The sequence below is a fragment of the Schistocerca americana genome, chromosome 1 (genome assembly GCF_021461395.2).
Source record: "Schistocerca americana isolate TAMUIC-IGC-003095 chromosome 1, iqSchAmer2.1, whole genome shotgun sequence".
Lineage (NCBI taxonomy): Eukaryota > Metazoa > Arthropoda > Insecta > Orthoptera > Acrididae > Schistocerca > Schistocerca americana.
Window position 1 is genome coordinate 573,099,682 of NC_060119.1, and position 72,089 is coordinate 573,171,770.

Below are 72,089 nucleotides of genomic sequence, written 5' to 3' on the forward strand. Positions count from 1 at the left end.
AAAATATAAGCAGTTGTCTTCTGTGACGAGGGTATTGGAAAGTTTCGACAGTGCTACGACACATCTCTAAGTCGCAGTAGCGATTGCGTAGAGAAGTAGCTGGAAGGTGTAGCTAACTGTTGCAAATGAAACAGTTTTGATTATCACTGTGGTTTCCACTACGCGACCGATCGGATTTTAATACACTAATAGTCCTTGTGTAACTAAACCACAGTAGTTTCAAAGTCGTGTGCTCAAATAGGTAGACAATCTACAAATCAACGCACGATAAGATTCGCACATGTACTCATTTCGTTTTTCGTACACTAATGAACAAAACTTACCAAGTATGCAACTGGTCAGCATTGCTTGGAGACTCGGCATGAAATACGTATTGTCGACTAAATCTGAAGTCTTTTTATACTCACAAAAATTATTATTTATTTACTTAACAAATAATTCGAAAGGAGTTATATGTTTCGCGGAGACTGCAGTACCCCACCAGCCATTAAGAGCATCAGCTTATTAAAGGCCCACATCAAATTATAGTGTTGTGTCCAAACTACAGCTTCGCACTGACCAACAGCTACAGCACGTAGGATGCTTTGAATTATAAACAAATCTGGTAGCAAGAGCCATAAATTTACTTAGTGGTAGATGTCTGTAACTGGTATGTAAGAATTTCCAGTATTTCATTCATTTGAAGTAATGCATATTATTTATTACGGCTGTACGTAATTCGTCGTTAATAATGCAAACTTCACTGTTAATTAAATTTAATTCAGTACTTAACATTTCATTAGTGCAAAGTCAAAACGAGCTTAAGCTGTCATATCGGAATATTTTATCTGATATTTTAAAGTTTCAAGTTTATTTTTGGTATTCACGGAAAGTGATGTAAGCTCTATTTCCAGTCAATGTGTCATATTTGACACGTGTATCTGGGTATTTTTCAAATAGGGCTATCGATAGTTGATATGTTACGCCACAAAGGTTCTGACTACAAACACTTTGATCTTTGGTTGTCAATAGTATTGTAGTTGCAGTAAGCATTCTAAGAGCAGCTAGCGAGAGACTCCGGTGTAGGCTGCGCTGCAGGGCAGATGTAAATGGGTTCCAGAACACAGAGAGAAAATTACAGGTATGAGGAATTATGAAATGTGATTTTGTACAGATTAATTGGACAAGCGAGGATTTTTTTGAAGTAAAGTGTTGCTTTATCTCTTTCTTGCGCTTAGATATGTTTGGATAACGGAAGGTTTTAATGGAGTTTTTCTTTATTGCTTTGGGCTAGTCAGTTTTACTGTGCAGACGCAGGCAAGTGAAGTTATCAGGTTAACCTTAATCATTCCTTTATCATTTTCATGCAGTAGTAAATTGACAGAGAAGAACTTGTTATGAAAGATAAAATATGTGAAGATGATTGTAATAGTCTGACAATGAGTTTCAGTTTTGCAGTAGAGTCTTTTAAAGGTCGGTTACCCTCAATCGTTTAACAAGTTAAAATTCTATTAGCTCTGTTTTGATTTTCTGGTTATTTGTGTCCCTGTTTCACTTTACGGAACTCAGTAAACTGAAGCATAAGGTGTTTAGAATAGTAAGCATGTCCTTGCATAGCACTGTGCAACACTTTCTTTCCTTTTAGCTTGCTTGCTGCTTTGCTGCCTATTTTATGTTCATCACTTCTTCCTTAGCAACAGGTAAGCCACATGAAAATTTGTCAGCTTTGCTCTACAAAGTTCGTTATTAGAGTCAGTTTAGATAAAGTTTATTTCAGTCTCCATTTCATGTCTAGAGAGTTATTCTCACAGCACAGTGTTACTATTTATATATGCATTACTCACCGTTTAGATATTTATTACTCAGTTTTGAATTCATAAATTTACGTGGAAGTCTTGGAGCAACATTTTGGATCGTTATTCTTTCATAATTCGATTGGTAACTTTATGTAGCTATTCATTCTGTTACTTTGTGTGTTGCAATTGCAAGACACGTATTGTGACGTCGTGCAGTGAAGCACTTCATTATACTGCTCAACAGTTTCAGAGATCAGGTTATTTACCATACAGTTAAGTTTTTCATTCGCCTTGGGAAGGTTAATTAAAAGTATGGTTGTACAATTAGTTTTGACGACTAAAAAATGGCTCTGATCCCTATGTGACTTAAATTCTGAGGTCATCAGTCCCCTAGAACCTATCTGCTTAAACCTAACTAACCTAAGGACATAACACACATCCATGCCCGAGGCAGGATTCGAACATGTGACCGTAGAGGACGCGCGGCTCCAGACTGTACCGCCTAGAACCGCTCGGCCACTCCGGCAGGCTTGACGACTAATTTTTTATAAGATAGCGTTTTTGTAACTTCACAACTTGCAATGTTCAGCATCACAATGAAGATACACGAGTATAAGGAATACTAGTTCAGTTTACTCCAGTTTTCAGCTAACGAGAATAAACAAAGTATAAAAGCTACAATATTTCCACGCTACAGCTTTCCGCATTTGCAAAATGCACCTTAGAAAGAAAGTTGCGCGAAACTTAGGCCCTTGCTTCTTTGAGTGGAAACGATTTTCCTCCACGTCAAACACAAAACCGTCGGACGATCTCCGGTGCGGAGGTGCGAGAAGATGACAAACACAAACAAGTTTGCGGCGGCTGTTGTTTTCCTCGAGGGCGTTCACGGGTTTGCGAGTCGCGCAGGTAGTCGCTAAGGCGCCGAAAGACAAACAGTTCGGCTCTGGCGGTAGCAGCCCCCAGGGAGGGCGGGGCCAAGTGATTGGAAGTGTCGCGCAGCTGACCAGAGGACGCCGGCGTGGGGGCGGGGTTGCCCTACTAGCCTCCTCCGCACGATTGCTCTTACATTTCCTCCTGCTGCCCTCTCAAATGGTCGGGAGTGGTACCATTTATCTGCAAGGACAAAGCAAGTAGTAGTTCAGGAAATCAATGTAAAGCACCTGGATTGGAAATCAAAGCTACTGAGCCACACACTCTCTTAATAATCCTCACGAGAAGACTGCATTTCTACATGCAAATTAGTTGCACAAGTTATTCCTCTTTCTCCATTTTCCGCCTACCATTTGTAACTTCAAATCTGTCTCTGCCGATGAACTGATGTGGTACGTAACAATTTAAGGATTAATCAGCTACCTTCATAGACTGCATAAAACAACTTTTGGCGATATAGCATCGTCAGTGGACGTTTCAAATGTCCTGTCGTACCATATAAATATAAACTAAAACACGTTGGACACCATTCACTGATGTGAAAAAGGACCAACAAGCTGTCACAAATTCGCTGAAATACGAATCATACAAAACAGTTCAATACGCACAACACCCAACGAGGTGAAATAGAAGTCAGGAATAACTAGATTCATGTAACAATGTATACACACACCATACATCCATAACATGTAAATACAATAAAAATTAAGCAGTACATTTAAGAGTCTGCGTATTATTCGCATATGAATTGAAGATAACAATTATAGGCGAAACAGGTCTATCGCAGTAAAGAAATTCGACTGAAGAGGCGAACTTGGAGTCGTATTTATAATATCATTACAAAAAAAGTATGATTTCACTGTACTTTCAGGTATAGTCCCTTTCATGTCTCACTATTATAATGCAGGAAATATGATATTGAGGTTTACTGGGGTTGCTATGTGCATCTGGCGGAACTTCTGGTTTCTGTATTTCGCTATTAAGTCGATTTCATTTTAGAACAACCAATACAACCACCATAATCTTACTCATCCTCATCGTTTGACATCCACTGCCTGATGACGGCCTCTTGTAGATTACACTATGTATTACGATATTCAACTACATCTTTCCACGTTGTTCCTAAATACTTTCCAGTATCTTTGCAAGTTCAACGAAGTTATGATTTGTTTCTCCAATCACTTGGGGTCCATCAAAGAACTTCACTGATTCGTCTACCAGGCCTTCACTTGCTGACTTTTCCTGATCCCATCTCCACGTCATATTACTATTACGTCTTCCACGCCAAATTGTCCACTGATCAATTTCTTGGCCTTCGCACATATCCTATGGCAAGTTTGTCATTAATCAATTCATCTACTCGTTACGTCGTATTTCTTCAGACTTTGGATAGAGAGTAAACAGAAGTAATGAGTACTAATAGCCGAAATGAGATTAATGAGAAACTTACGATGAAAATTGGGTCCGACGGTGCAGATGAAGTGTTGGTATTCTGCAGTCTTGGAAGCAAGATGGCACTTGAAACGAGTACATAAAAAGTAAAGGAGCACAGACAAGGAGGTCAATCATGGCTGAATGTAGTCTAGTAGCAGAGAACATTGGTCTCAATTTGAGAAGGAATTTTGAGAATTCACGTCTGGAGCGCAAAAATGTATGAACGTGAATCACACAGCTTTGGGCAACCAGAATATAAGAGAATTTCAGAGAGTGAGACTTGGTGCTATAGAAGAATGTTGACAGTTAAATGAACCGATAAGATAATAAATGAGGAATGTAACTCCATCTTCTGGCGGAGTATGGGACTACGGCTGTTCAACGTTCAATAAAAACAATACGAATCGCCGTTATATATGTTTATTTGTAGACAACCAGTTCCGACGTTACACTACGTCATCTTCAGGCCAAAAGTGCCCCAATCCAATAACCTTCATATAATAGCTATTATGAGGCCAGTTAAAGGCACTGCTATATTTGTATCACCGAAGTACTGGATTGGAGCAGTTTTGGCCTGAAGATGACGTAGTGTAATGTCGGAATTGGTTGCCTAGAAATAAACCTATATAACGGCGATTGGTATTTTCTTATTGAATAAATGAGAAGTTCTCTGCAAAATCGGCTAGGGAAGAAAAATATTTAAAGCACTGGCAAGAAGAAGAGGTAGGATGATGGGATATGTGTTAAAAATCAGGGCATAGCTTCCATGTTACTAAAGAGGGCTGTAGAGGGTAAAGACGGGTATTGGAATCTATCGAACAAATACTGGAGAACTATGGGCGCAAGCGCAACTCAGAGATGAAGCAGTTGGCACAGGACAGGAAGTCATGGCAGACATTATCAAACCAGACCACTGATGAAAAAAGAATCCATTTTTCTCTAAAGTGCCTACATTTGTCTAATATTTTCGACGTTAAAATTACCAGAATCACGACTCGGAATGCTCATTGATTCTGTAATCACATAGCCAATACTTTGTTTTGTAAGATGACCAAAATCAGATCAGGCCGCATTTTATTCATTTGTTAATTTCTTCTTTTATCAATCCCGGATAAGTCTTTATCTGGCCTAAATAAATTGCTGTTAATTTTTCAGTTTGTGGATTACACATCATTTTAGTGATGTCAAAATTCACTTTCGCGTCTAATTATAAAATTGGGTCTATTAACGTCTTTCTACAGCAAGTTTAACCGCCATAGTGAGGAGGAAAGGAATTGTGTTTTCGTTCAAACCTATCTCCTTATCCGTTTTCGCGAACGGATACACTACTGAAATACGTTATGGAACATTGTGCGTTACAGGCTAGGGTGCCCTAAGAGAAACTTCGGTGCCCTGTCGGAACATTGCCCCCCAAGGTGAAGATTCTATAGCCCTCAAAATGTCGGCAACGAAACACAGTTCTCTGTCCATATCGTGGATACTCCTTGTCCTTTAAAGAACTGTACGAGAAAATGTTAATGTAGTGTTTGTTAGATGCTGGAAAGTCAAAGCTAAGGATCCAAAATTAGTTTCACTGTAATAACACTTACTGTGGACAGAAGGCTGCCTGAAACGAGAAGGGAATAGCTGCGCAATATAGAGTTTCGATTCGAATACGCACCATAAAATACTGTGAACTATGATAGCAAAAATGGACTTTGTGCTGAAGAGGACACGATAGTATTTAGTGAAAAATTGTAAATGAGGCCTAACTGGAATAGAGATAAGCCTCAAAGGCAATGTCAGGCCTGGTGAGTGCTGAATGCAATTATAGACCGCATGCGTTGGGAGCTGTAGTGACAGAACACCTCGAATAAAACTTAAAGATCAACGCGCATAAATCTCCAGATGATACTGAGGTAAGAAGGAGACGATTCATGCTGTCACCTGCGTAGGAAACTGAATTTTCAACTGAACAGTGTGTAATGCTAACTATGCCAGTGGCGACAATTATAATTAGACAGTGGTTTATGTAGACTAATACGTCTCACTGCAAGATTATCTGAAGACAGCCAAATACATGACCATGTTGATGTAACGTCGCAACGACTTCAGAATGCAAATGTGCCGAGATGATTTAGCCAATTATTTACCGAAATAGGAAGATGTAAGGAACACTATACAACAAAGAGAGTCTCGCTATTATCGGTATGAATGACAGTCATGATCGTGTTTACTGAATCTGTTTTCAAATAGGAAGGTAGTTTTCCTATTTCATTTTTTTTTTAATTTGATGCGTTACTAAAATCTGAAGAAAATTGTTTTGCTGTCTGGTCGAGCAGGTGTCGGAACTTGGGAAAAGAATGCAAAGGAACACCTTTGTTTTCGTCTCCTTAAAAATCAATAACCTCTTTCTTCCAGTTGCCAGGCCCTATTCAGGGGATGAGTGTTTTCAAATACACCATTTGAGGACAGAGAAATTTCCTTTCCTCAGAGCATAGCAGTGGCAACTTCCCTGGGGTCGATTCCATAGGTGCCCAGTCTCATAGCTGCTGCGTACTCATAGATTATTCACTTTTTTGACCCGCCCTATTGTCTAGGCTTACCGGAGTCCTCCCCTTCAATGTAAAAACAGGGGACGTCCGATAGCTGCCTTTTAAGATACTCTTGCTGCAATTTTGCAGCTGTATCTTTGATTTTTGGTACATGGTCTGTTGTAAGTTCAGATTGTTTTGTGGAGGCTATAATAATCATGGCGACGCAGGATTCAATGGGTTTACATCGTGTTAGCAATTAACAATCTTTTTAGTGAAGGTCGTGTTTTGGATACGATTAAATTCTCGTATAATGCAAGCACATCGTTGCGATTTTGCTTTGTTCTATGTCCAGGCCAAACCACGTAGCTTCGGCATAGTTGTTTTCGGTTCAGTGTTTCTCCCATGCTTAACATTATTTAACCGCCTTCAGCGAACTCGCCGCATTTATTCAAGTGGAACTTCATCTACATCTACATCCATACTCCGCAAGCCATCTGACGGTGTGTGGCGGAGGGTACCTTGAGTACCTCTATCGGTTCTCCCTTCTATTCCAGTCTCGTATTGTACGAGGAAAGAAGGATTGTCGGTATGCCTCTATGTGCGGTCTAATCTCTCTGATTTTATCCTCATGGTCTCTTCGCGAGATATATGTAGGAGGGAGCAATATACTGCTTGACTCCTCGGTGAAGGTATGTTCTCGAAACTTCAACAAAAGCCCGTACCCAGCTACTGAGCGTTTCTCCTGCAGAGTCTTCCACTGGAGTTTATCTATCATCTCCGTGACGCTTTCGCGATTAGTAAATGATCCTGTAACGAAGCGTGCTGCTCTCCGTTGGATCTTCTCTATCTCTTCTATCAACCCTATCTGGTACAGATCCCACACTGCTGAGCAGTATTCAAGCAGTGGGCGAACATGCGTACTGTAACCTATTTCCTTTGTTTTTGGATTGCATTTCCTTAGGCTTCTTCCAATGAATCTCAGTCTGGCATCTGCTTTACCGACGATCAACTTTTTATGATATTTCCATTTTAAATCACTCCTAATGCGTACTCCCAGATAATTTATGGAATTAACTGCTTCCAGTTGCTGACCTGCTATATTGTAGCTAAATAAGGGATCTTTCTTTCTATGTATTCGCAGCACATTACACTTGTCTACATTGAGATTCAATTGCCATTCCCTGCACCATGCGTCAATTCGCTGCAGATCCTCTTGCATTTCAGTACAATTTTCCCTTGTTACCACCTCTCGATATACCACAGCATCATCCGCAAAAAGCCTCAGTGAACTTCCGATATCATCACACAATTGGTCTGATAGTCCATATGCTCTTACTTTGTTCATTAAACGACTGTGGGGAACTGTATGGAACGCCTTGCGGAAGTCAAGAAACACGGCATCTACCTGGGAACCCGTGTCTATGGCCCTCTGAGTCTCGTGGACGAATAGCGCGAGCTGGGGTTCACACGATCGTCTTTTTCGAAACCCATGCTGATTCCTACGGAGTAGATTTCTAGTCTCCAGAAAAGTCATTATACTCGAACATAATACATGTTCCAAAATTCTACAACTGATCGACGTTGGAGATATAGGTCTGTAGTTCTGCACATCTGTTCGACGTCCCTTCTGGAAAAGGGTGATGACCTGTGCCCTTTATAAATCCTTTGGAACGCTACGCTCTTCTAGAGACCTACGGTACACCACTGCAAGAAGGGGGGCAAGTTCCTTCGCGTTGTTGTTGCTGTTGTGGTCTTCAGTCCTGAGACTTGTTTGATGCAGCTCTCCATGCTACTCTGTCCTGCGCAAGCTCCTTCATCTCCCAATACCTACTGCAACCTTCTTCTGAATCTGCTTAGTGTATTCATCTCTTGGTCTCCCTCTACGATTTTTACCCTCCACGCTGCCCTCCAATGCTAAATTTGTGTTCCTTGATGCCTCAGAAACGACTTCCTGACATTTAAATCTATACTGGATGTTAACAAATTTCTCTTCTTCAGAAACGCTTTCCTTGCCATTGCCAGTCTACATTTTATATCCTCTCTACTTCGACCACCATCAGTTAGTTTGCTCCCCAAATAGCAAAACTCTTTACTACTTTAAGAGTCTCATTTCCTTATCTAATTCCCTCTACATCACCCGATTTAATTCGACTACATTCCATTATCCTCGTTTTGCTTTTGTTGATGTTCATCTTATATCCTCCTTTCAAGACACTGTCCATTCCGTTCAACTGCTCTTCCAAGTCCTTCGCGTACTCCGTGTAAAATCGAAGTGGTATCCCATCAGGTCCAGCGGCCTTCCCTGTTTTGAGCGATTTTAGTTGTTTTTCTATCCATCTGTCGTCTATTTCGATATCTACCATTTTGTCATCTGTGCGACAATCTAGAGAAGGAACTACAGTGCAGCCTTCCTCTGTGAAACAGCTTTGGAAAAAAACATTTAGTATTTCGGCCTTTAGTCTGTCATCCTCTGTTTCAGTACCATTTTGTTCACAGAGTGTCTGGACATTTTGTTTTGATTCACCTACCGCTTTGACATAAGACCAAAATTTCTTAGGGTTTTCTGCCAAGTCAGTACACAGAAGTTTACTTTCGAATTCATTGAACGCCTCTCACATAGCCCTCCTCACAATAGATTTCGCTTCGCGTAATTTTTGTTTGTCTGCAAGGCTTTGCCAGGTCTTTATGTTCTATGTCCATTACGTAAAATCAGTCCTTTGTGTGGCACTGATCTCCATGTACAGTATGTTTGAGTCTGTGGTGTAAGTGAAACCCTATATTTATGGCAATAATGCCATGTTAAAGACGTTTGCGGACTTACCGCATTTTTCTTTTACGGATTGGGTCTGATCAAGTTGTCCGTCCTTCTTTACCCTCTCTAATCGTATGACATTAAACTTATTGTGTACAACGAACCTCTACACCGTAGGGCAACGTTCCTTTGTGTTGCGTTTTATAAGAGTAATTTTTTATGTTTTCTAAATTTTATTAATTTATTTTTTCAGGAGCAACAGACTCAAGTTTCTAGCCCTTGTGACGCCTTCTAGTCAAGGGACTCACGTTGCACAGAAATATCATGCAGTGACTCCCATTGTCTCCTGCTCATGAGAGTGATTACTTTTGCCAGTCCGGAATTATTCAGTCCAAAGCATTTTCCAAATATCAAAGCTCAACTAATCTTGAGAGGCCCGTTATATTCACGAAGTGTATTGATGGTTCAAATGGCTCTGAGCACTATGGGACTTAACTGCTGTGGTCATCAGTCCCCTAGAACGTAGAACTACTTAAACCTAACTAACCTAAGGACATCACACCCATCCATGCCCGAGGCAGGATTCGAACCTGCGACCGTAGCGGTCACGCGGTTCCAGACTGAAGCGCCTTTAACCGCACGGCCACACCGGCCGGCTGTATTGATGCTTCCTGTGTATGAGGGAGCTTATAGAACAACCCCTGGTCGCGATTTATCTGTTGTGTACAATGTTATATCACAGTTTCACTGTGATAGCCTTTTGCAGCACGGACCGTCACAAGACGAGCAGCAAGAGAGTCAGTGAGGCACAGTATAAGGTACCGATATGGATGTGGATCCCTACCGACTCCAGTGCCGCGGCCAGCTGCGTTAAGTTTATCGGCTGAGGATCCATGGCGGGAACAGTCCTATCGAGATGGTCCCACAGATTCTCTACTGGGCTTAAATCCGGGGCTTCTCATGACCAAAATCGGGTAAACTCATCCTTGTGCTCTTCGAACCCTCACACGGACACTGCAGGGTTTGTGATGCGTTGCATTGTCCTGCTGGTGGATGCCATTTCGTCGAAGAAGAAGAACAAGAAGAAGAAGAAAGCAACTGCATGTAGGGACGGACATCGTCACCAAGGATAGATACATATATGTCTTGATACACAGTGCCTTTCAGAATGACGAGATCACCCAGGGAATGACACGAGAACATTCCACGCGGTCCACAATGTTCATTACTCCAAATTGTACCTTTCCCACGACTGTTGCAGGGTGTTTGCATTCAGACGTTTCACGCCGTACGCGCCAACGGACTTCTTTCCGGTAGAGCCTACTACGTGATTCTCCTGAAAAAGCCATCTGTCGCCATTTGGTGGACGTGCAGTTGCTGTACGGGCGTGCAAATTCGTAAACCCCGGGTTCCGTCGCCCATGGACAGCAGCCAGCATGGGAGCAGTAACTGGGCGCATGCTGCTGAGGCCCAAATCCAGACACTGTTGGCAGCACCCTTGGTTGGCCTGGCGCCCAGTTGGACGTCCGTTGGTCCGTGTACATTTCCTGTCTGTCTTCTACGGTCTGTGGTGAACCACAGCTGCTGCGACGCTGGTTTGGGATAGCGCCACTTCAACACGCACAGTGTTCTATAACCACGGGGGCATGCGAACCCTTTACTGACTAAGTCGTTTGGAAAATGCTTCTGCCCTTGCTCGCAAGGTAAAGATCATGTCGCGCGGTCCCGGACTGAAGCGCCTAGAACCGCTCGGCCACCGCGGCCGGCGCCTCCCGTTCCCTCCTCTGCCCAACATGCTTTATATACCAAACACTGCTAGTTCTGCCACTTGCTGTCTGTGAGTGGTTACTGCACGTTGACGTCGAACATAGGTGGAGACCACGTTAATGTGACTGGACCGTGTAGTATATGGTCTCCAGTTGGTCTACTCCCCTCCCACGCTCCGCCTCCGTTTCCATTTTGTAAATTTAACAAGCAAGGCGTCCTGTCCCCTAAGAGACGCCCAGTTGTACAGAATCCTAATACGAATTCTGTATCCACAAGGAATCGATTGCCACTGTATAGCCACGCAAAGACCATGGCGTATTTCTTTCCTCTCTTCACTGTTTAGTTACAATTCTATCGAGAACCAAAACTGTAGTTTAATCACGTTTTTGTATGACATTGCGCATGCAAACGATCGAGCAAATCCATGTGATATGGGAAAAGAGATAACGGCCAACCCATGTAAAGAAAGAGAAGAAGCAAACGTGTGTATTGGCGATCTCTTATTTAGGAGCAAATATGCTGAGCTTAATGAAGCCAGGGGCCGCTTTTATGTCGTGACGCTTACTGAATATGAGATTCTCAAAGTAATCTACCTCTTTTGGTTTTACAAACAGATCCATAAAACGATCTCGTAGAATGTGTAGCTGTAAGTCGGTTGCTAATTGCGCCATAACATAATTGTTTTCCTTCCTAGTACATACCCAATTAGGTGGACCGTGGGCTTAAAGCTTGTTCACCTCCCTACAAACACGAAAAGTGTTGTTGAATAGCAAAATTGTATCCACATAGATCAAACATTACCACTGTTTTTACTACCATTCTCTGATTTCCCTTGTTGCTTCCACGATCATTTTCGTAACGTGTAGGTTTTTTTACAACTGCCTGAACAACACAATCGAGATAACAATTATGTTTTCGGTAACAGGTTTCAACCTTTATAGATGATCTTACGATCTAAAAACTCGTCACGGCAGGTGTTGCTCGCCTCTTTTCCTTATGAAATTGTATCTTACTAAAATTTTTACCGTATATGTTCTAATGCAACCTATATCCTGAGCTCCTTAACCTGTCTTTTTATTGACTACCTTCCTCTCGGAAAATACACGTTGCATGTGAATTGCCTAAGTGTCACATCAGCTCGTTAAGATAATTTAAAGACCATCGTTTTCGAAAACATCATTTCATAGTAGCACGAAATTGCTATTAGGTGCGGCGAATAATCGATGCCGAGAGTAGTATAAACTGTGTGCGAGTATTGGACGTTCCATGCTACGGACGCATCTCTCTGGAATAAGAAACCAAAGATGTATATTTGAGGAGTCTGTGTGAAGCGATTACAGAGATCGGATGTGTGGAGAGATTTTGCTATTGTTGTGCGACGCTATTAAGCTCCATTGTGAACGTTTAGTTAGTCGATGACACAATAAACAAATTCAAGAAAATAATACTCCTTTATCAATTTATAAAAGATTTGACAAACTTTCTTCACATATCACGTGACGTAGATCGATCGGAGGTGCAGTGTGGAATGATACTGCGAGCGTGCATCTTTTCACGGTCAATATTCTTCGAGAGAGTATCGCAGAAGCAATAAAGCAAAAAGATAGGCACATCAATCCATAGGCATCATACAACATAGCACCTAGTTTTGCCGTACGATCTTCGTAGCGAAATAAACATTTTAGAGATTTCAGATGGGGCAGTTCCGACAAGGACTCAGGTGCCGGACATATATCTCTCTGTGGTATTTAGAACTAAAGACTTATGTACTTTAGCTTTTAAAAGACTAAAGCTAACACCTAAATAAAACCACTGGAAATCATAACTGAAAGTACCAAAAATAATTAAGAAGCAGAGAATTAAGAAAACCAAGTTTCTTAAAAAATAGTTAATTAATTAAAATACAATAAAAATATTTTAATAATTCCGTTCCTTTTCCAGAACCTACTTGGGTTTGCAGTTGTGTCAGACTGCACGTAATACGCTACATTCGAAGAACAGTTTTAATTCATATCTCAGCACAGTGAGACATGGTTTGAAAGCCTAGACGCTTCATAATACTCGTAACATGACGTGTCGAAAACCGTAAAACTGCCTTTAATAATTCACAGACGAATAAACTACACGTATATTTCACAGCTGCTTTTCTAAGTAGTAGCTTCGTCCTGACTGCTCAGTGGGGTATGCATGCATGTAATGGGTACCTAAATCTTAAATGAGTAATGTTTTGTTTCTAATATTATCGGAAAATGAGGGAATATCTTGATACTCCATTGATTTTCTTTTGGCAGTTTTCTTTGACTGTACAAATACGGGTACTTTAAGGTCGGGATGTATTACTCATTTTTCTACCAGTAAATGTAAAACTAGTATGAGTAGCAAAAAATGTTTAAGTTTTTGGTGAATAAAATGGTTTCTCAAGAAACTTTTATTTCTTCCATTACTACAAATCTGTTTATAAGATTCTAAAGCAATTTTCTTTTAGTGTTTCAATAGGGAAGTGTACTGTAAGTTAGTTTTCATTACGAAAGCTCGTGAGATAATCCTCATACCGTAGTGGAGAGCCATGTGCTAATTACTGCATTCACTGTGGTGTGTTTGTCTGTTTTGTTTCCTCTGTAATTTTCACTTCGGAGAGTTCCCCTCTTCCTCGAAAAAGGTTTTAATTTTGTGCCAGCGTGCGAGTACCGGAGCGTGTGATTGTGTAGGTTGGATGTTTCTGTGAATGCATGTGTGTGTGTGTGTGTGTGTGTGTGTGTGTGTGTGTGTGTGTGAGGGCGCGCATGCACACGCGTACTCGGGATTCGTAGTTCCTGAATTCGTGAAGACGTTTTGCCGACAATGATGTCACCAGTTTTGAGCTCATCGCACGCAACTTCAGAAGAGTGAGAGGAGAGAAAGATCACATTTCAAATCTATTAGACCTCACCTCTTAGCGAAACTTTGGGGCGATACATAAGGTGATAGGTATCCGGATGTAGAAGTATCCTTAACTTCTACCCCTATCTGTTTTCTTTATTCTCGTTTCTCACTTCTTTCGAGAAAAAAAGAGATGAGTAGTGACTTACAGAACATTAAAAGGAAGTTGTTAAAAGCTGGTAAAAAAAAGGGTCGTGTCCGGAAACCAATTTTAAGCAAGAAGGCCGTGAAAGGAAGCAGAATGGTACACGTGAAGAAAGCATACGACTTGGTAAAGTATCTACGAATATTAGCAGGATGCAGCGTAAAATTCCTGAGAAAAGTATATTATGAACACAAAATTGCTCAGAAGCTAAACGTGAAAAGGGCATTCGAGAATATAAATGAATGAAAAAATCTACCAGAGGAACACATGCGGAGACATCAGTATGGAAAACCCACGAGCTTTGAAATTACCTGAAAACCTGTGAACTGGACTGCACAAGTTACACGGATATCGAAAACATCAGTCATTCGAAACGCGGTTCGCACTAGTTTCACATGACGCTCAGGGAGACATGGATAAAGGCTGTCAAGTAGATGCAATATTTAATGTCTTCCAAAATGCTTTTGACTCAATACTACACCAATGTTTATTAACGAAAGTGTGGTGTCACCGCCAGACACCACACTTGCTAGGTGGTAGCCTTTAAATCGGCCACGGTCCGGTAGTATACGTCGGACCCACGTGTCGCCACTATCAGTGATTGCAGACCGAGCGCCGCCACACGGCAGGTCTAGAGAGACTTCCTAGCACTCGTCCCAGTTGTACAGCCGACTTTGCTAGCGATGGTTCACTGACAAATTACGCTCTCATTTGCCGAGACGATAGTTAGCATAGCCTTCAGCTACGTCATTTGCTACGACCTAGCAAGGCGCAATTATCATTTGCTATTTATCATGTGATGCATGTACCGTCAGACCGATGTTCACCAATTATGGATTAAAGTTAAGTATTCCAGAAGCTACGTACCTTTTTTGCTAGTCTCTATTCCTTTAACTGTTCCAGACATCACGCCAGCCTGCGTGAGCTTAAACGCGTGCCTTTCGGCTTCCTCAGAGTGGCTTGGTTGTCTTGCCAAGTCACAACAGAAAGTACGATAATATGGAGGTGTGAAACGAAATTTGTGCCTAGACTGAGAATTTCTTGGTATGGAGGACGTCTTACGTTATCCTGGATCGAGAGTCATTGGCAGAAGTGGAAATAACATCAGGCGTGCGTTAAGGAAGTTTACTGGAACTGAATTCACACATTTCGTCTTTTAATGGTCTAGCAGACGATATTATTAGTAACATCGATGATGCAGTTCTCAACAATGAATTATTGTTTTTCAGGTACTTGATGCTTTCGGAGAGCAAACCATATACGATCACAATATTCTGGGTAAAAGTCTTTTCCAGGTCAGGGAAAGTTAAGCGAAGTTGCTTAGACCTCTACACCTAGATGCACGGAAATACGTAAGATATTTGCGTTGATAGTATCGGTGCTCCCACAGTGTTTCACAGTACAACAGTGATTAATGGAAATAATGACAACCTTGGGAATTCAGCAGTCTGTGATGCACTCAGAGATCTTCAATGTATCTGATAGGGAAAGATAAAGATTCTCAGCTATAGACAGGAAACTGTATTATAGTATTACAAGGGAGACAGGGCAACCAAGGCTACAGGTTGACTGCATCAACTGCATCACCATAAAAGCGAATGGAAACTTGATTAACAGCAAGCCGGAAGTCGAAAACATTATGAATAATCACTTTTTAAATGTTGTAGAGGAAATAGGATCTAAATGTTCATTAGAAGAAGGAAGGCAGTTAATGGAAGAGGCCTTACCCACACCACTTGATACAATTGAAATTCCACCCACCTCTCCTTCTGAAATTAGGAAGATAATAAACGCTCTCAAGAATAAAAGCTCACATGGAATTGATGGCATTTCCAGCAGGATAATAAAAGCTTGTTCCCAAGAAATAAGTGGAATTCTTAGCCACATATGTAATAGCTTTCTGAAGCAGGGTATTTTCCCAGATAGACTGATGTCAACATCTAACGCCCAATTTCTCTTCTGACTGCCTTATCCAAAATTCTTGAAAAAGTAATGTATTGTAGAGTAGCTTCACACCTTTGTAAAAATAAAGTTTTAACAACATGTCAGTTTGGTTTCCAGAAGGGTTTTTCAACGGAAAATGCTATATACACTTTCACTAATGAAATATTAAATGCTCTGAGTAACCAGAAGTCACCCGTTGGGATTTTTTGTGATCTATCAAAGGCTTTTGATTTTGTAAATCATGGAGTACTTCTAGATAAGCGCAAGTGCTGTGGTATGAATGGGACAGTGCTCGAATGGTTTAAATCATACCTAACTGGAAGAGTGCAGAAAGCTGAAATAAACAGTTCACATAATATGCAAGAAACTGGTGATTTCTCAAACTGGGGAACAATCAAGAATGGGGTGCCACAAGGTTCGGTCTTGAGTCCTCTGCTGTTCTTAATATATATTAATGACTTGCCATTCTATATTCACGAAGATGCAAAGCTGGTACTTTTTGCCGATGATACAAGTATAGCTATCACACCCAACAGACAAGAATTAACTGGTGAAATTGTAAATGATGTTTTTCAGAAAATCATTAAGTGGTTCTCTGCAAATGGGCTCTCATTAAACTTTGACAAAGCACAGTATATACAGTTCCACACAGTAAATGGAATAACACCATTATTAAATGTAGACTTCGACCAGAAATCGGTAGCTAAGGCAGAATATTCAAAATTTCTAGGTGTATGCATTGATGAGGGGTTGAACTGGAAAATAACACACTGAGGAACTGCTGAAACGTTTGAGTTCAGCTACTTATGCTGTTAGGGTCACTGCAAATTTTAGAGATATACATCTGAGTAAATTAGCTTACCACGCCTATTTTCATTCTCTGCTTTCGTATGGCATCATATTCTGGGGTAACTCATCATTGAGTAAAAGAGTACTCATTGCACAAAAGCGTGCAATCAGAATAATTGCTGGAGCTCATCCAAGATCATCCTAGAGACACTTATTTATAGAGCTAGGGATCTTCACTGTAGCCTCACAATATATATATTCACTTATGAAATTTGTTATTAACAATACAAATGAATTCAAAAGTAATAGCAGTGTACATGGCTACAACACTAGGAGAGAGGATGATCTTCTCTGCTCAAGGTTAAATCTAACTGTAGCTCAGAAGGGAGTAAATTATGCTGCCACAAAAGTCTTTGGTCACTTATCTAATAGCATCAAAAGTCTGATAGATAGCCATACAGCATTTAAAAGGAAGTTAAAAGAATTTCTTAATGGCTACTCCTTCTACTCAAGAGATGAATTTTTGGATATAGTAAGTGGGTGATTTCCCCAACACCCTCAAAAAATTAAATAAAAAAAGAATATTGAGTGTCATGTAATATTTTGTGTAATGTAATATCTTGTATAGACACATTTTATTAACGTGACACGTTCCACGTCATTACGAAGCGTCGTATTCATGATCTATGGAACAAGTACTAATCTAATCTAATCTAATCTATTATCTCAACTCAGTATTTTTCCAAACAATAGCAACATGAACACTCATTAAAAACACGGTAATGTTAATATATCACATAGTGGTCTGATTACACAACAGAACACTGGAAATCGAACCAATTAGTTTCACGTAGCAGCCCTGCGATAGCATGAAAGAGCAAGCTCGCGATGTCTTATTCGACCGGATAGAAATGCTCTACGTTAAGCGATTTCTTCATTTGTAGGCGCCGGTGAACTGGGTTTCAAGCTATCTGACTACATCCAGGCGATGCCCCATTTCACTCAGTCGTCGTAATAGAGCGCCTTAAAAGGCGTCTCATTTCCCCGTAAGGCCGTATCTTCTTTCTGCTAATCATATAATTCGCGACTGAATGGAATCAAATTTTATTGGCTATAAGATGGTGCGAAAGCAAGGTACATTTAACTGGCATCGAGCTACATGCAGCTTCTGAAGGTCAAGCAGTTTTAAACAGAGATGGTGAGACCCAGCATCTAAAACCGTAAGGGGCGTTCACGATGGCAATGATGGAGCAGCAAGTTTCGTTGACAGCCTACTGACGCTATACAATAATGCGCACTCCATAGGAAGTCAATTGACCAAAGAGGGCTCCGATTTCCCTCTGACAGTTCTACGCGCCAGAATCATTCCTCAGAAATGTATCCGTCGGTGAAACCCGACGAGAAAACCGGTTCGAATGAACTAATTGCTCCAGCGTCCAGAACTGGTGTTCACTAAACGCTATTACATATCCCAAGAAACTCTTAGTTGAAATATCGAATAACAAATCAGAAGAAACATTAAACTCCTTATTCAGCATACGCAGCATGGCGGTACAAATTCAGCAACAGACTATATGTGTACTGCAAAGGTAGATGTGCAGTGAGGTGAGAAAACCCATGGGATAGTGAAACGCGCGTATACAGATCGCGGTAGTATCGAGTGCACAAGATACAAAAAAACAATGCATTGACGGAGCTGTCATTTTTACTCAGGTAATCTAGCTGAAAATGTTTACGATTTGATTATGGCCGCACTCGGGGATTAACAGACTTTGAACGCGGAATGGTAGTTGGAGCTAGACAAGGGACATTATATTTTGGAAAGCGTTAGAGAAGTCAATATTCCGCGATCCACAGTGTGAAAATTTCAGGCTTTACCTCTCACCACGGACAAAGAAGTGATTGACGGCCTTCACTTAAAGACCTAGAGCAGCAGCGTTGGCGTACAGTTGTCAGTGCTAAGAAGTACAATACTGCGTGAAATAACCCTAGCAATCAATGTGAGACGTACGACGAGCGTATGCTTTGGGACACTACGGCGAAATTTGGCGTTAATGGGCTAAGGCAGCAGACGACTGATTCGAGTGCCTTTGCTAGCTAACAAAAAAAAATGGTTCAAATGGCTCTGATCACTATGAGACATAACTTCTGAGGTCATCAGTCCCCTAGAACTTGGAACTAATTAAACCTAACTAACCTAAGGAGATCACACACATCCATGCCCGAGGCAGGATTCGAACCTGCGACTGTAGCAGCAGCGCGGCTCCGGACTGGAGCGCCTAGAACCGCACGGCCACCGAGGCCGGCACGTACTTAATACTTATTTACGTAACGTACGTTTCACATCACTTCATCTGTGTTTGCGATATTCAGATGTTATGTAACGATTGCCTATGAAGTCGAAAGCCATTTCGTGACGAAATGAAAACTTTTTGTAGAAAATCAGCAAGTTATTTCATATTTGAAACTGTTGTCATATACTGGCAAGCGCTGGCAGAAAACACTGTTAATGTCATAAAAAATATTTTCTTTAGCCTACAGTCGCATTTTTATTTTTTCGAAAGATTGCTAGTTTCGATATGAAGTACCATTATCAGGCTATCTTATACCGCACAGTCTTCGAAATCATTTAAACAAGGTGTTGTGTCGTAATGTCAGAGAAATATATTGCCAACATCAGGGTGATAGTGGGACACCCAGGTTATGTAACGTTAATCCTACTGGGTACATGTGGGACGCAATGAAGCGATATGAGCTCCCGCTGGAACTAACTATTACGAATCTCTGTGAGCTGTGGGTGCCTAAGTGGAAATGGACTATCGCAAGGCCTTATACATCTACTGAACGCCACGCCAAGTCACTTGGCACCGTCATAAGGGCGGTAGGACGCTCTGTACGCTGCATCAGCTTTGTTGATTTGTTCTCCATCATGTACTATACAACAAGTGTTTTCAGTGCGTTTAATGCGCTTTCGCCTGGCTCAAGATTAACGTCATGTCAAGGTTGCTACAAAAGTGTGTTCTTTCATTGGTAAGAAGCCCTGTCTTGTTCCTAGCGACAAAGTAATTTCTATTTAATGTTGTTAATATTTGTTGCTGATTCTGAACTTCACCAAGTGCATAGGAATAATTTACTCTTTTGAAACTGAATATTTATTTTGCTTGGCATGTTCATACTATGCATCGTCACTAGTCTCTAATATAAATAATACTTTTAGTTCTACTAATTTGTTTAGGTGATCTGTAGTGCTTCCCGGTGGCACATTTAAATTATTCGACTCTTTACAATTATATGGTAGCGATTTACTCTTACTTCTCATTTTCCTATTCTTTTCATGTGAGCGTTAGTTTTTCTGTAGTCACTTGGTGCATACTCTAGAGTTCAGCAATTGAGAGTAAGTCATTTCACTAGACACTATTTTTCCTGTTTAGCATTGTTTATGACCTTACTCACTTGGTGTGTAGCTGATTTAAGGTTCGCTAAAAATGTGAAGGGTGAGAGTGGAGTAGTCTCATGGGGAGAGAATGAAGGGAGACTCAATGGTTGGGGACATATTGCGTGTTTTTTAACTTTTTTATAGTTACCATTTCAGTTTTTAAGTGAAGTATTTTAATAAGTATTTACTGATGAATCACACATACGTTAATGTATAAATGTGATATATTATGATTTAGAAATTCGTTCTATGTGCATCTAGTGCCTACAAAACAACCAATGGACATGTGAGAAGAATAGAAAAATGGAAGTTAAGTCTGATAAAGCACAACCATGTAATTATAAATAGATAGACAACTTAAATTTGCTGCCAGGTATTACTGCAGATTTGCTAGAAAATATGTATAACTAAATAACTGATTTTGCCGGCCGCGGTGGTCTCGCGGTTCTAGGCGCGCAGTCCGGAACCGAGCGACTGCTACGGTCGCAGGTTCGAATCCTGCCTCGGGCATGGGTGTTTGTGATGTCCTTAGGTTAGTTAGGTTTAAGTAGTTCTAAGTTCTAGGGGACTTATGACCACAGCAGTTGAGTCCCATAGTGCTCAGAAAAAAAAACTGATTTTTAACATACGAAATATGTCTGGTTAAAAATAAAATAATATCAATTTGCAAAGAAGAATTCTTCTTATCTAAATGATAAACACAACAGTATATAATGTTTGACCATATTTAGCAGTAACTGTTAGCCTTAGCTTCACATCTACATTCATTAGCGATATGTGCTGTTAATAGCATTACATTATTACGTAGCTTAAAAACAGTCACACATTCCAGTTTAATTTGTAAAGTAGGTCTGACGTCAATTCTTCCGTTTCTGATAAAACGGTACAGATGCAATGCCTTGATAGGAACTGGTGAGAGAGACGTAGTAAGTGAGAACTTTTGCTATATCCTACCATTAAATTCCGCTGCGGAAGAATGGCACGACAAATACCACACAAAGAGGAATATGACAGGAACGTTCGTTGTGTACATGTATAACAAGAAAGAAACGCAAACAGTTTTTCACAAAAGTGTAACTCTCTTCTAACACAAAGGCTCTGTTCACGGCCACTGACTGTTTACATGATATGGATGACACAGCAAAGCACCGATACGATTGATATTTGATGTTAGAATCAAGTTCCCGTGTTTTGCTGACTAACGTGACACATAGAATGTATGTAGTGGTTGACTAGGTATAAATGCCGAATATGTGAACTGTTGGCTATGGAAAAAGGAGAAAAAAACATAAGTACTCGTCCACTTGTTGAAAATAGGGTTTGTTTAAGACAATACCTCAACTTGAGGACTTCAAAACTTGACATAGGTTCAATGCAATTGTTAGAAAATATGCAAATTTTTTGCTTTGTTTCTCCCATTGTACCTCCGACTGAACTGTATTCCGGCTTCTAAAAGGAATAAACTACTTCGTTAAATAGTAAAAGGTAAAAAAAGCCAGTGACCAGGCTGTATGCCTGTGCAGAATACAGTACAGTCTCTGTTGGCCGCGGTACTAAGAGCGGGAGGATGGTGGACCCATCGCCCTGGCCGCCTTTCACCCTCAGGAAAGGTCTCGGGTAATCATTAGACAGCAGGTTAAGTCAGCCCTGGGGCCATTCTGGAAGGACTTAGAGTGGAAAAATTCACGCTCATGTTCGCGATCGAGCCCAGGACCTCCAATGCTGGGATCTAGTCGTATACTTGCTACAACCCACGACCACCTCCATAAAATGGTTCATACACAACATTAAAATTCCAATCGCACGCAGCTAATAACGTCCGAAATATCTGTCATTCCTGAAGCAATGTAACAATGGAAGAAACAGACTAGGAAAATAAGTTTAATTTAACTATGTCTATAAAACCGATGTTCTGCAAGGGAACATTAAGTCAGATAAATTCGCTTGAAGACATAGGAAACAAACAGATGTAGCGACATGGTCTTCAACTTCACGAAAGTTGTGTTTGAGCTTCCTAGGTTGTATTTTATGCCGAGCCAGAACGAGACTAATGCGTCACATAAGAAAGGTGTCGCACCAAGTTACGTGCAGAGAAATGTTAGACTGAAAACTAACGAAAATGTTCGTACGTAAAGTACATGAATTGCGATTTTTTTGTATGTATGTCCACCCCGATAGCTAAGTGGTCAGCGCGGCGGATTGTCACGTGAAGGAGCCCGGGTTCCATTCTCGGCTGGCTCGGAGATTTTCTGAGCTCAAGGACTGGGTGTTGTGTTGTCCCCATTATCATCAGTGGACTGCAGCGGGAAACAACCACCGGAATCAATTCCCAAGACGCTCATGCGGTGGCCCTCTCTTACGAGGCTCCCCCATTACAAGACCCGCCGTAAGGCAGAACACAAAATTTTTAAGTTTATATGTATGTCTATTAATATAAGAACTTTATTATAATGATGTAGACGTATACGTGCACCGTACTACGAACGGAGAGACGATGAATAATTTTGGATTAAACGCCATGAATGCTAATGAACGTCCACTCCATCGAAGCTGGCCATTATGAAGACCACCGACAGCCGTTACATACAATCAGTAATTTTTGTGAACCGCAAATAACGCAGTTCCTTCTCATTTTTTGTAGTTGATACTGAGTATCAGAACGGTTCTTTTACAACATTTTTGGGGCGGTGCCGAATACGTGTGTTAAATGGAATGGTAAGCTGTTGGAGCTGATATATGAGTTCTCAGAATTGCATTACGTTCTTGTTGGGTAGTCGTAGCCAAGCGAATGTGAATTCCACGAAGAAGAAACGAAACATCAGTGGCAGGATGTAGGGTTACAGCTGTGGGATGCTGCACCGTCTTAATGTCATGTACAGAACGCGTAAACGATCTGTTAAAAATTATATCAATAATACAGGGTGTCCCTTACCACCCTCCTACGTTTCAAAGGCACAGGTAAAAACCAACTACAGTAGATACGCTACTGAATTTGCACCGTATCCTAGACCACCTCAAACAATTTATTCCGTAATCGTCCATACACGTCCACATATGAACCATTTGTAGCACAAAAATATCGGATCTGTATTCAGTTTCTTGCCATTTTCTTCGTAACACGTCCACTGTTACAGGTGCAGTCACATCTCTGACATATCGAGCGAGATGGCACGTTGTTTAGCAAAACTGCAATCGTATTCGGGAGGACGATGGTTCAAACCCGAGCCCGGCCATCCTGCGTTAGGTTTTCCGCGATTTCCCGAAATCGCTTCAGGCAAATACCGGGATGACGCCTTTCAAAGGGCACGGCTGATTTCCTTCCCTATCCTTCCCGAATCGGATGGGACCGATGACCTCTCCGTTTGGTACCCTCCCTCAAATCAACCAACCAACCATCTGTTATACGACCTCTTAACATTGGAATGTCGTCCACTTGGGTCGCATAATCATGGTCGATCAGGAATCCCCACAAGATGAAATCCATTGTGTTAATATCCGGCCAGGCAATTGGTTCTCTGCTTTCGAACCTAAATTCCGTATTCAGTAACTTGCCAGCATCCGTTGACCAATACGGCGGAGCTCCATATTGTTGAAAGATGGTGTTGGGTTGCAAGCCTTGTGTTCTAAGGGTAAACAAACCACTCCAAATTGTCTTGGTACTCTGACCAATTTACTGTGTTTTCTGCAAAGAACACCGGGTCAAAAATCCTACCGTGCCCGTTTCAGCTCTGCTCTGCTCTGAACCATAGTCACACCGAAGAAGACGTTGTGTAACAAAAGAGGATTGTTCATTTTGGTTGTAGATATACTTCAATTCTTAAATTTTACGCCTTTAACTGTTTCCAAGTCAGGTAGATCCCATCCCTGCAAAATACGACAGTTTCTTTGCACATTAATCGGCGATTTTGTTTCTGCAAACCATACTGCTGTTTGCAAGCACTCCTGTGGAATCGCCATTTTCAGTTCATGCTATCGCACATCTGACGAGGCAATATAATTCTCAGAGATATTCCAGCATATGGTGCAGTTCAATCATTATACTTAAGGTACTTTCTTTTCTGGGCCTTTAAAATATGAGAGCTTTGAAAGGGACACCTCATTAGGTACACAGCGAAAATATGACGTTTTATTGACTTTCATCGCTAACGTAAGGCATCTATGAGTTAGGAAGTCTATGAGTTATTCGTTACATTTCAGGTGCATCGTGAACTGATTACCTATTTGCTCCTAGTAATAATGTCGACTGGAGGGCTTCCGGTACTGCAAATCTCGTAGTGTAATTCTGTCTTCGGTCTGATATTAAATTTTCGAATCTTTCAGAGGGCCCACCCTTTACGATCATGAACACGATCGGTTAAATATAACTTCAGTTCCATATTCAAATTTTATTAACTACCGCACTGTTCAAATTAGAAATAGAATTTATTAAGTTTACAATGCGTTTCGTTGTTCGTTAGTGACGCAGTGGAAGAGTTATTAAAAAAGTATAGTTGCAGGTATCCGACTCTTCAGCAAGAATCAGCAGCTGAGGAAGCAGGTAAAATAAATGAAATTTTTTGATAGGAATAAGACAACAAGAAAAACCTATGTGGGGTCACCGACACTGTGTTGCTGATGTATTAATGAAATGCTTTTCTTGTTCAGAAACTGTTGGTTTAGATACAATATGCTGACGATCACTCACAGACTCTGCAGACGCTTCTAAATCTAACAGCAAAGAGTTTTTATTATTACAGTCATATTGGTGTATAGTTGTTAATGATTTATTTTTAATAATATGAAGAACCTAATATATAAAAATTTCTATAAGTTTACAGAGAACTGAATTTTTAACGATTGTTGAAGTGGTTCTATATAATTTGTTTCTGCCTAGTTGGTGAGAATATAATTTATATAATGCAAATGTGAAAGAAAAAATTTAATACAATAAGTCTGGTGAAAATAAGTAGTAAGCTGTAGACGGAAATGATGTACTAGTTATGGATGTGTGGTATATTCTGTGCAGCTTCTTGGTTGATAATGGCATATTTCTACCTATTTCAGGTGAGAAGGTCTCAGCGGAACTTCGATGTATTCTCATCTGAAACTATTTGTGTTTATGTATGTTTATTGTGTTTGTGTTTATTGATATATTACTTGGAGTGTCAGGACACTACACGATATTCAGTAGTTGTATGTTTGTCTTATTGTTGATAGCTGTCGCATATTCTACATTATACCTTAGATATATACATCTAGTGTTATACAGATTAAACCACATTTGTGGCATACCTATTAACGATCAGCTACTTCGAAGTTAAACTGCCACTGTAACCTTCATCGCAGACACACTTAAGCGATGGCGCCCTACACTGAGATAGGCGATCCTATTCTTGGAGGGTGAAAAACTTTCCATCGCCATTGTATGCCCTACAAGGAGGTGGTGCTGTGATCTTCCTGATCACCAAACTTTGCGGCAGTATATTGTGTTAAGTTCCAAACGTTGTCGTAGTGCGATTGAGGGACTGTGACAGAGCTGGTGGTGATCCGTGTGTCGGATGAGGATGTCACGTTCGGCGGCCCCTTGCTGTGTTCCGGAGGCGTAGGTTGCGTACCCTTCTGTCCCATCGCCATTACACGCACTCATCACGGTCACGTACAGTTAAGAGGTACAATTAAGTCACAACAGCGACATTTCGAAAAGAAAATGTACGAGGAGGTTATATTGATTCAAATGGCTCTGAGCACTATGGGACTTAACATCTGTGGTCATCAGTCCCCTAGAATTTAGAACTACTTAACCCTAACTAACCTAAGGACATTACACACATCCATGCCTGAGGCAGGATTCGAACCTGCGACCGTAGCGGTCACGCGGTTCCTGACTGAAGCGCCTAGAACCGAACGGCCACACCTGCCGGCGGTTATAACGGAAGTGCAGCTACTCACAGAGATGTAATGTGGACTATACTTATCGTTTAGTGACGAATTTTGGTAGATATTCTAAAGAATTAATGAGGAATCGATTTATTTTAGAAAAAAATAGCTGCAATTTTGGCCACCAGGTACAAATTTGGCGCTGTAAGCACCTCGTCGACGTCTCTGGTGCTCATACCGAACAAACTGTGCAAGCAGCAGTTAATAATAACATCAACATTATGCTTCTCGTTTGTTTGATCCTTTATGACCAAATCCCATTCCTACTCTACTACATATGAAAACATTTCTATACTTGTAAATTATAAATTTCAGAGATCAGTCGTCCTTTTTAAATTTTATTGGCAGGTCTAGATTTCAGCTAGAAGCTAGCCATTCTCAATGCACTATTATTTAGGCTCAATGCATGTTATGCCTGTTGGTCGGGCTTCATCCACTGTTCATTGAATACTCAATGAACTGTGGATGAAGCCCAACCTACAAGCATAACATGCATTGAGCATAAATAATAGTGCATTGAGAATGACTAGCTTCTAGCTGAAATCTAGACCTGCCAATAAAATTTGAAAAGGACGACTGATCGCTGAAATTTATAATTTACAAGTCAATATAACAGTCGGTGAGTGCAACAGCTTTGCCAGTGGAAGATAACCCGATGAACATTTCTATACGTCTTACTTGTATTCATAGCTGTCGGCCCAAATTGGAAGTAATTTTTTTTCCTATGTAAATAGGTGCCGCATTAACGCATTAGAATGTCTACCAGGTTTCGCTGGCATACGATAATTACAGCCCACTCTGTAAGTAATTGCACTTGAATTATAACCACTCGATACGTTTCCGCGTATGAAGTGATTCTCTCCAGGCACTCGGCTGAGCCAACTCCTTAGAGTCCTCCAGTCGGCAATGTAATACGATTTTACATTTCCTTTATAACAGACTTGTCCTTTAGGTTCTGTTTATTTTTAGTAAATATTACAAGTGTTGCCGTATGTAGGAAGCCTGCTATTTACATAATACATCCATTCCTTGGACATAAATCAGAAGTAATCTTCGTCTTAAATAGGAAGACTGATTCAGTTACAAAAGTAAAAATATCTATGTCAGTCAAGGTGACCGATGATACAGCACTGCCTGACAAACATTAAGGCCACTAGCGTTTTCGCGATATTGGATTCGTCCCTCTTCAGAACAAGGCACATTAAAGTTGCCTCCATGTGTCACATGGAAAGAGAAAGGGTCACGTAAGTCCTTTTACATTCTACGTGTTGCAGGTAAACTATTTTCAGATGAAGTTGGAGGTATGTCCACCGGCATATGCACATATTAGGGTTACTGAAGGGTAGTCTCCGTTGAAACTAAAAGTTAACGGTTATTGAAGTGCAGATGCCACATAGTCACGATTTAAGAAGCAGACAGCACTGGCCAGAAATCATTATACGCTTCCGTGATGGCGCCAATTATGCATTATAACGCGTTTATGAATAATTCAAACCCATTAGCTGACGATTTATGGCCGTCTGATTAATAACCGTTGACAGCGGTCTGCTTATATACATCCCTCATTTGGACAAGTGTTGACTTAGATTAATTGCAGGTCTAATACGTAAGTCAAGAAATTTCCTTATAGTGGAGCTACTCACGAAGCTTTATTCTATTTACGGGTGTTTACAGATATACTATTTTTGAAAGAAAATTTAGTATATTCTGAAACTGTATATTTTGACGTATGTTCCTTTTTTTGGCTGGAAAATAAAGCTTGCACCTTCAAAAATGTACGTCTGTAATGCCTCATTAACGATAACTGCACAACACTAATTAACAGACTATTACGCTAGCAGGACTGTTACGATAAGGAATTATTATTAATATTATGAGTGACACTGATGATTCCCTCTTTTAATGAAAATTAATGCAGGCTGCACGTTTCTCACAAGAGAATTATGCGTATCTTGACCTGATTCTTCTGACGAGGTACTTATCCTTGATGATCAAGTAGCCTGAGCAACAGCCTCGTCAGATGGTTCACTGACTGTGCTATTGCCTATGGATGGCACATCGCCTTAGTTTTGGTCGATGTAAGGGAATGCTCATATAAAAGAGGAAGAGCCCAGTTTAATATAGCACTAGTAGTGAACTACAGGGGTAACAAAATGAAGCGATGTAAGTGAAATAATTGCTTCGGAGAACAAGACTTTTTGAATTTTTCTTTTGCTTTTTGAGACTTTTGACAAATTTAGACATGTAATAAGGTGTAGGACACCGTAAGCACAATTATTAACTTAAAGACTAGCTTCTTTAATCGTAACGGGTCGACGAAGCTTTATTGCCACGGATCACAATTACATGGTATGCAATTTTTTTCGTAACGTGGTCGATTTAGAGACCATTAGTCTCACCTTCAGATGCAGTCGTTCACATTTACAGTAAACCAGTGCACACGTAATGCAATTACGCTACTTATTGATAATGTGTAACAACTTCCTTGACCCCTTCCAGGCATGACATTAATTAATGCCACCATCTTTAAGTCACACGTATATAAAATAACAATTTTATCTAGTGGTCACTTACGAATTCACACCCATTTGAACATTTTGGAAAATCGTGATGTGTTAAAAGGATGAATACGTCATGCTTGTGCATCAGTGCCGGCAGAAATGTTAAGAGGTATTCACGTTACTACCAAGAGACGCTTACATCTGTGCATTCAACAAGGCGGACATGCAATGCAACATCTGTGTTGTGAATAAGGCAATTATAAAGATATGTCACTATCTAACTCCAACATAGGTTTAAAACAACATCATTCATGATATTCATTATATTCATTGTTTTGTACTGCAAACAGAGACATGACAGAATTTGTGTAATACTGCCAATTGTGAAGCACGATTGGTGCATTATGTGTTGTTAATAAATTATCTGTTACATATGGACGTAGCTTGAAACAGATGATTGATGTGCTTTGGTCCTTGTTCATATTGTTCAGGTCTATTCTTGAGTCCAGTGATCGAACCCGGCACTCCTCCTACAGCAAGCAAGTTTTCTAGAGACGAGCTATAGGACCAGTTACAGCTGTAAAGTGATAGTTTTGAAGCGCTGGTCTTACGTTGAGCAGGTCTGCTCCCTGTTGATGTGGAGTCCCCTTAACTATTCTGCTTAGGCAAATCTTTCGACGTCTCTGGTTCTGAGATTAACTATCCGTCAACGGAGGGCAGCGTGTATACCTGGTTTAATGTACTGACATTTTCATCATGATCCACACTACAAAATTAGACTACAGTGTACTATTGAGGAATCCTAAGTGAGCGTCTAATCGTGAGCGTTCTCTCAAGTAGGAGGGTTAAACCGATCATACAAACAGGCAAAAAATATTTCTCGCACCATGTGCAACACATGAACAAAATCTCGCTATAGGTACACGTTTCCGGTACATTTTTTTTTTTTTTTTTTTTTTTTTTTTTTTTTTTTTTTTTTTTTTTTTTTGGAAAACGTATTTGATTCAAGTTGCCGAACACAGATCTATCGGATGTGAATTTGGTTCCGTACCAAGCGTATGAAAGGCTTGTACAGCTGGCTATGAACCAATGCATGAGTTTTGATATCATCCACGCTATCTTGTAATTGTCTGCTCTGCTGTGATGGCGCATGAATAGAACTTTTGAAATTGTTTAACTGTTGGAAATGGTAAACGTCAGACGTTTGTCAAAGAGAGGGACTTGAGAAGTGTAAGTCGGTTGAGAATCAGCCGTGACTAAGATTCGAATATGGACCAGCAGCAGTTTTGTAGTCTAAGACCTCGACTTCTCGACCGTTGGCTTCGCTCTGCTAGACATTTAGAATGACGTGCACCCGAGCTACAGCAGGAAAACACAAAAGCCTTAATACCTAGAACATTATTATCTTTGGACTCCATGTTATATTAATAAAGAAATGATTGTTTTTACACGATCTTTCGATATACAGCATTAAAGTACGATTTTCCGTCAGAAACTTTGACTTCGATTGTTTCATGAAACTAAGTTGCATCTAGCAAAAATCCAAAACATGCACCTCTTTCCTTTCAGTGACCGTGCAAAATTGTATCAAAATCGGTGACCCACATGTCAGACTCTTCTTCTTGCAAGACGTAACTTGATAAGTCTGGAGCGTTCTTCCACTGTAATATCGTTTGGTGGGCTGGAGAAATGTCACTGATGATCTAATTCAGGTTCACAATCGACACTGCAGTATAATCCTCGGCACTCAAATCATCTAAGAACAAAATCTCATGGAACAGGCATCACATATGCACAAGCACGCATCGTAAAACACTCGCTCATATTGACATTTTAGTATATCATACAAGTCTTGGCAATAGGAGTGCTATACTAACACTAAAATAATTTCAGTGTGAAATTCTCAAAGCTAAAATAACACTTTGAAAAAGAGAAAATACGAGGATTGTCCTGAAAGTATGTTCCGATCGGTCGTCAAATGGAAACCACTGGGAAAATCCGACAAAGCTTTGCACATATATGTTGGGCGTCGCTCTTTTCAATTCTGAGTGAACAATGAGCACCTAAAGATGCGTAGGGAATAGCGTCTCCCGCCAGTTTCATGCAGCCCACATAACACAACTGTCGAGCAGTTTCTTCTTCATGCCAATTCTCGGCCGCACACAGAAGGGGCAATGAAAGTGTTTGATCACCCAAAATACATTCCGTAATTGGCTCTCCCTGAGTCTCATCTCTGCTCACAAGAACCGCTGGATATGAATACAAAATTTTTCCAAAGACAACGAGCTGCAAACCAAAATACATAACTGGTCGAAAACACAAGCGGCTGCTTTCTATGACGAGGATATTGGAAAGTTGATACAACACTACGACAAAACTCGAAGCTGGAGAGGCGACTACGTAGAGAAGTAGGTGGAAGGAGTACCTAATTGTTGCAAATAAAACGTTCCTGGTTTTCACAGTGGTTTCCATTTCGCGACCTATCGGAACTTACTTTCTGGACAACCCTCGTATTTGCGTCTGATACAGAGAAAGAGACTAGGGGATATTTATCCCTATAAAAATGTCCTTTGGGAAGTGTCGTATTACAATCGTTACCAAATTGTAATCGTATTGTGATATAAATTAAAAGACCTCAGATTCAAATAAAGAGGAAATAATTAAAAAGAAAAGACGGTTATGGAGATAGATGGAGTTAGAGAAATGAGATAGAGAGAAAGAGAGGAAGGGAAAAGAACGCTAAGCAGCGGTTCAGAATTAAGTGAAAGCATCCTCATTTCTATGGAAAGCCTACCACTTAGCTCGTTATTATATCACGTATACAAATTACTCGCCTCATCAGCCTTTCGGGGTAATCTACTTTCACACTTACTCGAATGAAAGATCTGTTATTTCAGTAGAGTGCGGGGCGAGTTAATTACTTTCTTTCCCTCACTCTTTTCTTTTGATAGAGCTCTCATTTGAGAAGCAATGCACGTGCGACTTACATTATTTATGACAATCCGTGCTTCCTTCACCCCCCCCCCCCCTTGCCCGCCGTACTTCCGACTACAGGATTAGGTACTACAAATTTACTGGGAGATGTCTAACATATTGCAAACCAGATTCATCTTCCATTCTACTTGAATTCCGATACGCAGTAGGAATGTACTACCTCGATACGTTACTTTTTTAAATGATTTCAAATTTCTGACAAAATAAACGTCATAATCTCTATTTAGATATGCAGTGCTATTAGGAGTAGCGTAAAACCTACAGTTAACGCAGCGTTTAGAAAAAAAATGGTTCAAATGGCTCTGAGCAATATGGGACTTAACTTCTGTGGTCATCAGTCCCCTAGAACTTAGAATTACTTAAACCTAACTAACCTAAGGACATCAGACACATCCATGCCCAAGGCAGGATTCGAACCTGCGACCGTAGCAGCCCTGCGGTCAGCGTTTAAAACTCAAAGTCACTTTCCCCAGCGATTTCCATTCGTCTATTAAGATAACGTTGATTCTTACTTATTGTCACGTGATTGTTTTTTTTTAAAGAGATTTCGTAAGATTACACATAAAACATGCTGTATTTGGAGGGGTTCCTTATTTTGAGCAGCCTTGAAACAATTTTTCTAACATTCGGGAGACAATTTTACATTCATATTAACATGGTCTAGTGTTTCCTGACGGCTACCTATGGTTTTAATACGAGAAAAAACCTTATCATTATCCACCGAAACAGCTTTGCTCTTGGCTACATGTTTTTAGACCGTGATATTAACTTCAAGCTAAATGTAAAAGTAGTTTACTTTTTTATGTTGACCAATCGTCCAGCATCCTTACAACTATGTAAAAATATGAATTTTTTCTACAAATATTTCACGGAACAGTGTTAAAACTCTTTTGGGGTCTTCTTGCGGCTTTGGATAGTGATGGATTTTTGCCGAGTGTCTTGTTGAGCTTCATATTTGGCGTGATGAGTGGGACGACAGTTCCAAAACGTTTAAGTAACTATACAGTTGTTGTAACTGTAATTGAGTTGGATTTAGTTCATATTGAAATTAGCTTTTACCTGGTTCTGCACTCAACGAATACAAAATACCGAGTTACATAAGGTTTCAGCTAGTGAACACCTGAAGCACGAACCATATCTGACGAGTTGCGGCCTTGGTGTTAGTCTCGTGTAGTGTTCGCAACCGAGACACTAGTCATGAAGACCAGACATCATCGTTTATTGTGCTGTGCAAACAACAAAACTCACACATTGCTTTGAGTATCTTATTTCCTAATTTAAATCCTTCACCATCACTTGATTTAATTCGACTGCACACCAAGAGTGCTTTTTTTTGTTTTTTTTTAATGCCTCAAATAAACCCTTTTCAAAACAATATCCATTTACTTAATCTGTTCGACCAAGTTCTTCGCTGATTCCCTTCCATGTCATTCGACTCTTACGTCTATTCTGAATCCTGTAGAACGTTATAAATAACCTTTCTTTTGCCTCCTCCGCCCCCCCCCCTTCCCGCTGTATTTTACTCCCACTAACTTCATAATTTCGAAAAATGTAGTCCAGTCAATATTGTCAAAAGCTTTCACTAAATCTACGAAAGCCAAAAACGTAGATTTGCTTTTCTTCAACCTATTTGGTTTAATCTGATCCGTTACTGCTTTAATTTAAGCACTTCATAGTTGTCACCGAAAGGTGTGACTTACATACCAAATTCGAATCAAATTGTTGGAGATGTTCTACAGCTAGGGCTACATACCACCAAATTTCAAATCTCCACACCAAAAATGGGGGAGCTAGGAATCTCTTACTTCCATTGGTGCTAAGTCACACGGTGTGTGTGTGTGTGTGTGTGTGTGTGTGTGTGCGTGTGTGTTTGTGTTTGTGTACGCAAATAAACAAATTCTATTATATAGTGAACCAAAGCTCCGACAGAATTTCAGAGGCTATTGAGGAATATTTTCTGTTTTTATTTATAGGGTTCAGTGGCTCTTTAAAACATTTTCAATATTTCGCGACCCTGTCAGCAACTGTATAAATATTAATTTTAAATTAACAAATGAGGCTGTTTTTAATTTAAAATTAAGCTCTTTACAATGTCACGTTTGTTACTCCAGTTACCTTTATTTCTGTGAAAAGACTTGCATGACAGCGAAAAAGTTTGTAATATGCTTCTAGCGAAACAAACCACACAAAGCGCTGACTAGTATAACAACTATCATATGAAGAAGCACAGTAATGTTGTCGCTGTCACTGCAGGAGCAGCTCAGCGTAGTGTGGTTGTGCCGAACTTTCACTTCATTCAGTGAATCCGTGTACGGTGTGGATGTGGGACAACTCTTCGTCAGTAAAACTGTGCGTACAGCAGCTATCACTACCGGAAAAATAAACGAGACATAAACGAGCGCCGGCCGAAGTGGCCGTGCGGTTAAAGGCGCTGCAGTCTGGAACCGCAAGACCGCTACGGCCGCAGGTTCGAATCCTGCCGCGGGCATGGATGTTTGTGATGTCCTTAGGTTAGTTAGGTTTAACTAGTTCTAAGTTCTAGGGGACTAATGACCTCAGCAGTTGAGTCCCATAGTGCTCAGAGCCATTTGAACCATAAACGAGCAAAACATAACGAAAGCTTGAGGACGAAGGGTAGAGTTGGCTTTAATGTTGTCAACAACAGTTACTGGCAATGAGTGGATATGTTCGTTTCCAAACAAAATTCACAGTGCTTGCTGTAGACAATTGCACAGTAACGCAAATTTTTTTTCAACGTAGCAGAGATGCAAGCATACAGGTGGGTAAGAAATCGAAATAAACAGATGTAACAGGCAACCGGATTCTTAGGGTGGCTAATACCAAACAACAATCGAATTTTTTTCGGTGAAGTTACTGTTCGCCCTGCATATTACAGAAACGGATGTAATAATGAAGGAAAATTAAAGCTGAATTCCCGTCAACGACATGGTACGTAGAGAGTCACCAGATGCTCGATATATAACAAGGAGGGCTGAGGATTCACCTTAAGTGATTATAAGCATCGCAGCCAAACTAAAACTGTTGAATAAGAAGGACCGCTAAGACTGTTAAAAATCTTCATTCAATGACACAACCGGTATCGAAAACTGTATTTGCAACACCATGCGTTTATAGGCAACCCGTAGTAGCGATCTGTTTAAAAGACGGAATAAGCACATCCACCAACATTCTCATAAGGATAATTATTTCTAAGCTGCAAATGCGCGTATTTCTTCAAATGGCTCTGAGCACTATGGGACTCAACTGCTGAGGTCATTAGTCCCCTAGAACTTAAAACTAGTTAAACCTAACTAACCTAAGGACATCACAAACAGCCATGCCCGAGGCAGGATTCGAACCTGCGACCGTAGCGGTCTTGCGGTTCCAGACTGCAGCGCCTTTAACCGCACGGCCACTTCGGCCGGCGCGCGTACGTCTTCAATCGGAAACGATGGCTAAGGCCATCCCTGAACCTCCAATGTTGACAGCATGGGGAGGAAGCGTTGCTTTGGCAGTATTAAACTGTTTACTCCTGACTGTTTAATACTGTCAACGACACAGCCTCCTCTCCACACAGTCACCATTGGAGGTTTAGGGATGGCCTTAGCCCCCGTTTCCTAATTACGCACTATCGGACATTTGCGGATTACATTTTTGAAGTACTTCGGTGAGAATGTTGGGAAAAGTGTTTTTCCGGCTTTTAAAAAAATCTCTTCTGCGGACTGACTATAAATGACTGATGATGCAAATATAGTTTCCGAAACCCGTGGTCTTTTACAATAAAGATTTTTAGCAAACGCAGTGGTCCTTCTTATTCAATATGGAATATTTTGACTACGTACAGAGCACTGAAAGACCTAAGTCGAATCAGGGCCCCGGGAGTAGACAACATTACATTAGAACTACTGACAACCTTGGGAGAGCCAGTTCTGACAAAACTCTACCATCTGGTGAGTAAGATGTATGAGACAGGCGAAATTCCCTGACTTCAAGAAGAATATAATAATTCCAATCCCAAAGAAAGCAGGTGTTGACAGATGTGAAAACTACCGAACTATCAGTTAATAAGCCACAGCTGCAAAATATTAACACGAATTCTTTACAGACGAATGGAAAAACTGGTACAAGCCGACCTCCGGGAAGATGAGTTTCGATTCCGTAGAAATGTTGGAACATGTGAGGAAATACTGACCCTACGACTCATCTTAGAAGAAAGATTAAGGAAAGACAAATCTACATTTCTAACATTTGTAGACTTAGAGAAAGCTTTTGACAACGTTGACTGGAATACTCTCTTTCAAATTCTAAAGGTGGCAGGGGTAAAATACAGGGAGCGAAAGGCTATTTACAATTTGTACAGAAACCACATGGCAGTTATAAGAGTCGAGGGACATGAAAGGGAAGCAGTGGTTGGGAAGGGAGTAAGACAGGGTTGTAGCCTCTCCCCGATGCTATTCAATCTGTATATTGAGCAAGCAGTAAAGGAAACGAAAGAAAAGTTCGGAGTAGATATTAAAATCCATTGACAAGAAATACAAACTTTGAGGTTCGCCGATGACATTGTAATTCTGTCAGAGACAGCAAAGGACCTGGAAGAGGAGTTGAAAGGAATGGAAAGTGTCTTGAAAGGAGGATATAAAATGAACATCAAAAAAAGCAAAACGATGATAATGGAATATAGTCGAAGTAAGTCGGGTGATGCTGCGGGAATTAGATTAGGAAATGAGACACTTAAAGTAGTAAAGGAGTTTTGCTATTTAGGGAGCAAAATAACTGATGATGGTCGAAGTAGAGAGGATATAAAATGTAGACTGGCAATGGCAAGGAAAGCGTTTCTGAAGAAGAGAAATTTGTTAACATCGAGTATAGTATTAAGTGTCAGGAAGTCGTTTCTGAAAGTATTTGTATAGAGCGTAGCCATGTATGGGAGTGAAACATGGACGATAAATAGACAAGAAGAGAATAGAAGTTTTCGAAATGTAGTGTAACAGAAGAATGCTGAAGATTAGATGGGTAGATCACATAACTAATGAGAGGGTATTGAATAGAATTGGGGAGAAGAGGAGTTTGTGGCACAACTTGACTAGAAGAAGGGATCGGTTGGTAGGACATGTTCTGAGGCATTAAGGGATCACCAATTTACTACTGGAGGGCAGCGTGGAGGATAAAAATCGTAGAGGGAGACCAAGAGATGAATACACTAAGTAGATTCAGAAGTATGTAGGCTGCAGTAGGTACTGGGAGATGAAGAGGCTTGCACAGGACAGAGTAGCATGGAGAGCTGCTTCAAACCAGTCTCAGGACTGAAGACCACAACAACAACAGCAACAAAGTATTATGTTCAAACTGAAAATGGCTCTGGCAATCAGAATTTTGAAATCTATCCTCCACAAAGGCGAGTGTAGAGCATAATCCACTCTGCCGAATTTTACAGGTTTTTAGGTTAGCCTTGCAGAGAGCGGTTTTATCACTCTTACCGTAGCGAGATCGTTATGCGTGACGGCAGACTGTCAGTTAATCTACAGTCAAGTCTGCCAATCGAATACCTGATTTACCTCCCTCGTTCGCGGCAAGTGAACTCTAGCGAAGATCTCACATGTGAAACGTCAATAAGTCAGCAATTTATAGGAGTCCGCTAAACGAGCAGCGACGACGCGGGGCAAGGCTGAAGTGCCCCTAATACGGCAGCCAGAAGACAGACGGCAGTTTATTCGCATCGGACGAGTGTCTGGCACGCGTTGCGTGACCGGGGGCCATAAAGCGGCAGTGACCGTCCCGCAAAGGGCAGGGGAGCAGCCGCGGCGAATCGCCGGGGGCCATCGCGCCCGGTCCCGGCCCGCAGGTGTGCGCCTCGAACGCAACTTGTCGAGCCGACACTTCGCGCACGGCCCCGCTGAAATGGGGCTGTTTATCGCGTCACCCGACGCTGTATAAATCGGTGTAAACATATTAGACGGCTCTTCGCCAGATTTCCGTGCTTCGTTGAGGTAACTTGCAACACACGCAAACTGTTTTAAAGTACCCACCAAAGGCGAGGTGGACTTTGTAAGAAAATTGATGGCTTCCAGGAAGGCACGCCTGTAGTTTTCGCATTAGATACGATTATTTGATTACCAGCGCCGGAAATATTTCCAAAAAGTACCAAAATAATGGTAATGGAAAGATTAGAAAAGCAGCTGCATTGGTATACCATGAGAATTGTGGAAGACCTCTGGGAAAAATGAGCTATGATGTACGAAAGTGTGCTCATCCATGGTGAGTGTAAATTCAGATGAAATCCCCTTCGTCGTCGTGCCCCGTCGATATATAACACATAGCTGGAAGTATAAGAGGAACTCCTTTGTCTCGACTGTCTTGTACAGATCATCTTTTATGAGAAGGGAGCACTGCAAGCCGGCCGCTGTGACCGAGCGGTTCCAGGTGCTTCAGTCCGGAACCGCGCTACTGCTACGGACGCAGGTTCGAATCCTGCCTCGGGCATCGATGTGTGTGCTGTCATTAAGTTAGTTAAGTTTAAGTAGTTCTAAGTCTAGGGGACTGATGACCTCAGATGTTCCCATAGTGCTTAGAGCTATTTGAATCATTTGAAGCACTGAATTTGCAATGTTACCGTCCTTGTATACGTATGATTTAGCTAACTATTCAACTCAAATATTTCCGTAATTCTCTAGCATTTCATAAATCTGTTTTCACCCAGATAAACTGAGAAACGGTTATGATTGAACGACATAATGTCTATTTTCATAGCTATGTCAGTTACAGAAATACAGGTATCAAATTCAAAATGAACTACAGTAATTTCCACCCTTCGCGTCGTAGTACTAAAAGGATTGAATACAAGTTGCTTCACTCGTCCAACCTCAGTTACCAGTTAGCGTCAAAACAGAATTACGATGTCTTAAACGGTTCAGGAAAAATCAGACTTCACAGCGCACCTATGTCATGCTATAGAGGATGATTTAGTAATAGGTTAAAAACTAGGCATCGGATAAAAAAAAACGAAATAGTACATTTTCAGTACTTCAAAAATGCTCTCCGGCGACAGCAACCTTGACCCCTGCCTTCCCCCGCCCCCCTACCCCAGCACCACTTTGAAATCTTAAATAGATACGTCCGCATTTTGCTGAATGCTAGGATTCTACTGGATAAAATAAGGAATTTTTGCGTGTAACATTTTGTCCGTGCGCAATAAATGGCGCTGTAATCGACAAATAACACAACTGAGTTCCAAAATGCCATTATCTTGACAAAAATGCGTTGGATCAGGAACGTAAAAGCAGACGTGATTGGCAAACAACTGAGTGTTCTGCAGTTTTCTCCTTGTAGCTGTTCTGAAACATTCATTCATTCATTATTCGACTCTGTCTCATCGCGTGCACCTCGTTCTTTATTTTATAACTATATTCCTTCATACCCTGCGCTACAAGTTACACTGAATACTATTGCAGTAGAAGAGAAAACTGAAATGGTATATATTAATAGGGAAATTAGTGGGAGGGTTGAAGAAGCTTTAACACTTTATGGTCAATATTTTTAAAACAAGGTATAATCGCGCGCTTCTTCTTGTCGGGGTATTCGGAAGTGCTCCACCGAGGAACTGCTTTACTTTTGTTTTAGTCTACAGTCTTTTGACTCCTTTGATTCGGTCCGTCAGGAATTCCTCTGTCAACCTCTTCATCTCAGAGCCGCAATTGCAACTTAAGTCCTCAATTACTTGCTGGATGTATTCCAATCTCTGCCTTGTTCTACAGTTGTTACCCTCTACAGCTCCCTCTAGTACGATGGAAGTTATTCCGTGATGTCTTACCACTTGTCTTATCATTCCGTCCCTTCTTCTTGTCAGTGTTTTCATTACATTCCTTTCCTCTCCGACTTTCCTCTTCGATTCTGCGCAGAACCTTCGTAATTGTTACTTTGTGAATCGAAATAATTCGCAACATTCATGTGTAGTACTACATCTGAAATGCACCGATTCTCTTGTGTTCCGTTTTCTCACAGTCAATGTTTAACGCAAAGCTGTGCTTCAAACGTATATTCACAGACGTGGCCAGGCTGTACACGTTCGGCCACTGACTCGGCACATCAACATTCCTGACCAGCTGCTAATGTCAAGGCCCGCCCTGCGTTGAGCGACCCAGACGAGCACATACTGTACACATTCTGCCACTGACTCTGCACATCCGCATTCCTGCCGAGCCACTATTGCTAAACTGACCGCGGGTGCCTGTTTAACTTGCTGTCGTCGGTACGCTCCCAGACGGGCGTTGCCGCCACAGTACTGTTGCAGTTGGTTTTCTAATAAAAATCTGTGGCTAAAATTGATACTTCTTTGAGCAACGCCGGCCGGAGTGGCCGTGCGGTTCTAGCCGCTGGGGTCTGGAACTGCGCGACCGCTACGGTCGCAGGTTCGAATCCAGCCTCGGGCATGGATGTGTGTGATGTCCTTAGGTTAGTTAGGCTTAATTAGTTCTAAGTTCTAGGCGACTGATGACCTCAGAAGTTAAGTCGCATAGTGCTCAGAGCCACTTGAACCACTTTGAGCAACCATCGGTCATCATAGTGACATTGGTCATCATCGTGATGACAATCCATCACCTCTGCTGAACGCTGGCGCCGTAGTGGTCACCAAAATCTGGCTTCCATAAACCTTTCTTGATATGTTGTGTGTCAGCTAATTAATTGTAATACATGACTGGATCTGAGGATTGAATTAAAATGTAACATTCTCCCATGGAAAATGGTCAGCGTGTTAATAATCATTTAATGATTTTATATTGTTCAGTTTCTTGTAGAAAATTCCCAAAAGCAAATTGTGGGTTTTAATCTGTGACGCTATTTTCAAATGGACGTTTTGGCTAATTAACTGATTACAAGTATACCATTCTATGAATGTATAGTGTGTGTTCTTTCTGACATATGGCAGCTGCGATACGTTATACGTAAATTGAAGGTGGAGGGGCAAGGAAGGAAAGGAAAGGGAAGGGACTATTGATGTCAACTGCATTGAGATTTCACGTGCAATCAGCGGCGGTGAGTGAAAATGTGTACTGAACCGGTACTGGAACCCGGAATCTGCAGCTTATTGGCAGTTGTGGATTCGTTGCCCATCGAGGCGAATCATTTACATGAATGCGCGGCTTCTAATTGATTCACTTCTATAAGCAACAAATCCACCTTCTTCAGGGCGGATGCACGATTACGTCTGACGTCCTATAGGAATCTCACAGTAGGCAGGAGAATGGTAGACATCATAAGCGAGTGCCGACAGGTGGCGATGGTTGGGAGTGTGGGTCAGCCATGAGGAGTGCCGAGACAGTTCGTGAAGTTGCGATAAACACTGTACCTGGGTGGCGCAGCGGTTAAAGTGGTTGCTAGTAAGATGGAGATCCTGGTTTTGAATGCCGGTCCGGTACTTATTTTCACTCGACGCCGTTGATACGTTTAGACTTGACAGGAAAAATGTGAATATTCGCTACTATCTTAATTGAGAGGTATCAAAGTTTTCATCCCCTATACTTATTAATGACGATCGGTTATTGCTGCATGTATGAACAGCAGTATTTTATTAGTTTCTAAGCTCACTTGTCCAACTGCAACACCGCTTCTTCGTGCCAACGACTTTGTCAAAGAGGGCGGAGGAAGGGACAGAGGTTCAGGGCACTCTCTTATTCTAGGGGTGGGAAACTGCCGCTAAAAGCGGAAGAATTAGCAATTATCAACGGCATGAGGCTGTAGAAGGCCATGGAAACACTGCATTAAACATACGTATTGCGTATCCACAAGACATGTAGCCTGTAATTGAAAAAGTGCGTATCGCTCTCTCCATTGGCAAAAGATTTCGGAATAGTCCCCCATTCCGATCTCCAGGATGGGACTGCCAAGGGGGAGGTGACCATGAGAAAAAGATTGAATAACCAACGAACGTACAGTCAGTGTTCATAGATAATGGTTATTATTCACGTTATTTCGGTACAGCTTTAAGGAAGAAGAAACGTGACCATCCACAAGATCCAGCCCAGGGCGTTCCTTCCGTATGTCGGCAATATTTAGTCGTAATTGGGCAGAATCTTAAGGAAACATCATTTTAAAGTTATTTTCCACCCACTTACAAAGGCTTGCAGTCTTCTCGGTTCGGCAAAGAACGATCTGGAATTACGGAATACTGGAATCTGCAGATTATCTTGCCCATGTGGCAAAGCCTACATTGGTCAATCAACCCGCATACTACGTGTAGGTGGCGTTCAGTATAATCGGTGGACCTGCCCTTCGCAGCCCAGTGTGTTATCCATAGCCAATCCTTGTATCTCAGTACATTCTGTGGATTATTCTGCCTCGGAAATTTTGGCCTCGAAGAGATCCTGCTGGATTCAGTTATTAAGGAATCTGTGAAAATACATTTAGTGCGAAATTTTATTAATCGTGACGGTGGTTTTCAATAGGTGAAGCGTGAGAGCCGATGATTTCTTTAATTTCTTCAGAAAGAAAACTTTTGTGAGCAACGGCACGTCTATCGACAGTTAACTGTAATAATTTTGACATTTGAATTACAAATTCGGGAGTTCGCATTCCGACAGAGAGTGCATATTTTGTGTCATCAATACTCACGCGCCTGCGTGTTATAGATGGAGCAATAATCGAAGAGGGCGCGAAACTCGACAGAGATCCTCATGTAGCGGCTACCTTTGCCCATGCATCTCCATGCGAATTTTTAATGTAAAGTTAGCGATGGGAACTAGCAGTCTCCAACGCAAAATACTCACCAGAAGATGGATTAATGGCTGTCAGGTGAAATACCGTGGCAAGAAAACGACGTTATAAAGCTGCTGTCCGGGAATACTCTTTACAGCTGGTCAAATTTCAAAAGTCACACGGCGCGAGGGGTACTCGTGCAGTGTGATCCGTCTTGTCACGGTTCGCGCTACTTCCCCCGTCGGAGGTTCGAGTCCTTCCTCGGGCACGGTTATGTGTGTTGTCCTTAGCGTAAGTTAGTTTCAGTTACATTAATTTAGATTAAGTAGTGCGTTAGCCTAGGGACCGATGATCTCAGCAGAGAATTTTTTATTTAACAGTGAGGGAATTTGTATATCTGTATCAAATTAAATTTAGTTTCGTACAAGCAATAATTACTAGTGAAAATGTTGTTTTCATTAAAAAAATATGGTTCAATAATGTTTGGTTAATATTTCTATTTGGCAACGGCCTTGCCGCAGTGGATACACCGGTTCCCGTGAGATCACCGAAGTTATTCGGTGTCGGGCGTAGTCGGCACTTGGATGGGTGACCATCCAGGCCGTCATGCGCTGTTGCCATTTTTCGTGGTGCACTCAGCCTCATGATGCCAATTGAGGAGCTACTCGACCGAATAGTAGCGGCTTCGGACAAGAATACCATCATAACGACCGGGAGAGCGGTGTGCTGACTCCACTTCCTTCCTATCTGCATCCTCCACCGAGGATGAAACGGCGGTCGGATGGTCCCGATAGGCAACTCGTGGCCTGAAGACGGAGTGCTTTCTTTAAAAATATTTCTATTTGATGATAAATATGCAATTTATGCTAAAATTAAAGCGAAGGTAGCAACTAGTGAGATACGATATTGTGAGTTTACAGTTTTAAAAAAATCATGTGCGGAGCTACTGGTTACCATGTTAATCGGAAAATATTTTTACTTAACAGTGATTGAAGCATGTAATCTTCAAAGATGATTTTCTAAGTTATTTCTAGATTTGTGCCACATGCCTTCAGAAAAATGATACCCGGGCACTGCGCAACGAGTATGAACAGAATGTGGAAAGGTCAGATAATCCCATGAGTTCTCTTTGTCAGCTTGATTTTATTCCGAGGTGACAATTAAAACACTGTACCTACCCTTGCAAGCTGCAGATCGTGCAATAAACGCAATAACCGTCTCAGCAGCTCAGTGCAGATATTGGAGAGAGAGGAAGAGGAGAAGGAGATTAGTGTTTGCCGTTCCACTGACATCGAGATCGTTAGAATGGAGGAAAAGCTCGAATTAGGGAAGGATGGACAAGGAAACCGGCCTTGCCCATTCGAAGGAACCATCCTGGTATTTGCCGTAAGCGATACGGTGGAAAAAGAAAAGGGTTCCTCGCACAAGTAAGAGCACACAACCTGGTTTCTGGCGGCTAAAACCCATTCGGTACGCTTATACTGTAATGGGTCGCCAGTAGCTGCAACTCCCAAAAACTGCCGGGGAACGGCGCAGCCGCCAGAGTGTCAGCATATTGAGTTCATGCCCAATTAATTTTTTCGGACAGCCAGCGAGGCGGACGCGGCGTGACTGATGCGTGCCTTTGAAACGCGACAGCGGGGAGGCACGGCGCGGCGCGGTGTATTCTGGGTCCGGCGGCGGCGCAGCTGTCCACGCGAGCGTGGCTGCGTGGCCAACGGATGGCCGCGAGGAGCGCGTGGGCGTTGCACGCGCTGGCTACTGTGCGCCGAGTGCGCCTGGCTCTGCTGCTACAAGCGTGCCACGCCGCTAGACCTGCAGGTGCTGAGCCACTGTCGATCTGTTCACGTGCTTCGTGTGGAGCATCCTGCTCGACTCGCGAAGGTACCGCTATCATAAGGTTCATTTAACATTCAATAACAGGTACACTGCGTTTTCATACACTGAAGAGCCAAAAAAACTGGTACACGTGACAAATACTGTGTAGAGCCTCAACGAGCAAGGGCTCGACTAATGTGTGGAGTAGTGCTGGAGGGACACCATGAATCCTGCAGGGCTGTCCATAAATCCATAAGACTACGAGCGGGTGGACATCTCTTCCGAACAGCACATTGCAAGGCATCCCCGATATGCACAATAATGTTCGTGTCTGGGGAGTTTGGTGGCCAGCGAAAGTGTTTAAATTCAGGAGAGTGGCCCCTGAGCCACTCTGTAGCAATTCGGGACTTGTGAAGTGTGACCTTGTCCTGCTGGACTTGCCCAAGTCCGTTGGAATGCGCAGTGGATATGAATAGATGCAGTGATCAGACAGGATGCTTACGTATGTCTCACCTGTCAGTGTTTCATCTAGAAGTATGAGGGGTCCCATATCACTCCAACTGTACACGTCTCACACCATGAAAGAGCCTCTACCAGTTTCAACAGTCCCCTGCTGATATGCAGTTTCCATGGATTCATGAGGCTGTCTCCATACCCTTGCACGTCCATCCTCTGGATACAATCAGAAACGAGACTCTTCCGACCAGGCAACATGCAGGTGATCATACAGGATGTTTACGTACGTGTCACTCGTTAGAGTCATATGTAGACGAATCTGGGATCTCATGTAACTCAAGCTTCACATGCCCCACAGCATTACAGAGCCTCCGCCAGCTTGAACAGTCTCCTGCTGAAATGCAGGGTATATGGATTGATGACGTTGTCTCCATATCAGTGCACGTCCATCCGCTCGATAAAATTTGTATCGAGACTTGTCCGACCCGGCAACACGTTTCCAGCCGTCAACAGTCCATGGACGGTGTTGACAGTCCCAGGCGAGGCGTAAAGCTTTGTGTCATGCAGTCGTCAGGGGAACACCAGTGGACCTTCTGCTCCGAGAGCCCATACGATGATGCCTCGTCGAATGGTTCTCACGCTGACACTTGTTGATGGAACAGTATTGAAAAAATGGCTCTGAGCACTATGGGACTTAACATCTGAGGTCATCAGTCCCCTAGAACTTAGAACTACTTAAACCTAACTAACCTAAGAACATCACACACATCCATGCCCGAGGCAGGATTCGAACCTGCGACCGTAGCAGTCTCGCGGCTCCAGACTGAAGCTCCTAAACCGCTCGGCAACTGCCGCCGGCCTAACAGCAATGATATATGCAGCAATTTGCGGAAGGGTTGCACTTCTTCCACGTTGAACGATTATCTTCAGTCGTCGTTGGTCCCATTCTTGCAGGATCTTTACCCGGCCGCAACGATGTCGGAGACTGATGTTTTACCGGTTTCCTGATATTCACGTTACACTCCTGAAATGGTCGAAAGGGAAAATCCCACTTCATCGCTACCTCGGAGATGCTGCGTCCTACCGTTCGTGCGCCGACTATAACACCACGTTCGAACTCACGTAAATCTTGATAACCTGCCATTGTAGCAGCAGTAACCAACCTAACAACTGCACGACAGACTTAGTGCCTTATATTGGCGTTGCCGACCGCAACGCAGTGTTCTCCCTGTTTACACATGTCTGTATTTGAATACGCATACATATACCAGTTTCTTTGGCGCGTCAGTGTATGTCGATACCACCCCAGCACCCAACAGGCGCCAAAGTTGGCAACAAAATTGTAGGTTTCCATTAGACCCTAAAACAGTTCTGTGGACCTGGCGGACCCAATGGATCATGCCTGATGGCCCACGTCTCCAGCTGCTCCATACCATGGGCGCCCTCTGTTGCCATGATACAGGATGGTCGGCGGGAGCCACACAGCCCAATCGCACTTGCAGCCTATTTGCCCCGTGACACTACGGTTACGCCGCATAGTCGCAGCCCCGACGCCGTCATTCGTGCTTTAGTTCAGAGACGCCCATTATTGTTGAAATTGAGATCTGGACCCTATTTCTTGCAGTGTAGTTTGGAATGGGTCCTCGTACACTCCGAGAAATGCAAATCATGTAAATGTTCTACTTACAGTGTTAACTTGTTCGCTAATCGTTTCTGTTTCTGTCCAGCTTTATTATGACGACAGTTGCTGCACCACTCGGCAGCCCCTCCTCTGCTTATTATTGTATATGGAGTCACCCACAACATAACTGTTCTACTATTTTTTGTTTATTTCTAACTAGCTTTCGGCTTCTTCGGCCATCTTCAGGAAACAAGTGACAAATGTCGACAAGGGACACTACTTCTTAGGTGACCAAACACTCTGCCGGCCGCGGTGGTATCGCGGTTAAGGCGCTCAGTCTGGAACCGCGCGACTGCTACGGTCGCAGGTTCGAATCCTGCCTCGGGCATGGATGTGTGTGATGTCCTTAGGTTAGTTAGGTTTAAGTAGTTCTAAGTTCTAGGGGACTGATGACCACAGAAGTTAAGTCCCATAGTGCTCAGAGCCATGTGAACCATTTGAACCAAACACTCTAAGCAATGATACAATCCGTTTGCACAGAATGTTGTGCACCAAACTTGTTTCTCAACATTCTTCATTACACTTTATGCAATGAACAATATTAAATGCAATAAATAATTAAACTACGCAATATTACAATATTGCAGGTTACAACGCTGTAAAGCTAAAGTTTTTGAGGTTGTGACCTAGAGCACTCTTCACATATATTGTGCAACAACGCGTTTTACAAACTAAACTGAAGTTTACACAATGGGCAACATTAAATAAGTACGTGATTAAAATAAACAATATTACAATATTATAAATTATAATACAATAATATTGAAGTTTGTGAGGTAAGCAAGTTAAGGTATATGATATTTTATTATGTTTTACTTCTGTGGAGTGGTATGTGTCATTGTCATTGTTTGTGCATTTGAGAACGGTTGACTGCGTCATGTGACGCTTAAAAGCGGGGATGCGATCTTTTGTAAATGATCATTTAGGTCCAGCTTGGGATTTTGAGCTAAATGGTTCTAACAGGCTTAGATTTCTTCCTTTGTTGGCTGTAAATAGCACTTCTTTGTGGACTTGGTATCTCTGTTCTTCATTCAACACACGTTCGGCAAAAATAGAGTCTGACTTACGTAATCTCCAGCTCCGTTAGTGTTCAGTCAGCCTATTTGCTATTGTCCTGCCTGTCTGCCCAACATACAGTTTGTTGCAGTCATTGTAGATGATTTTATAAACACCGCTGTCACTTACTAAATCTGTTTTGTCCTTGCTGTTCAAAAAATAGTTCAAATGGCTCTGAGCACTATGGGATTTAACATCTATGGTCATCAGTCCCCTAGAACTTAGAACTAATTAAACCTAACTAACCTAAGGACAACACACACATCCATGCCCGAGGCAGGATTCGAAGCTGCGACCGTAGCAGTCCCGCGGTTCCGGACTGCAGCGCCCAGAACCGCACGGCCACCGCGGCCGGCAAATACGTTGCAGCGGTTCAAGTGAAGTGGTGCTAGTGCAAGTGTTCCACGATGTCGAAGACTCTGAGTAATACCATAGGGACGATCAGATTATACCTGTATGTGTACAGAGTAAACGACAGAGGACATTTAATGATCTGAAATTCGTGAGGAAGTAGATATTAGTAGTATGCGTCTCCTTGAACGAGGTTTAAAGCGGTGCATAGAGGGCAAAAAACCTTTAGTACGCAAGCAAAATAAGGTGAAACGATTGCTACGGGCGCAACAACATAGCACTTGCGACGAGGTATATTAATGCCTGTGGAGGATGGCACTGCATTCTTCCTCAAGAGCCGGAACCAGAGAAGCTTGTGAAGCTTGACGCTGTGTTCTGGTTCGAAGTCGGCGTCAGAAGCAATCCCAAAGACGTTCCGTTGGATTCATGCCAGAACTTCCTGCAGGCCGGACCAATTAAGGAATGTCCTAGTCCACAAGTCATTTCCTAACGGATGCTGCCTCATGAGAAGGTGTGCTGTCAGTCTCATACAGTCATCACGTTTGAACTTTTCTTCTACTGTACGCAATACATAGTGCTGCGAAATTTGTTCTTATTATTCCACATTTAGTGTTCCCAGACAAAGCTTGTGATGTGAGCGCCATATGCAGTCATGCCCTTGTCTAATTTTCGACGCATTCAGTTTCAGCGGTCTCACTGTCGCTCACTGAGAATCAGCATTAACAATTGTGTGCTGTGCCATAAACCGTATGTACACGAGTGTTTCAGAGTCGAAGAAAACTTTGGCCATGACCTTTGCTGCTGATTGTTGATGTCTTCAGTGGTGGCGAAGAAGCGTGCCTCCATTCCACAGACGCTATCTTCCTTTGAGATATAACATGTTGGATCTGTATCTCATCGCCCATATGGTGATGTAACATACCAGACAAAAGTGGTCTATTGGGGAGTATCTTTGATTAGTGCTCGGTCCCAGGTTAGAAGCCCGTCACCCCTTAAATTTTGTGTAATAATCAGCGTTGGCTGCCGAAGACTTCCAGCATAAGAAGTGACTCTCATTCTGCAAACGGCCTTGTCAAATAGGGCTGGGGAAAGGACAAAGATTCAAGGCATTCTATTGTTCTTGGGATGGGGAAGGCGGAAGAATCAGGAATGATCAACGGCGTGAGGATGCAGAAGACAATGGAAACCTCTGCATTAACGACACATGACGCTTATCTATAGGACACGTGGTCTGTGATTCAAAAAGAGTCATGATGATCTCTCCATTGGGGAAAGATTCCGGAAAAGTGCCCCATTCGGATCGCCGGGAGAGAACTGCCCAAAGCGGAAGTGACCGTTAGAAATAGATTGAATAATCGACGAATACGAGTCGGGTAGTGGAATGTCAGAAGCTTGAGTGTGCAGATAAGCTAGAGAATCTGTAAAGGGAACTTCACAGGCCCAGTCTAGATACAGTATGGGTCAGCATGGTGAAATGGAAACAAGACAAGGATTTCTAGTCAGATGAGTATAGGTTAACATCAACAGCTGCAGAAAACAGCATAGCGGGTGTAGGTTTCATCATGAACAGGTACGTAGGGAAGAAAGGGTATTACTGTGAACAGTTTACTGATAGGGTAGTTCTTAACAGAATCGACAGCAAACCAACACCGACAGCAATAGTTCAGGTACTCATGCCGACGGAGCGAGCATTAGTTGAAGAGATAAAGAAAGTATATAAGGATACTGAAAGAGTAACACAGTACATAAGGGGAGAATGGGGGACTGAAATGCAATTGTAGGAGAAGGAGTAGAGAAACGGTTACAGGAGAATACAATATAGTGACTAGGAATAAGAAAGGAGAAAGGCTAATTGAGTTCTGTCATAAATTTTAGCTTGTAATAGCGAATACTCTGTTGAAGAGTCACAGAAGGACGAAATATATTCGGAAAGGGCTGGGTGATGCGGGAAGATTTCGGTTACTTTATATCATGGTCCGACAGAGATTTCAAAATCAGGTACTGGAATGCAAGGCGTACCCAGTAGCAGATATAGACACGAAGTACACAAATCAAAAAAAGTTTTGCATCACCCCAGTTCTCAGAACTCCTGAAGATAGGCGTTGATTATGGATATTGTATCACAGACACAATCTCTTTGACTATTCAGAGATGTCACTAAACCCTCGCACAGATGTAAACAACCATCTATGAGCTGCGCCTGTTAGACGGAGGGGGTCCGACAGCGGATCAGCTCTGGTCATTTCACCAGGAAAGAAGTAAATGGCTCATGTTGTCTGTGGTTCAACCATGCCTAGACGGTCAATACGGCGGTTCGATCCCATCCGCATTATTGCTTTATGCCAGGAAGGGCTCACAACAAGGGAAGTGTCAGGCGTGTCGGAGTGAAGCAAAGCGATGTTGTTCGGACATGGAGGGGATACAGAGAGACAGGAACAGTCGATGACTTGCCTTGCTCAGGCTGCCCTAGGGCTACTACTGCAGTGGATGACCGCTGCCTACGGATTATGGTTCGGAGGAACCCTGACAGCACCGCCACCATGTTGAATAATGCTCTTCGTACATCCACAGGACAGCGTGTTACGACTCAAACTGTCCGCAAAAGGCTGCATGATGCGCTTCTTCACTCCCAATGTCCATGGCGAGGTCCATCTTTGCAACCACGACACCATGCAGCGGTACAGATGGGTCCAGCAACACGCCGAATGAACCGCTAAGGATTGACATCACGTTCTCTTCACCGATGAGCGTCGCACATGCCTTCAAACTGACAATCGTCGGAGACCTGTTTGGAGGCAACCAGTCAGGCTGAACGCCTTAGACGCACTGTCCAGCGAGTGCAGCAAGATGGAGGTTTCCTGCTGGTGTTCTAGGCACTATGTGGGGCCGACGTACGCCGCTGGTGGTCATGGAAGGCGCCGTAACGCTGAACGATATGTGAATGCCATCCTCCAACCGATAATGCAACCATATCGGCAGCATACTGGCGACGCGTCCGTCTTCATGGGCGACAATTCGCGCCCCCATCGTGTACATCTTGTTAACGGCTCCCTCCATTATAGCGACATCGCTCGACTATAGTGGCCAGCGTGTTCTCCAGATATAAACCCCAACGAACATGCCTGGGATAGGTAGAAAAGGTCTGTTTATGGACGAGGTGACCCACCAACCACTCTGAGGGATCTACGTCGAATCGCCGTTGAGGAGTGGGACAATCAGGACCAACAGTGCCTTGATGAACTTGTGCGTAGTATGCCACGACGAATGCAGGCATGCATCAATGCAAGAGGACGTGCTACTGGGTATTAGAGGTACCGGTGTGTATAGCAGTCTGGACCACCACCTCTGAATGTCTCGCTGTATGGTGGCACAGCATGCAATGTGTGGTTTTCATGAGCAATAAAAAGGGCGGAAATTGTGTATATGTTGATCTCTATTCCCGTTTTATTTACAGGTTCCGGAACTCTCGGAACCGATGTGATGCAAAATTTTTTCTCATGTTTGTAGTAGTGATAAAGAGTCGGCGGAAATATAAGTGATTAGTCAGGAGGAATCAGTACCCATAGAAGTGGTTTAAGGGAGTCATAAGGAATGGTGAGATACGCTAAGGTTATAGATACAGCAATAATGAAAAGCTCCGGTGGCAGTACAGTTCAAGAGGTATTGACATCTGAAAATGGGTAATCACAGAAGTTGGAAAAGAAAACATGAGTACAAAGAAGGTGACTGCGAAGAAAGCATGGGCAACAGAAGAAATACTCCAGCTGATTGATGAAAGAAGGAAGTACAAAAATGTTCAGGGATTTCATATGTGCAGAAAAAACAAATCGCTGAGGAATGAAATAAGTTCGAAGACCAGGGAAGCTAAGGCGAAATGGCGACATGAAAAACTAAAAAGGAAATGTGTGTCGAAAAGACTGACGCAGCATATAATAAAGTGAAAATAACCTTCAATGAAATTAAAAGTATAGGTATTAACATTAAAGGCACAACAGGAATTGCACTGTTGTATACGGAGGAGTGAACGGATAGTTGGAATATATATACTGAAGGCCTCTATGAGGTTGAAGATTCGTCTTAAATGGCAGCAAAAGGAATACGTATCGTTTTAGAAGAGACAGAGGCTCCAATATTATAATCAGAATTTATGAGAGCTTCGGAGGACTTAAGATCAAATAAGGCAGGTGGGATAGAAAGTATTCCATCAGAATTTCTAAAGTCATTACGGGAAGTGGCAACAAAACGAGTATTCACGTTGGTGTGTCGAACAGTCTGGTGACATATTAATTTACTTTCGGGTAAATGTCGTCCACACAATTCCGAAGACTGCAAGTGCTGACATATGCGGATTCTCGTACAGTAGGCTGAATAGATCATGCATCCAAACTGCTGACAAGAATAAGATACAGAAGAAGGGAAAAGAAAGTTGAGCGTAAGTTAGAAAAAAGATCTGTTAGACTTTAGGAAAGCTAAAGGCACCAAAGACACAATACTGGTAATGGAAGATCAAGACACGTTCATAGGATACGTCGACCTGGAAAGCGCGTTCGAAAATGTGAAATGGAGAAAGATGTTCGAAATTCCTAGAGAAGCAAGGGTAAGGTATAGGGAGAGACGTGTAATATACAATTTATTCAAGAGCCCAGAGGGAGTAGTAACAGTTGACGGCCAAGAAAGAAGTGCTCGGATTGAAGAATGTGTACGACACGTATGTAGCCTTTCTCCCCTACTGTTCAATGTGTACATCGAAGAAGCAATGATGAAAAAAAGAGACATTCAGGAGAGGAATTAAACTTAAAGGTGAAAGGATATCGATGTTACTATTACTTGATGACATTGATATCCTGAGTGAAAGTGAAGAAGAATTACATGAGCTGCTAAATCGAATGGTCTACTGATTAAAGAATATGGTGTAAATGTAAATGGAAGAAAGGCGAAAGTAATAAGAAATAGCACAAATGCGGACAGCGAGAGACTAAACATGAGGTTTGATGATCACGAAGTAGATGAAGTTACGGAATTCTACTACCTATGCAGCAAAATAACCCAGGACTGACTGAGCAAGGAGGACATCAAAAGCAGGTTAGCACTGGTAAAAAGGACACTCCTGGCGGAGAGAAATCTACTAGTATTAAATATAAGCCTTAATTTGAGGAAGAAACTTATGAGAATGTACGTTTGGAGCACAGCTCTCTATGTTAGTGAAACAAGGGCTGCAGGAAAATCGACAGAGAAGAGAATCGAAGCATCTAAGACGTGATCCTACAGACAAATTTTGAAAATTAGGTGGACTGATCAAGAATGAGAAGCTACTAGCAGAATTGGAGAGGAAAGCAATATGACAAGGAAAATAGACAGGATAATAGGACATCTATTAAGACTTCAGAGAATGGCTTCTATGCTAACAGATTGAGCTGTAGACGGATGCCTTTGTTGCAGACGACGGTGATCGCGTAAGCCAACGTGAGCACAACTCCCGTTCGATATGTAAGGCTACACACTTTTTTTCTGAAATCAGTTTAATTTTATTCAGGATTGTGGTACACCATATTATTCTCGACACCCTAATCTACAAAAACCTTTTATTCACTGCAATCTCCGTTTAGTGCTACAGCCTTACGGTATATTAATGGGAAGGCCTATATTAACACATGGTCCCACTCTTCTGGTTTTCGTTGGAGCCAACGTCTTTCTGCACCAATAACCTCCCTATTATCCACGTACTGATTCCCGCAGAATGCATCCTTCATTGGGCCAAACAGACGGAATTCGGAACGTGGGAAATCTGAGCTGTAGGGTGACTGAGGGAGAAAAGTCCAATAAAGTTTTGTGAGTTCCTCTCTGGTGGGCAGACTTGGAGGTGTTTGATTGTGATACATCGGACACTTCGACAACATTGCAGGAGTCACAACTGTGTGCGTCCGGCCGGCACGCAGTAGCTCGGACGAGATTGCACGACCTTATTGACAGACGCCTCGCCCAACGACGCACTGTGCTTTTGTTCACCACCTGGTCTCCGTATCCATTCTGCAAGCGCCTGTGAATATCTTCGATGCTCTGGTCTTCCGTCAAAAGAAACGCGAGGAACTCTGCTTGGTCTACGCATGGCGCCGCCTCTGTCGGGACATCAGGAAACAATATTACCTGAAGCGGGAATAATCCACGATGTTTCACAACAAATTCTGTATGTTTTCAACTGCAACTGGCTGAGAAAAATTGCGTCACATTACTTACTGAACGCCCCTCTTACATAAGAATGAACTTCGTCTGTTGAGACCGCATCCGCAATGTCGAAGACAGTTAATATGTGTTTGCTGTGAAACATGTCTTCGATTGCCTAGACGTCGTCGTTTGTGCGTGATGCCAATGGCCTTTCTTTCCGATCAGTATCACCGACGTCTGTGCAACCTTGGTCAAATTATTGGCACCATACCACTATGGGCAACCTATGGCCCATATACTGCTAGAATTTCATAGAGAATCTGTTTGCAATTTAGTTTTGCCTACAACAATAGTACTATCCCGCGAACTTCAATTTTGGCACAAGTTACCTTTTCAGCGCCAGTCGCTAGTTTACCCTCTCACTGTGATGAACCTGTTATCCGCACCACAGCAGGACAATGCCTGCACTAACCCGGAACATATAGTGACACTTCGCCATTCTCGTTGCACAATATCCTCAGCGTGTGATGACATTAGCATCTTACTACCTAAAGTTCCTAAGCAAATGCATGGTTCAATGTTTTGCTTTTCAACAATTACCAAGTGACATTTCAAATCATTGCTCAGACACTGACTAACCCCCGTTACGTTAACTGGGATAGATTCCTAATCCACACGGTCAGTCTTGAACTTCAGCTTCGTAAGAATAACCATACAGCGTGCAGCGCTACAATTTTGTGAGTAACACAAAAAGTTTGATGGGCAAAGATTAATGCAGTCAAGCAAGTGATTTTCGGCACATTAAAAGTGCTCAAATAAACACCTGAATTTTCTGGCACCTACACAAATAACTGGCTTAAGAACTCTACAAAAAATACTTGGAAAATACGTTTAAAATTCGTATATTATCTTAAAATACTTCTTGTATGTTGCATGCGGGGACTACTCAAGAGGACGTCGTTATCAGGAGAAAGAAAACTGGCGTTCTGCGGGTCCGAGCGTGGAATGTCAGGTCCCTTAATCGGGCAGATAGGTCAGAAAACTTAGAAAGTGAAATGGATAGGTTAAATTTAGATATAGTGGGAACTAGTGAAGTTCGGTGGCAGGAGGAACAAGACTTTTGGTCAGGTGAATACAGGGTTATAAATAAAAAATCAAATAGGGGTAATGCAGGAGTACACATGGAAGGATCCTAGAAATACTAGAAGGTGTCAGATAGATTATATAATGGTAACACAGAGATTTAGGAACCAGATATTAAATTGTAAGACATTTCCAGGGGCAGATGTGGACTCTGACCACAATCTATTGGTTATGAGCTGTAGATTAAAACTGAAGAAACTGCAAAAAGGTGGGAATTTAAGGAGGTGGGACCTGGACAAACTGATTAAACCAGAGGTTGTACAGAGATTCAGGGAGAGCATAAGGGAACAATTGTCACAAATGGGGGAAAGAAACACAGTAGAAGAAGAATGGGTAGCCCTGAGGGATGGAGTAATGAAGGCAGCAGAGTATCAAGTAGGTAAAAAGACGAGGGCTAGTAGAAATCCTTGGGTAACAGAAGAAATATTGAATTTAATTGATGAAAGGAGAAAATATAAAAATGCAGTAAATGAAGCAGGCAAAAAGGAATACAAACGTCTCAAAAATGAGATCGACAGGAAGTGTAAAATGGCTAAGCAGGGATGGCTAGAGGACAAATATAAGGATGTAGAGGCTTATCTCACGAGGGGTAAGATAGATACTGCCTACAGGAAAATTAAAGAGGCCTTTGGAGAAAAGAGAACCACTTGTACGAATATCAAGAGCTCAGATGGAAACCCAGTTCTAAGCAAAGAAGGGAAAGCAGAAAGGTGGAAGGAGTATATAGAGGGTCTATACAAGAGCGACGTACTTGAGGACAATATTCTGGAAGTGGAAGAGAATGTAGATCAAGACGAAATGGGATATACGACACTGCGTGAAGAGTTTGACAGAGCACTGAAATACCTAAGTCGAAACAATGCCCCGGGAGTAGACAACATTCCATTAGAACTACTGACGGCCTCGGGAGAGTCAGTCCCGACAAAACTCTACCATCTGGTGAGCAAAAAGTATGAGACAGGCGAAATACCCTCAGACTTCAAGAAGAATATAATAATACCAATCCCAAAGAAAGCAGGTGTTGACAGATGTGAAAATTACCGAACTACCAGTTTAATAAGCCACAGCTGCAAAATACTAACTCGAATTCTTTACACACGAATGGAAAAACTAGTAGAAGCCAACCTTAGGGAAGATCAGTTTGGATTCCGTATTGAAACACGTGAGACAATATTGACATTACGACTTATCTTAGAAGTAAGATTAAGGAAAGGCAAACCTACGATTCTAGCATTTGTAGACTTACAGAAAGCTTTTTACAATGTTGACTGGAATACTCTCTTTCAAGTTCTAAAGGTGGCAGGGGTAAAATACAGGGAGCGAAAGGCTATTTAGAATTTGTACAGAAACCAGATGGCAGTTATAAGAGTCGAGGGACATGAAAGCGAAGCAGTGGTTGGGAAGGGAGTGAGACAGGGTTGTAGCCTCTCCCCGATGTTATTCAATCTGTATATTGAGCAAGCAGTAAAGGAAACAAAAGATAAATTTGGAGTAGGTATTAAAATCCATGGAGAAGAAATACAAACATTGAGGTTCACCGATGACATTGTAATTCTGATAGTGACTCTAAAGGACTTGGAAGAGCAGTTGAAAGGAATGGATAGTGTCTTGAAAGGAGGATATAACATCAATAAAGCAAAACGACGATATTGAAATTTTGTCGAATTAAGTCGGGTCATGCTGAGGGTATTAGATTAGGAAATGAGACACTTAAAGTAGTAAAGGAGTTTCGCTATTTGGGGAGCAAAATAACTGATGATGGTCGAAGTAGAGAGGATATAAAATGTAGACTGGCAATGGCAAGGCAAGCGTTTCTGAAGAAGAGAAATTTGTTAACATCGAGTATTGATTTAAGTGTCAGGAAGTCGTTTCTGAAAGTATTTGTATGGAGTGTAGCCATGTTTGCAAGTGAAACATGGTTGATAAATAGTTCAGACAAGAAAAGAATAGAAGCTTTCGAACTGTGGTGCTACAGAAGAATGCTGAAGATTAGATGGGTAAATAACATAACTAATGAGGAGGTATTGAATAGAGTAGGGTAGAAGAGGCGTTTGTGGCACAACTTGACAAGAAGAAGGGACCGGTTGGTAGGACATGTTCTGAGGCATCAAGGGATCACAAATTTAGCATTGGAGGGCAGTGTGGAGGGTAAAATTCGTAGAGGGAGACGAAGAGCTGAATACACTAAGCAGATTCAGAAGGACATTGGTTGCAGTAAGTACTGGGAGATGGAGAAGCTTGCACAGGATAGAGTAGCATGGAGAGCTGCGTCAAACCAGTCTCAGGACTGAAGACCACAACAACAACAACAACAACATGATGCATATTTTACTGTTATTCTGTCAGTGTGTGCACTTAACGGTGTTGCTAATGGCAATACTACCAGCACTGCGACGCTTCGCTTCTGGTTATGTGGAAGTAGGTTTCAATTTAACTTAGCTACTTATGACGACATTAACGAAACATTGGGTCCTTTACACCCCAACCCCTCCCACAAGACAATGGAAATGAGCGTTTGGCGTCATTACGGGGCAGGTCTGGCCGCCTTGGTGCAGGTCTTATTACATTCGACGCCACATTGAGCGACCGGCGAGCCGGACGGGGATGAAAGGATGATGAGGACAAGACAACACCCAGACCCTGAGCGGAGAAAAATCCCCGATCCAGCCGGGAATCGAACCCGGGCCGCTTAGGACGGCAGTCTGTCATGCTGACCATTCAGCTATCGGGGAGAACACAAGCCAATGAAAAGAAGTTTATCATTAAATAAATTTTCGCTGTTCATTCATCAGACGTGACATTTTTTTATTACTTATTTAGTACCCAATCTACACTCCTGGAAATGGAAAAAAGAACATATTGACACCGGTGTGTCAGACCCACCATACTTGCTCCGGACACTGCGAGAGGGCTGTACAAGCAATGATCACACGCACGGCACAGCGGATACACCAGGAACCGCGGTGTTGGCCGTCGAATGGCGCTAGCTGCGCAGCATTTGTGCACCGCCGCCGTCAGTGTCAGCCAGTTTGCCGTGGCAAACGGAGCTCCATCGCAGTCTTTAACACTGGTAGCATGCTGCGACAGCGTGGACGTGAACCGTATGTGCAGCTGACGGACTTTGAGCGAGGGCGTATAGTGGGCATGCGGGAGGCCGGGTGGACGTACCGCCGAATTGCTCAACACGTGGGGCGTGAGGTCCCCACAGTACATCGATGTTGTCGCCAGTGGTCGGCGGAAGGTGCACGTGCCCGTCGACCTGGGACCGGACCGCAGCGACGCACGGATGCACACCAAGACCGTAGGATCCTACGCAGTGCCGTAGGAGACCGCACCGCCACTTCCCAGCAAATTAGGGACACTGTTGCTCCTGGGATATCGGCGAGGACCATTCGCAACCGTCTCCATGAAGCTGGGCTACAGTCCCGCACACCGTTAGGCCGTCCTCCGCTCACGCCCCAACATCGTGCAGCCCGCCTTCAGTGCAGTGGTGTCGCGACAGGCGTGAATGGAGGGACGAATGGAGACGTGTCGTCTTCAGCGATGAGAGTCGCTTCTGCCTTGGTGCCAATGATGGTCGTATGCGTGTTTGGCGCCGTGCAGGTGAGCGCCACAATCAGGACTGCATACGACCGAGGCACACAGGGCCAACACCCGGCATCATGGTGTGGGGAGCTATCTCCTACACTGGCCGTACACCACTGGTGATCGTCGAGGGGACACTGAATAGTGCACGGTACATCCAAACCGTCATCGAACCCATCGTTCTACCATTCCTAGACCGGCAAGGGAACTTGCTGTTCCAACAGGACAATGCACGTCCGCATGTATCCCGTGCCACCCAACGTGCTCTAGAAGGTGTAAGTCAACTACCCTGGCCAGCAAGATCTCCGGATCTGTCCCCCATTGAGCATGTTTGGGACTGGATGAAGCGTCGTCTCACGCGGTCTGTACGTCCAGCACGAACGCTGGTCCAACTGAGGCGCCAGGTGGAAATGGCATGGCAAGCCGTTCCACAGGACTACATCCAGCATCTCTACGATCGTCTCCATGGGAGAATAGCAGCCTGCATTGCTGCGAAAGGTGGATATACACTGTACTAGTGCCGACATTGTGCATGCTCTGTTGCCTGTGTCTATGTGCCTGTGGTTCTGTCAGTGTGATCATGTGATGTATCTGACCCCAGGAATGTGTCAATAAAGTTTCCCCTTCCTGGGACAATGAATTCACGGTGTTCTTATTTCAATTTCCAGGAGTGTATTTGCAAAGCAGTTTGTACGCAGTACTCGTATAAATCACTGAATCTACCTGCAGGAATATATGATTGTAAGACACATAGGTCAGGAGGTATGACGTCGTAAATATTAAAATGCATGCCAAGGTAGCTTTTTTTAAAAAAAAAAGTCAGCGCAAATTACTCCGCTTATATTTGCCCAGTGTTGCATAATGGGAGCACTTACGGCTACTAACCAACTTTAGGCGTAATATCAAACCTATCGTAATATTTTTCTCAATCATCTGCTTAAAGCAAATATTTAATTTATTAACTCATTGGCAATCATACTTCTAAAGCTATTTTAGTCATGGGGATTCCATTCCCTTAAAGAAATCTGGATTTACTTGTTTAACAGTGGTATTTTACGACAAGCGCAGAATTTAATCTGGGTCCCACAAACACATCGTATGTGCAGAACACAAATATGATGTCAGATCGGAAAGAAACCTCCAGATGATGGCAGAAAGCCCGCTGAAATAGTGGATGTAAAGAAAGTGTGCCTGCGGCAGGACGTCGTGGTTATTAGCCTATTACCGACCAGTTGCAGAACTGCAAAAGTGACGCATCATGAGGGGCATCATTCGCTTTGTGGCTGTGTTATGCTTTAAATTTTTATCAACGGAAAACGAATCAAGTCTTCATTGGATCTCTAGGAAACACGGCGGGAGAGTTGAAATTTCTACCTTAGTCTGACACAAAGACTACACTCGAAACAAAAGCGCCGGGATTAAATTTTTATTCCCCAGCGGTTGGAGCAATGAAAAGATACTTTATAACAGATTCAAAACCCTTTCAGCCTCTGCGGACAGCCCTCTTCAGTATAAAGCATCTCTTAACGCCCCACGGGCAAACTGCAGCTGCAGTCTTTCAAATCTGACAGCGAATATCCAGGTGGTCCGTGTTAGGTATATACTATTACTCTCTCAGGAACAATCACTGAATTGCTAGTGGGCAAATCGTACAAAGACGGTTCGCTTTGTGAGACTATTCCAACACGACAGTCTCTAAGAAAGCTACTCTCATCTCGTATGCATTTCATACTGTTTTTAAAAAATGAAAGCGAAATTTATCGAAATGTAAGAGACTTGGTAGCTGAATCTACCGTATGTTTGAAGATAAGATATTTTTAGATCCTTGTCGTGTTGCCTCTACTTTTGATAACACGGTTCGGAATTCAGTTATGTTAATGACGGTAAGAAATTGCTATAAGGTCTCACGTTCAACCTACGCTAGTTTGAAGGCGCAAAATCATAGCACTACAGAAGAGTGCGAGTGATTGTGGCTTTACTCAAGAGATATACACTTCGTGTTTTGTGGCAGTCTGGGAAAGACTGATCCAGTCCTTCCCTTTTCAGACTGTCACTCAAGCAGCTAAAAGAAGTATGCAGCCACAAACACGTAATTTCACTACAAGCCGCTTGTGTGGTATTGTGTCAAAAGGCTTCCGGGTATGCAGAAATACGGAATCGAACCGAAATCCCTGGTCAATAGCACTCAACACTTCGTGCGAATAAAGAGATAGTTGTGCTTCACAAGAACGATGTTTTCTAAAACCAGGTTGACTGTGTGTTAATAGACCATTTTCTTCGACGTAATTCATGATGTTCGAACACAATATATGTTCCAGAATCCTGCTGCATATCGACGTTAATGATATTGGCCTGTAATTAGGTGGATTACTCCTACTGCCATTCTTGAATATTGGTGTGACCTGTACAACTTTCTAGTCTTAGGGTACGGATCTTTCGTCGAGCGAACTGTCGTATACTCTGTACTGAGCTAATGAATCAGCATACTCTGAAAGGAACGTAACTATTAAACAGTCTCGACCAGAAAACTTGCTTTTATTAAGCGATTTAAGTTGCTTCACTACTCCGAGGATATTTACTTCTACGTTACTCATGCTGGCAGCTGTTTTGATTCGAATTCTGGAATATTTACTTCGTCTTCTTTTTTGAAGGCATTTTCCTGTCCTAGGATCGAAATTGTAAGAATGAGAATGTTGGCCCACTGGTTAGAACTATGGTCAAGCTTTCGGGGAGACGACGGTTCAGATCCCCGTCGGGCCGTCCTCGAAATTTTCCTAAATCGCTTAAGGCTAGTTCCGAGTAGGTTCTTTTGAAAAGGGCGCGGCCGAATTCTTTCCGTATCCTTTCCTAATCCGGTTTCGTGTTCCGTCTCTAATGACTTCCTTATCGAGGGGACGTTCAAGTACTGAACTTTCTAATTTCAAAGGAGACACCCACTCTACTCGAAATCGGGTCTCGAAATGATTCGATGGTGAAAGCTGAGAATCTGTGCCGGATCGGGACTCGAAAAAAATGGTTCAAATGGCTCTGAGCACTATGGGACTTAAATTCTCAGGTCATCAGTCCCCTAGAACTTAGAACTACTTAAACCTAACTAACGTAAGGATATCACACACATCCATGCCCGAGGCAGCGGTCGCGCGGTTCCAGACTGCAGTACCTAAAACCGCTCGGTCACGCCGGCCGCCTCGGGACTCGAGCCAGGATTTCCGGCTACTAGCGAGTGACAAGTTGAGAATATGTGTCGGATCGGAAGTTTATCCAAATGGCCGAGGCGTTTAAGGTAAATACTCGCATCACACGGAAGATCTGAGTTGAAGTCTTAGTTCAGCAAAATTTTTTAGTTTTCAACTCTGAATTATTCTGATGCCCAGTTTCGGCTGGGGTCGGTCACCGCTACCGTGTTTCTTCAAACCTAATATGTTTCGCCGGCAAGAGAAGTTCCCTGACAGTTGCAGTGGGCTCAGCGCAGCCGCCTTCGAGCTTCTACCGCAAAGCATCACGAAACATTATTTTTTCTCATACGTCTCTAAGGCAACGCCTCAGTGTTGCCGCACGTCTATAGACGGCTAGTGTCATCGCCTGCAGCTATTTGCTCTTCCAGTTGAAAGCTGGCAGCCATGTTATCAGCTGTGAGGGAAGCTTCGTCTACGAGTAAGATAATGCTATAGATGATGAAAATTAAAAATCACATTATACCCATATCACAGTAACTGGAATTTTCAGTTGTATCTGTATCTAAAGTTTATCAACCTTTCTTAACGTCCTTCGAGTGGCAGATGCTTCATCCCAGACATATCAAACACATGGAAAATATAAATGTAAGTTGAATAAGCCTTCAGCACTTATACGTAGAGTCAACATGGAGAAAGGAGGAGTTGCTCTACATGTTAAAAATTAGCGTAGTATGAAAAATTTAAATACTAAAACCTTTTTGCCGAGAAACACAGAGAACTACGTACCTTTAAGCTTACGTCAAATAATGTTTTTTTTTTTTTACAATTGTTACAGTATGTAGCACCCCATTGCGAAATTTTCAGCTATTGTTAAAAATTTTGATGCGTTGTGCTATCCGTCAGAAAGAGGGAACCAAAATATTGTTTGTGGAGTTTACAAAGTACGTTTTGTAGAAGGGTCTGAAAGGAAGAATGACCTCGAAGTAGTACTCAATTCTTTTAATTTGATATCAGTTATTCGTTTTTCTACTTGGCTAGTACAGGAAAGCAACATATTTATAGATAATATTTTGATAGGCCAGGATAAACTTAATCAAACAAACATTTATACTGTTACTAATGGTCTTTCTGATCATGATGCACAGTGAGTCACAGTACATTACATAATTCTATATAGCGATGCAAAACAGTCCTCCAAAACTGTCCATTCCATGAACGATTTAACAACTACAAATTTGAAAGAAAGCTTGCAGCAGTTAGACAAGGATGAGCTGCTCCGGGAACCTGATGCTAATTTGAAATATGAACTATTTCATGATACGTTTGTGAGTATATTTATAAACAGTTTTCCTACGGTAACAGTGAAATAAAACTGAAAGAAACCAGGTAAAAAACAATGGCTTACTAAATGGATGAAAAACTCTTATACCATAAAAGGGAAATGTACGTAAAAGGAAGAAAGAGTAATGACCCATAAACACTGTACTAGATTACGGAAAGTCACTAAAAAGTCAAGATGTGTGTGTATTATACCTGATATTAGCACCTCTGATATTAAAATTGAAACAATCTTGAATATTGTTGAGAGGATAACAGGGCAATGAAGAGTAGAGAAAGACTGTACTACCATCAAAATGAATGAAAATCTTATTAACAGAGAATCAGAAAATCTAAAATTTTTGAATAATAATTATCTAAATATTGTGGAGAAAACAGGACCCAGAAGTTTATTAGAATTTTTTCTAGTAATGATTGTTTAAATATTGTGGAGAAAACAGGACTCGTAAGTTCATTAGACTCAATAACTATGCAATTTTATAAAATTCAAATTCTACCGGCCTCCCTTTTTGAAATTAGGAAAATAATAAACTCACACAAAAGTAAATGCTCACACGGAATTGATAGAATTTCCAGTTGATTACTAAAAGCGTGTCCCCAAAAATAATTAGTATTGTGATGCAAATATTCGTATGTAATAGCTCACTGAAACAGGACACTTTTCCTGACACACTGAAATATGCTGCACTAAATCACTTCATAAAAGAGGCGAAAGGTTTGACGCCAACAGCCACCACCCAATCTCACTTCTGAAGACTATGTCAGTTCGGTTTCGAGAAAGACTTTTAAGCACAAAATGCCATCTATGCTTACACTGATCAAATATGAAATGCTCCGAATAATCAAACATCAACCAATGGTATTTTGTGTGATCTCTAGAAGGATTCTGATGGTGTAAATCATGGAATTCTTCTACATAAGATATTGAGTATGAGTAAGGCAGTGCACAAATGGTTTAGTTCACATTTAAGTGGTAGAGTTCAGAAGGTTGCAATAAACAGATAAGATAAAGCGCGAAAGTCAGGCGGTTCCCCAGACTAGGGAGGTATGGAAACAGGAACCCACAGGTTTCAGTCTTTGGCCTCTTATTGTTCTTAACACATATTAAAGACTTTCTACTCTGTATTCACGCTGCTGCAAAGCTAGTTCTTTTTGCTGATCACTCCAGTAATGACACCCAACAAACAAGAATTAGCTACGTAATTTATAAATAATGCCTTTAATAAAATTGTTTCTTCGCAAATGGGCTCTCATTGAATTTTGACAAAACATAGTATGTCAGTTACGTACACTAAATGGCATAAAACCGTCAATAAATATACACTTCAATCATAAATCTGTAGGGAAGTCAGAATACTCAAAAAATTTTGGTACATGCATTGATAAGAGACTGAATTGGAAGAAACACATTGATAATCTGCTGAAACGTTTCAGTACAGTTACTTATTACGCTATTAGGGTTATTACAAATTTTAGCAGTAAACATGTCAGTAAATTAGGTTACTAAGACTGTTTTCACTCACTGCTTTCGTATGGCATCACATTTTGGGGTAAATCATCGTTGAGGGAAAAAAGTATTCATTGCAAAGGGCGTGTAATCAGAATAATAGCTTGATCGCACCTAAGATCACCTTACACATATTTATTTTAGGAACTAGGTATATTCACAATATATATACTCACTTATGATATTTGTTATTAATATTCCATCCCAGTTCAAAACCATTAGCAATGTGCATAGCTAAAACACTAGGAGAAAGGCTGATCTCGAATAAATTTAACTTTGGCACAGAAAGAGGTGAATTAAATTGTCACTTATCAAATAGCATGATAAGTCTGACAAACAGCCATACAGTATTTGAAAACAAATTAAAAGAGTTGCGTAGGATTCCCCGGCAAAAATCAGTTGTCATAAAAGCTTACTCAATATCGTACCGTGTAATAATATAAAAAGAAAAATACTGGAGAAACCAATGTGTCGACCACAGGTAGAGTAGCCAGAGGAAGGCAACTATAATCATGGCCAAAACGCTGGTTTCTCCAGTACACTTTCTTTCATTATGACGCACTACGATACTCAAAAAAACATATATGTCAAGATAAGGAAATTCTAAATGACAACTCCTCCTTCTCAGTAGAAGACATTTTAATATAGACCAGAATTAGTAATTTTATAATTATTTACAAATTTTTCATTATATCGTGTATACCTCGTAGTCTAGTGGTAGCGTCTTTCATTAATTCTGAAAACATCCTCGTTTCCGCCCTCGAACCCGGCCACCACTTAGATTTTTGAATAAAAGTTATCAGCACTGGCGGCCGAATACTTCAGGCATAAGAAATCATCCTCACTCTGCCGCGATCTTGTGCAAGAGGGGAGATGAACGGACAAAGATGCAAGGCACTCTCTTGCCCTCGAGGTCGGAAACTGTCCCTGAATGCAGAAGAATCAGCAATGATCAACGGCATGACGATGAAGAAGGCAGTGGAAACCACTGCATTAAAGACGCATAACGTGTAACCACAAGACATGTGACGTGTAATTGAAAAGTGTAAAGATGATCTCCCCATTGGCAAAAGATTTTGGAATAGTCCCGCATTCGGATCTCCGGGAAGAGACTGCCAAAGGGGAGGTGACCATGAGGAAAAGATTGAATAACCGTGAAAGGATGAAGTTCTACAGGTCGAAAGCAAGGAACACCAGGAGTTTGGACGTGGTAGACAAATTAGAAAATCTGATATCTGAAGAGGGAAATTCTAAGGCTCAGTCTAGATATAGCGCAGGTCAGTGATGTAAAATGGAAAGAAGACAAGAATTTCTGTTCACATGAGTACAAGGCAATATCAACAGCAGCAGACAGTGGCATAGTAGGGGTAGAATTCGTTACGAATAGGAAGGTATGGCAATGAGTGTGTTATTGTGAACGTTCGGTGATACGGTTATTCTCATCAGGATCGACAGCAAACCAACACCGAATCTATAGTTCAGGTATACATGCTGACTTTGTAAATTTACACTGAAGAGATTGTGAAAGTATATGAGGATTCTGAACGGGTAATTCAGTATGTAAAGGGAGATGAAAATCTAATAGTTATGAGGGACTGGAATGCGGTTGTAGGGAAGGGAATAGAAAAAGGTGTTACAGGAGAATATGGGCTTGGTATTAGGAATCATAAAGGAGAAAGACTAATAGAGTTCTGCCAAAAATTTCAGCTAGTAATGGAAACTATTCTGTTCAAGAGTCACTAGAGAAGGAGGTATAAAGTGGAAAGACCGCGACATACGTAAAGATTTCAGTTTGATATGGCCAGGCGAGATTCCAGAATCGGATACTGGATTGTAAGGCGTACCGAGGAGAAGATATAGACTCAGATCACAATTTAGTTGTGATGAAAGACGCCCTGAAGTTTAAGAGACTAGTCAGGAAAAATCAATGCACAAAGTAGTGGGATACGGAAATAGTAATGAATAAAGAGATACGCTTGAAGTTCTCTAGGGCTATAGATACTGCCGTAAGGAATAGCTGAGTAGGCAGTTGAGTGGAAGACGAATGGGCGTCACTAAGAAGACCAATCACATTAGTTGGAAAGAAAAACGTAGGCACAGAGAAGATAACTGCGAAGAAACCATGGGTAACAAAAGAAGTAATTCAGCTAATGGATGAAAGAAGGAAGTACAAAAATGTTGATGGAAATTCGGGTATACAAAAATGCTAGTCCTGAGGAACGAAGAAAATAGGAAATCCGGGGAAGCTTAAACGAAATGGCTGCATGAAAATGTGAAAAAATCAAAAACGGAGTGACTCAGCATACAAGTTAAAATAACCTTCAGTGAAATTAAAGTCAAGGACGGTAAAAATGGAATGGGTATTCCAGTTTTAGATACAGAAGGGAGATAGGATAGTTGGAAAGGGTACATTGAAGTCTTCTATGAGGAGGAAGAGAAATCTGATTTAATAGAAGAATAAACAGGATTCGATATACAAGACATATGGGATCTAGTATTACAATCAGAATTTAAAAGAACTTAGGAATTCTTAAGGTCAAATAAGAAGCGATAGATATCATCTTATCAAAATTTCAGAACTCATGGGGGGAAGCGGCAACAAAATGGCTATTCACGTTGGTGTGTAGAATGTGTGAGTCTGGCCATATACCATCTGAGCCGCGCGGGATTAGCCGAGCGTCTCAGTGGCTGTAGTCATGGACTGTGCGGCTGATCCCGGCGGAGGTTCGAGTCCTCCCTCGGGCATGGGTGTGTGTGTTTGTCCTTAGGATAATTTAGGTTAAGTAGTGTGTAAGCTTAGGGACTGATGACTTTAGCCACACACATTTTAAAATTTGAACATACCATCTGATTTCCGAAAAAATATTATCCACAAAACTCCAAAAATTCCAACAAGTGCCAGAATAATCACACGTTCAGCCTAACAGCTCATGCGTCCAAGTTGCTGACAACAATAATACACAGAAAAATGCAAAACAAAATTGAGAATGTTTTAGATAACGATCAGTTTGGTTTTAGCAAAGGGAAGGCCACCAGAGAGGCAGTTCTAATGTGTAATAGAAGTAAGACGAAAGAAAAATTAACACACGTTCATAGGATTAGTCGACCTGCCAATATCAAATGACACAACTCATTCGAAATTCTGTGGTAAACAAATATACGTTATATGGAGAAATGGGTAATTCACAATGTGTAAAGAGCCAAGAAGGAATAATAAGAGTGGAACACCAAAAACGAAGTACTCGGATTAAAAACGTTCTAAGGCAGGGATGTAGTCTTTTACCCCTTACAGTTCAATCTTTACATTGCAAAAGCAATGACGGAAATAAAAGAAAACTTCAAGAGTGGAATTAAAAATCAAGGTAGAAGGATATCTATGATAAGGTTCGCTGATGTCTTTGCTCTCCTTGTGAAAGTGAATAAGAATTACAGGATCTAATGAATGAAATAACAGTGTCATGAGTACAGAATATCGATTGAGGGTAAATCGAAGAAAGACGAAAGTAACTAGAAGTAGCAAAACAGAAAATGAGGAACTTAACATCAGAATTGGTAATCACGAAGTAGAAGAAGCGAAAAAAATCTGATACCTAGGCAACAAAATAACCCGTGATGGGCTGAGCAGCGAGGACATCAAAAGCAGAATGTCACTGGAAAAAGGACATTACTGTCCAAGAGAAGTCTACTAGTATCAGTATCAATCATAGGTAATAATTTGAGGAAGAAATAATGCAAATAATGTGGTCTGGTAAGAAATGAGGTTCTGTATAGAATCGGAGAGGAAAGGAATATATGGAAAAGACTGACAAACTGACAAGAAGAATGAATAGTTTGGTAGAACATCTGTTAAAATATCAGGGAATATATTCCGTGGTACTAGAAGAGGCCGTAGAGGAAGATAGAGAAGACAGAGATTGGAGTATGTCCAGAAAATAATTAAGAGCGAGACTTGCAAGTGCTACTCTCAGATGAAGAGGTTGGCGCAGGGTCGCGGGTTGCGGGTCGCGTCAATCTCGCCAGAAGACGGAAATAAAGAGAGGATATTCAATAACATTTATGGCTCCCACTTTCTCTTAGGGCTAGAAAAAGGACTTTTCCTCTTCTTCACTTTATTGGTAGTCTTTATCGGTCCACTGTCTTCAGGTGTTCATCCTGTCTTCCTGTGCTGTTTCTTCTGATCCCACCTGTTATCTTACTTACTTCTTTAATGTCTGCACTTTGAACGTGCCTTTCTTTGCAATTTATCGTGTATTACAGAATAGCTATGAATCGTCTTACGGAGCTGAATTTTCTTTCGTTTCTTTGCATTTTGGTCGTATCTTCCCTTGTGATCTAATGATTTCATCATGCTGTGTGTTCCTATTTTCGTAATTTTTTAAAATAAATGATATAGCAGGTATTTTTATTCTCTCTCTCTCTCTCTGTGTGTGTGTGTGTGTGTGTGTGTGTGTGTGTGTGTGTGTGTGTGTGTGTGTCTGTGTCTGTGTGTGTATGTGTGTGTGTTTAATCTTCTGACAACTCGTAACTCGAGGTTTGGGCGCGGGGAACCATTGGAAACCAGTTACGAGTGTCGTATTCTCGAATGCAGCAGTCGTATCAGTATGTTGTCCCCTTCAATAACGTTTCGAGACAGATTTTTTGGCAGTCGTGTCTATGGTATACGTTACGAAAACTGTCGAATTTCATTTCACGTACTGGCGATGGAAAATATCTATAACACTTTAATCGGCAAGTAATTAGTTAGCAGCTGAAAGTAACTGTCGCTATATTGTGAAGTTTAAGTTGTTGTTTTCGAGTATTTTCTTGCGAAACATTTACAAACTTAGCAATAATTCAATGCAGTGGCTCAAATTGCCGAATAGAGAAACCGAAAAAGTATGTTTTAACACAATCAACATGTTAATATAAAAATCTCGTTAAATCATGCATCAAAGCATAATAGAGAGGTACAGGGACGATATTTCAGAGTAATGGTGCAGCCATTTCGTTAATTCCACTTCATTGCTCACAGATCATTGGTGCATCCCAGCCTGGAATATTGTTCAAGTGTGTGGGACCAGTTCCAAGTAGGACTAACAGGTATTTCGACCTCATACAGAAAGGAGCAGCACGAATGATTATAGGTTTTTTTTATCAGTGAGACTGTCACAAAGACGCTGAAAAAACTGAACTGGAAGACACCTGAAGATAGAAGCAAACTAACCCGAGAAAGCCTACGTACAAGGTTCCAGGGACCGACTTTAAATGGTGAATGTTCTAAAAGCACCTACGTATGGCTACTTAGAGACTGTGAGGACACGATTAATAGAGGGTGTTCAAACACCGCTTCCCACACTGCATATCTGATTGGAAAGGAGAGGAAGTCGTAATAACTGGTACATCGTGACGTACTCCCTGGCATGCACTCCACAGTAGTTTGGGTGATACAGATTTAGAGGTCACGCCAATACCGAGAAAAGGAAATAGGAGTAATTCGCTTAATTACAGACCAATGACACTAACATCCATTTGCAGTAGGATTTTGGAACATGTACTGTACTCGAACGCTATGAACCACCGCGAAGAGAATGATTTATTGAAAAATAGGCAACATGGATTCAGAAAACATCGTTCTTGTGTAACGCAAATAGCTCTCTTCTGTCATACAGCAATGAGTGCTATTGACAGGAGACGTGAAATTGATTCCACATTTTTACATTTCCAGAAGGCTTTTAACACCGTTCCTCACAAGCGACTTCCAAATAAAATACGTGCCTGTGGTGTATCGTCTCAGTTGTGTGACTGGAATCGTGATTTCGTGTCAGAAAGGTCACAGTTGGTAATAATTGACGGAAAGTCACCGAGTAATACTGAAGTAATATCTGGCGTTGCAAATGGAAGTCTTATAGGCCCTCTGTTGTTCCTGATCTAAATAAACGACTTAGCTGCCAATCTGGGCAGCCATCTTACATTGGTTTCAGATAATGCTGTCATTTACCGTCATTCACAGTCATCGAATGATCAAAACGAATTGCAAAATGATATAGACAAGATATCTGTAAGGCGAAAAAAGTGTAAATTGGCTCTAAATAATGAAAAGTGTTATGTCATTCGCATGAACACTGAATAGAATACACTAACTTTCAGTGACTCGATAAATGACACAAATCTAACGATTGTAAACTCAACTAAACGCTTAGGGATTATAGTCATAAATAACTTAAATTGGAACGATTATGTAGTACATGTTGTGGGGAAAGCAAACCAAAGATTCACTGACACAACACTTGGAAAGAGACGGCTTACAATGCGCACGTCCGCCCTCTTTCGTAATATTGCTGTGCAGTATGGTATCCGCATCAGATGGGATTGATGAAAACTTTCAATGAAGAACCGCTCGTTTTGCGCTGTCGTGAAGTAGGGGATAGAGCGCCACGGAAATTATATGTGAACTGATGTGTAAATCATTAAAAGAAAGGCGTTTTTCGTTGCGGCACGATCTTATCATGAAACTTCAATCACCGAAATTCTCCTCAGAGTGTGAAAATATTTTTTATGACTCTCACCTAGATTGAGAGACATGAACGTCACAATAGAAGAGATATCAAAGCTCGCACAGATAGATTTGTGTTATTGATGCGCCATGTTCGAGAGTGGAACAGTACAGAAATAGCTTGAAGGTAGTTCGATGAACCTTCTGCCAGGAATTTAATTGTGAATTGCAGAGTGATCATGCAGATGTAGATATAGATGATTTTGGTGTCCCCTAGCTGTCACTGGTCATTGATCAACTGCTCAGTTTCTCATAGACTGCATTATCTTTAACTGTCTACGGTATTTGTTTAGACGTCATTATTTCATTTCAACGTTCGTTGAAAAATTAGATTAAAAGCGAAGTCGTTGGGGCTGGCTGAATCGATTTACTCGTAAATTTGTTGTCTCCCGGGCCGGAGAGGCGTGTTTGTAAGCTACACCACTGGCTCAGCAGCGGCGGTATTAGTTTCTGAGGCCGCGTGCCGATGTTGTTAACTCTCGGGCTAATGCCCCGACATCCGGCGATAACGTAAATATCCCCGGAGTGACAGATGTGATCGCAGCAGCAGTTGCAGGCCTGGTGCGTGGGGGGAGTAGGCGGTACAGACGGAGAGCGTGCTGGCAAATTTGGAAAGCGCGCTCAGTGGTGCGGTGCGGCCGCGCCAGATGATGTTGCGAGTTTGGCGGGATCACAAGCGCAACCCGTCTGCGTAGAGAGGGTTGGTGGGGGTGGGGGTTGCATGGGGGTGGGGGGATATCATTAGCGTGGTGGAGAAGTTTTGCCAAGCGCGGTGTC